At 37.5% G+C, this 72,089-nt stretch overlaps 1 protein-coding gene across 1 annotated transcript; it reads right to left on the reverse strand.

Annotated features, from left to right (window-relative positions):
• Positions 1 to 951: 951 nt before the first annotated feature.
• On the reverse strand, positions 952 to 25,546 carry LOC128596467 (flavin-containing monooxygenase 5-like). The gene is made up of 9 exons (XM_053606088.1): positions 25,412 to 25,546; positions 21,604 to 21,792; positions 20,544 to 20,706; positions 16,301 to 16,443; positions 15,271 to 15,470; positions 11,299 to 11,648; positions 9,552 to 9,624; positions 7,877 to 8,177; positions 952 to 1,185 (listed from the first exon to the last, which is right to left on the reverse strand). The coding sequence occupies exons 1-9, from the start codon at positions 25,544 to 25,546 to the stop codon at positions 952 to 954; spliced, it is 1,788 nt and encodes a 595-aa protein (XP_053462063.1).
• Between the last annotated feature and the right edge of the window lie 46,543 nt (positions 25,547 to 72,089).

Below are 72,089 nucleotides of genomic sequence, written 5' to 3' on the forward strand. Positions count from 1 at the left end.
CTATGAAACCAATTTATAGCTTTCTTATGAAAGCTTTAATCCAATTATAGCCTAAGAAGAAGGGGAAAGGAAAGAGGGAGGGGAGGGGAAAGGGTGGGTGGAGGGAAAGTAATTGGACCACACGCACAGCGCATCTTACAAGGGTACATGTGAAATTTACTAGGTGTATAATATAAATCTCTTAACACAATAACTAAGAAAATACTGTGAAGGCTATGTTAATCAGTCTGATGAAAACATTTCAAATTGTATATAAAACCAGCACATTGTACCCCATGATTGCATTAATGTACACAGCTATGATTTAATAAAAAATATATACAGATAGATGAGATAGAATGACCAATGTTTAATAGCATAACAAAGTTACTATAGTCAATAATAAGTTACAATATATTTTAAAGTTGCTATAATAGTGGAATTTGAATTCCTGACACAAATAAATGTTAAATGCTTAAGGTTAAGTATACCCCCCTAACCAAAAAAAAAAAAGAAAAGAAAAGTGATGGGACTATGTCTAGGCAACTGTGTTGTTTCAAACACAAGCTACAACTTGTAAGAGTTCTGGTTTTAACCTCCACACCCAGTGATTCTGTGTACAGCCTGAGGCCAGAAAGCTTAACATATCTGTTGCATTTCCTGAGGACAAAAGGGTATTAAAACTTTCTAACCTTAGAAAGCTTTTGTGCAAAATATTATCTGATGTTGAAAATTATACTGGTGCAATTATTGCTTCTTTGAAAAAGACACCATCAAAGATTCAGGATAAGCATATGGCAAAAAACATATTAGGAAAGTACCTTCCATTTACAATGAACCCCTCCAGCATATTGGGGCTAAGTAGAATTTGATATAAGGGCACAAGTATTTATTATATGCTTCCACTGGAATGAGCTCTGCGGGAGGTGTTATGGGTGTGGAAGCTGATGGAGTAGGGAGTTTTGTTGCCACTTATGAGCCCATGGCCAGGGCCTGCCTCAGGAAGAACTGGCTGGGGCCAAGGAAGAATCCCTTTCCAGGTCTTTGATTCACCTGAAGAGGGTGTTGACCTGGCTGTTTCAGTGTCCCAGAGGGTCTGGTATTTGCCATCTCTATATCTCCCCGCGCAACTGCTCCAGAGTGAGAAAGTGGAATGCGCCATGGTTCCAAAACTTCTGTGCTATGATTCTTGGCTGAATTAATTTCCTGTGGACATATAACATGAGTTCAGAATTCAGAGGTATTCTTTTTGACTACATGACTACAGCTGTTGTAGGGGAGTGGTCCTAAAGTGTGGTTCCCAACAAGAGCATCACCTTGAAACTTGCAGAAATACAAATACTCTAGATCTACTGATTCATAATCTCGGGGGTTAGAGTGTATCAATCTGTGTTTTAAAAAGTTCTCTAGAGGATTATGATGTGATTGAAATTTAAGAACCATTGTTGGACAGGGCCATTTGCCAGTGAGGTCAGACCCCTACTACTAAAGAAAAAAGAACCCATACAAACAACCAAAACCAAAACCCCAAACCTTCCTCTTTTCTTAGAATTACCCTTACTTATCTGATGGTGTCTGAAACAATGTGGAAAAAGAGGGGAACACGGTAATGGTTACTCTCCTCAGAAGTGTTAAGACTACTGAAAGAGGTTCGATGTGGAGGCAATTGAAGTATGTTATCAGATTCAAATCTGAATTCCAACATTGCCTTTCTGGATTAATAAAGTAAAGAGAATTTGAAATGAAAGAGAGTTTGAACCTAGGTCCATAGACAATAAAGAGTAAATTAGATTTTAAGCAGGGAAATGAGGTGACCAGATTTGATTTTTTGAAAGTCAACAATGGTGGCAATTTGGGAGTTGGTGTGGCGTGTGTGGAGGGGCTGGATTCAGGGAGACTAGGATGAGGATGGGCCGGGGACAGGAAGTCAGGGTGGGAGGCTGTGGTGCTGGTTCCATGAACTAAGGGAGTGAGGATCCGCGTGGAGAGCAGAGATTCCTCCAATTCTATCCTGGACCACCTCTCCGGGTTTACCTCTGTCACACCCTCCCACCCACTGCATATTTGATTTCCTTCCTTTTTCTTTTTTGTAGAAAAGTTTCTAAACATCTTTGATGACCTAAGTCAACTTTCCTATCTCTGCAAATCCTTCCTCATTTCTCTTCATTGAGCTCTTTGTTTCCTTTCCTCTGAATTCCAACTGTGCTTTGTTCCTATTTTTGTTATAGACAGATGCACCTGTGTTTAATTGCTATTTATCTGTTTACATGCCTATTTTTATTCATTGCAAGTTCTTGATGGATGAGGATAATATTGACTTGTTTCATGTATTCCACATTTTTAAAGCACCTAGTCTGTGCCAGAAGCTATTCCAAACAAAATAGTAATGTCCCCACCACTTTGAAAAAGGAGATAGAAAAACAAAGAAGAGAATATGCTTGCTAAGTATTGTAACAGGAGGCAAAGTAAAGCAGCCCAAGGAGGAAAGGGAGTGACTGTTTCGAGGGATGTTTCTGACCCAGTCAGGAAAGACCTCACTGAGGAATAGGCACCTGAGTGAACTCTTGAAGGAGAGAGGGGGTGAGTAGTGTGGGAAAAGAAGGCCAAGGAGTGGCCTTGTTCCAGGTATGAACACAGAGAAGACCAGTGGTAGATGAGGTTAGAAAAGAAGTGGGGACACTGATCATGAGTGGACTGTGGGCCATTGCTAGGATCTGGCTTTTACTCTGAGTGATGTGGAAGTCATTGGCTGTTTGGGGCAGCACGTGTCATAATTTGAACTTACATTTAAAAAGTATCATTTGGCAAGCAATGCCTGTGGCTCAGTAGGTAGGGCACTGGCCCCATATACTGAGGGTGCTGCGTTCGAAAAAAAAAAATAGCTGGGTGTTGTGGTAGTTGCCTATAGTCACAGCTACTTGGGAGGCTGAGGCAAGAGAATCACCTAAGCCCAGGAGTTGGAGGTTGCTGTGAGCTGTGATGCCATAGTACTCTGCTGAGGGCAATAAAATGAGACTTTGTCTCAAAACAAGTATCATTTGGCTAATGTAATGAAAACAGACCACATGGATTAACAGTGAAGTATAAGTTGAGTGAGAAGACTATCTCTGTAATGCAGAAAAAAGATGGTGGCAGGGACTAAGGTGATAGCAGTGATACCAGAATTTTCCTGCTGGGTCCTTGCTGTTGGGAATTGAAGATGAATTCAAGGACCTCAAGTAAGCAAAAGCAAGACAATTTATTGAGAAGAAAGAAAAGAGGAAAGCCTCCAGCACAGCAGTGGGAGTTCCCAGCAAGCAGGCTGCTGCTTTTAGCTCCTTGTCTAGTGGGGTTTTAAGCCCCAAGTGTTCTTCTGGTTATTGGTCGTGAACTCTGGTTGGCTCTTTCAAATTAAAACGTGATTATTGGATCCCTGCTCACCAGTGGGCTTCCTTTGTCCAGATCCCTTGGGGGTCTTTTTTCTGGTATGTCCCACCCAAGTGACACCTATTGACTAATGACTGCCTGGGTCACGTTGGCACTCTGTGGCACTTATGAAACTTTCTGTTGGGGATTTTCCAGGCCTGTTGGCTATACCCAATCCTTTCTCCTGATCCTCCTTTCTCTCTGTGTCCCATTTCCCTGTCCCTGCCTAAAGTCTTCTGACTCCTAGCAGCAGTGAAGCTGGTTAGAAGTGAGGAGATTCTGGATTTACTTTGAAAGTGAACAGATTTGCTGAGAGCCTGGCTGTGGAGTATGAAATTGAGCAATCGAGAGACTTGACACATTTTAGTTTGAGACTGAAGATGGAGTTTCCTTTTATGGAGATGGAGAAACATCTCTAGGGTAAACCACCAGAATTTGGTTTAGTAAGTTTGAGAATACTGAGCAGCATGTGGTGACATGAGTAAGCTTTGAAGTGAGGCCAGGCCAAGGCTGGAGACCTATGATAGGGCATCATCCACACATGGATGGCTTTGAATCTGTAAGATGGGATGCTACCCAGTGTACATTCCCAGTGTTAGCACCATGTCTGACACAGCAGGTGCCAAATAAATACATTTTGAGTATGTGAAAGAATGAGGGATATACTAGTAGTTCAGATAAAAATCTATTATACAGAATATCAGGACTAGGCTCAGACACAGCCTGGTGACAGGAATGATGGAATTAGAAACTAAAATACATGACCTTTCTGATTAATCATTAGTGCCTATAAATGTTGCAAATACCTTTTTTTCTCTTTTCTCCCATATCTGATTCTCATTGTCCTGAGTGTTTTTATAGAATTTTGTATATTTACTATAGGACTTATTCTGTGTATTTTGATGTTTCTAATAGAACACAAAATTATGCATAGTTCCTAACTTTTATTATTGCCTCCTTTTCTCCCATGCCACCCTCTATACCTTAGCAAAATCTCAAAAATAAATCTCTAATTTCATCAATCAGAAATGACAAAGATGAAATAACAATAGACTCCTCAGAAATTCAAAAAATCCTTAATGAATATTACAAGAGACTTTATTCTCAGAAATATGAAAATATGAATGAAATTGACCAATACTTGGAAGCACATCACCTTCCAAGACTTAGCCAGATTCAAGTGGAAATGTTGGACAGACATATATCAAGTTCTGAAATAGATCAACTATATGAAATCTCCCTAAAAAGAAAAGTCCAGGACCAGATGGCTTCACGTCAGAATTCTACCAAACCTTTAAAGAGGAACTAGTACCTATATTACTCAACCTGTTCCAAAATGTAGAAAAAGAAGGAAGACTACCCAACACGTTCTATGAAGCAAACATCACCGTGATCCCCAAACCAGGAAAAGACCCAACAAGAAAAGAAAATTATAGACCAATATCACTAATGAATATAGATGCAAAAATATTCAACAAGATCCTAACAAACAGAATCCAGCAACACATCAAACAAATTATACATCATGACCAAGTTGGTTTTATCCCAGGGTCTCAAGGCTGGTTCAATATACGTAAATCTATAAGTATAATTCAGCACATAAACAAATTAAAAAACAAAGACCATATGATTCTCTCAATTGATGCAGAAAAAGCTTTTGATAATATTCAGCATCGCTTCATGATCAGAACACTTAAGAAAATTGGTATAGAAGGGACATTTCTTAAACTGATAGAGACCATCTACAGCAAACCCACAGCCAATATCGTATTGAATGGAGTTAAATTGAAATCATTTCCACTCAGATCAGGAACCAGACAAGGCTGCCCAGTGTCTCCACTGCTCTTTAACATTGTAATGGAAGTTTTAGCCACCACAATTAGGGAAGAAAAGATGATCAAGGGTATCCATATAGGGTCAGAAGAGATCAAACTTTCACTCTTCGCAGATGATATGATTGTATATCTGGAAAACACCGGGATTCTACTACAAAACTCTTAGAAGTGATCAAGGAATATAGTAGCATCTCAGGTTACAAAATCAACATTCATAAATCGGTAGCCTTTATATATACCAACAATAGTCAAGCTGAAAAAACAGTTAAGGACTCTATTCCATTCCCAGTAGTGCCAAAGAAGATGAAATATTTGGGAGTTTATCTAACAAAGGACGTGAAAGATCTCTATAAAGAGAACTATGAAACTCTTAAGAAAAGAAACAGCTGAAAATGTTAACAAATGGAAAAACATACCATGCTCATGGCTGGGAAGAATCAACATTGTTAAAATGTCCATACTACTCAAAGCTATATACAATTTTAATGCAATCCCTATTAAAGCTCCACTGTCATACTTTAAAGATCTTGAAAAAATAATATTTCCTTTTATATGGAATCAGAAAAAACCTCGAATAGCCAAGACATTACTCAGAAATAAAAACAAAGCAGGAGGAATCACGCTACCGGACTTCAGACTATACTATAAATCGATAGTGATCAAAACAGCATGGTACTGGCACAAAAACAGAGAGGTAGATGTATGGAACAGAACAGAGAACCAAGAGATTAACCCAGCTACTTATCATTATTTGATCTTTGACAAGCCAATTAAAAACATTCAGTGGGGAAAAGATTCCCTATTTAATGAATGGTGCTGGGTGAACTGGATGGCAACCTGTAGAAGACTGAAACTGGACCCACACCTTTCACCATTAAAAGTTTAAAGATTTAAACTTAAGACGTGAAACTATAAAAATACTAGAAGAGAGTACAGGGAAAAGCCTTGAAGAAATCGGTCTGGGCGAGTACTTTATGAGGAGGATCCCCTAGGCAATTGAAGCAGCTTCAAAAATACACTACTGGGACTTGATCAAACTAAAAAGCTTCTGCACAGCCAAGAACACAGTAAGTAAAGCAAGCAAACAGCCCTCAGAATGGGAGAAGATATTTGCAGGTTACGTCTCTGACAAAGGTTTAATAACCAGAATCCACACAGAACTCAAACGTATAAGCAAGAAAAGAACAAGGGATCCCATCGCAGGCTGGGCAAGGGACTTGAACAGAAACTTCTCTGAAGAAGACAGGTGCATGGCCTACAGACATATGAAAAAATGCTCATCATCTTTAATCATCAGAGAAATGCAAATCAAAACTACTTTGAGATACATCTAACTCCAGTAAGATTGGCCCATATCACAAAATCCCAAGACCAGAGATGTTGACGTGAATGTGGAGAAAAGGGAACACTTCTACCCTGATGGTGGGAATGCAAATTAATACATTCCTTTTGGAAAGATGTTTGGAGAACACTTAGAGATCTAAAAATAGATCTGCCATTCAATCCTATAATTCCTCTACTATGTATTTACCCAGAAGACCAAAAATCACATTATAACAAAGATATTTGTACCAGAATGTTTATTGCAGCCCAATTCATAATTGCTAAGTCATGGAAAAAGCCCAAGTGCCCATCAATCCACGAATGGATTAATAAATTGTGGTATATGTACACCATGGAATATTATACAGCCTTAAAGAAAGATGGAGACTTTACCTCTTTCATGTTTACATGGATGGAGCTGGAACATATTCTTCTTAGTAAAGTATCTCAAGAATGGAAGAAAAAGTATCCAATGTACTCAGCTCTACTATGAAACTAGTTTATGGCTTTCACATGAAAGCTAAAACCCAATTATAACCTACAAATATGGGGGAAGGCGGAGAGGGAGGGGAGGGTAATTGGTGGGATTACACCTGCGGTGCATCTTACAAGGGTACATGTAAAACTTAGTAAATGTAGAATATAAATGTCTTAACACAATAACTAAGAAAATGCCAGGAAGGCTATGTTAACCAGTGTGATGAAAATGTGTCAAACGGTCTATAAAACCAGTGTATGGTGCCCCATGATCGCATTAATGTACACAGCTATGATTTAATAATAAAAAATCTCAAAAATACTGGAAACAGCCTGCTACCTCAATATCCAGATTCTATAAAATGTGACCTTTTTGGAAAGGGTTTCTGATGAGGACATTTTTCATGTTAACTTTTTCCAAAACATTTGAAGAGATGCTTTTTCTTAGCCTAGGCTTTGGATGCAGAGACATCAATTTGTCAGTTGCAGAAAGCTGACAAATTGTGTGCTTACTTTAGAGAGAAGCCCAGAAATACTTTTGGTGTAGCAGAGAACATTTGTCATGTTATAGAAACTAAATGTGCACTCCACAAGTAAAGTTTTAAACAAGCCACTTTATCTGAAATCTCTGTTAGCAAAGGCCGGTTTTTCCAAAATATTCACGTATGAGAAAGTTTGGAATTATTAGACAATTCATTTCACCGTTCTAGCCCAAACTGAGTACAGTAAAGCCCTTACTTATGCCCCGCCTCCTAATTACTGGGTGCCACTGTCGGCCTCTATATGATGATGAAATAGGAGGATTATCCTTTAACAATGACTAAAGTGAGGACAAAGAGGAAAAAGGTTGCACAGACACTTTTAAGCCAAAATGGCACAGAAGGTGGAGGCTGGTAGCAGGCGAGGCCGCGAGTCTTCAGCGGCTTGATGATCCGCGCTCTCTGGGTCAGGATGGCTCCCCGGGCCCCCTCCCACTTTCCCGGCCCCTGGAGGCGATACTGGTAAGGGGTGCACGGTCCCAACAAAACTTCCTTGGCCAACTGTGGATCCCACAGGAAGAGCGAGAGCGGTTTGGGCTTCACTCCTATTTCCGCGGCAATTTCATCCATGTAATCCACATACTGCACCTTGCGTGTAAGGCGAACACTATTCACGAATCTGAAACCAGAAAGGCAAAAATCAGAACCGCCCCATCCGGGGAACGACTCTCATCTCTGCAAGCACCACTTCCTGTGAACTTGGGGCCGACCTTGTAGGAGCAAAAAATTAACAGCAACCAAACCATTGATGATTACTCAAAAAAGGAAAAGATGAGATGAGTTTTCTTGTTTTCAGCTACCAGAGTCTCAGTGGTTTTTAAGAAAATATTCACACAGGTGTATTCTCCCCTCCCCCAAATCCGTTGAAGGATTTTTGGATAGTAATGGGCAGGTTTCAGAAGATTTTTTTCTTATCAATGACATCTTTTCTGTTTCCTAAATTCTGTATTTTTGCCATGTATTTGATTCACCTTCAGGATATAAGCTCCTCTTGGTAAATCAGTGGTGAGAACTGTGCTGTATGAATAGTATAGGCCAATTATTTAGGTATGTGGGACAGTAATTTGATTTTTTTTTTTTTTTTTTTTTTGAGACAGAGCCTCAAGCTGTTGCTCTGGGTAGAGAGCTGTGGCATCACAACCTCCAACTCCTGGGCTCAAGCGATTCTCCTTTCTCAGCCTCCCAAGTAGCTGGGACTACAGGCGCCCGCCACAATGCCTGGCTATTTTTTGGTTGCAGCCGTCGTTGTTGTTTGGCAGGACCAGCCTGGATTCCAACCTGCCAGCTCAGGTGTATGTGGCTGTTGCCACAACTGCTTGAGCCACAGGCACCGAGCCCAGTAATTTGATTTTAAGTATTACTGAAATGCAATTCTTGGCTCACCTTCTTAAATTAAAGTTGCTCAGATAACTATTCAGGATGTCAGCCCTTTGATCTTAGAGAACACGCTGTGACATTCACATTGTAGATTCTCAACAGATATTTACTGAATAAAACTAAATTACACTGGCAACTCCGGTGGGGGAGAATAATTTTCTATTAAGAAGATTTGGCACAATCTACAAGCTTTTGACCTTATCAGAATTTTATTCAGATTCTGTAGTGCTTTGCCAACTCATTTCTCATATTGATCTATCTTTTTAATTCCTTAAAAGAATGAAATAATCCTTCATTTCATCTTAAATTCCCATATGCCTTACATCTCTAAGACTGTCATAAATTTAAAATCGTATGCTGTATCTGCTGTTCTATGGACTGTCAAAAAATTCTGAGGTATCCCTGGTGGACTATTCTGTTTCCACTTCACCCCTAAAAGATTCCATTTCTGATGTTATGCTTAGTTAAGAGGAGATATAAAAGTGGATAATTTGATAACGTATCTAAACAAATAGACCCAGATTTTATGACCAGAAAAATACAATGAATACTTGGTAAGCAAAGAGCTCCTCCTAAACACGTTCAACTGACTTTCACCAAGAAACATGTTTCTTACACTTTTTGCATCTTTCCTCTCCTCTTTCTTATGTCCGCCATCATGCCACTCACTGAAGGTAGTTTATTCAATCCTAGGAAAGAAATTCCAGATTTGAACATGGCTTTCTTATCAAGAAGATGTGGTTTCAGTAGAAAATAGGTTCAATGTGGCAGAGAATATCGTGAGTAGGTGGTGCAGGCATGGGGGAGAGATGGTGGACGCTGGAATTGCTCTGCAGTGCCCTCCACTCATCATTTTCTTAGGTGCTTGTCAGATGCAGGCACATGTCCCTCCTGTCTCACATCTGATGAGTTCACATCTTGACTAGCAGACCTCAACACTCATGAAGAAGGATAAGCCAAAGGGAGTCTCACCCAACTGACAAGTCACAAATTAATGTGTTTGTGGTCCTATTAACAACATTCACCCTGGCTCTCCTTTCAATAGTGAGTTATGCTTATTTGTTTATGATATGTCTTAGTTTGCAAACATGGATTGTAGCTACTAATGAGGATTCCATGTCTCCTGATTGTTTTCACTGAACAGAGATTTATTTACAATTTCCCATTTTAACTCATAAAAGGTACTTTCTTACAATCCTTTATTTCTAAGACAGGTGACATCCTATATTTTGAAACACAGAATGTTCCAGGAAAATGTGTTAAACTTTTCAAAAGAGAAGGAGACAAAGGAGCAGAATTATTATAGTATGACTGAGGTATGTTTTGAGTCTGTCTTAACTGATTCATTCTCAAGCTTAGAATAACAGTAAAATAAAGAACAATTAATAAAGGATGACAACAGTAGTTAATCTCCATTCATTCTATCAGTTTTCACTGACTGCCTACTAAAGTCAAGGTGCTTGATTGTTAATTTTCACCACCCTGAAAAGTAGATAGCAGTCATCCCATTTTTTTTACAAATGAAATTATGGAGGTCAAGTAGCATGTCAAGATTATGCAGCCAGTACATGGAGAGATGAGTTTTAATTTTTTAGCAATTTGATTACAAAGCCCTTGTTCTTGTAAATGTGCTGTGGTGTTACCTGCTTATCCTTTTTATGTTTTGAATGGAAACTTGAGAAAAAAATAGTCTTTGATTTTGATCTCCCACTGGAGGGTAGTCCAAGTGTTATCTCCCTTCTATGCTTCATGTTGAGATCTCTTTTCTCCTTTCTTATACTAGACCTCCCTGTAGTGCTCTAAAGAATTATTTGCCAATAAATTGTTATTTGATGATAGCTTAAGATAATAGATTTTTATTTTTTATTTTCATATAAGAATCCCAATTTTTTTTTTTGAAAGCAGAATCTCCCTCTGTTGCCCCAGGCTAGATATCATAACTCCCACTTAGCTCACAGCAACCACAAACTCCTGGATTCAAGCCATCCTCCTGCCTCAACCTCCCAAGTGGCTGAGAATATAGGCAACCACCACAAGGCCCAGCTAATTTTTCTTTTAGTAGAGACAGGCTCTTGCTTTTGCTCAGGCTGATCTCAAACTCCTGAGCTCATGTGATTCTCCCTCCTTGGCTTCCCAGAGTGCTCACAGGTGTGAGCCACCATGTCTGGCCTAAGAATCCTAAATATTAAGTAAGTAGCTATCAAACACTGAAGAAACAAATCTCAAGTGGCAGGATTTTAGACATTGTGAAGGTTTTAACTTCAGAGATATTTTGACCTTTGCAATGCTTCTTAACTCACACCACCTAGCCTATACACCTAATGTATTCTTTTTCTGAATATTCATACCAGGTCAGAGCTTACCTTTGAAAACACGTACAGCCCATCGGCTCTGGAGTTCTGAAGTGGGAATTGTGGCTCCCACTGGCTGGATGATGCCAATAAAAGCTAGTGTTGGCTTCTCCAGCTGAGGAGGGAACACAAATTTAAACATAGAGTGCTGGCTGTCCAGGGTTTTTGAGTCATCCTCCAAGAAAGGGAAAGACAACGTGTAGCCTGTGGCAAAGATGATGACATCAATGTCCTCTTCTGTGTCATCTTCAAAGATGGCCGATGTCTCCGTAAACTCTCTCACATTTGGTTTTATCAGAACTCTTCCAGAAATTATGTGGTTGGGCAGATCATCACCAAAAATAGCTTGATGGCTCAGAAACCTGAAGAATAGAATTTGAAGTTCAGGAAAATTAAAAAGTCTTTGGACAGGAGTAGAGCTAAGAAAATGTCTAATGAAAATCATACAGTTTGGACTATATTTGTGTTTTATCATTTGTATATCAATGTGTAAGTGGTTATATATTGGTTTCATAATAGTATTGAGTATTTTGCATACTTTTTTTTCCATTCGGAGGTAAGAGGGTAAATGGAGGGAGGGTATTTGGTGTGATCTTACTTAATGGGCACAATGCAAGGGTACATTTCAAAACAACTAAGAGTATATTATAAATGTCTTATCACAGAAAAAAGTAAGTGAGGCGATGATTATGTTAATCAGTTTGACTTAAATATTCCACATTGTATATCAAAACATCACATTGTACCCAATAAATGTATACAGTTATGATTTAATAAAATTAAGTTAAAATAAATAAACAAAATGTATAAACAAACAAAAAAATAATAAAATACGACTGGATTTACTGTTAAAAAAAGGAAAAGCACACATTTTGGTTTTACAAAAGATTTCTTTTCTTCAATTCTTTTTTAAAAAATCATATTTTTGTAATTAACAAATAATAATTCTACAGATTCCTGGGGTACACAGCAATGTTTTGATACATGTAATGTGTGGTGATCAGATTAGGGTAATCATAATGAGATATCCATATCTTCAAAACATTACTACTTTTTTGTGTTGTTGGGAACATTCAACATCTTCCTGCTAGCTATTTACAACTATGTAATGTATTATTATTGTTAACTGTCCTCACACTGTAATAGTTTAAAACACTAGGACCTGTTCTTCCTATCTAGTTATAATTTTGTACCCTTTAACAAATCTCTTCCTATTGCTTCCTTCTCCCTATTCTTCCCAGGCTCTAATACTCCTTGTTCTACTTTTAATTCTGTGAGATCACCTTTTCTTTAGCTTCCAAAATATGAGTGAGAACATGGGACATTTAACTTTCTCTTCCTGGCTTATTTCACTTAACATAGTGTCCTCCAGTTCCATTCACATTGCCACAAATGACAGAATTTCATTCTTGTTTATGGCTGAATAATATATTTTGTAGTGTAAATCTACCACATTTTCTTTATCTATTCATCTGTCTTGGATACTTGAGTTGATTTCGTATCTTGGCTACTGTGAATCATGCTGCAATAACCAGGAGGATGCAGATTTCTTTGATAGTTATTTCTTTTCCTTTGAATAAATTCCCAGTAGTGGAATTGCTGGATCATATGGTAGCTTTAGTTTTCATTTTTTAAGATCCCCAAAGCCAGAGCAATCTTGAGCAAAAGAACAAATCTGGAGATATCACAATACCAGACCTCAAAATATTAGCACAAAGGTGTAGTAACCAAAACAGCTTGATACTGGCCTAAAACCAGACATGTGGATCATTGGAACAGAATATAGAATCCAGAAATTAACCTGCATATCCAAAGCCAACTGATTTTTTAAAAAGATGCCAATAATAGTCATTGGGGGAAATAACAGTCTCTTCAACAAATGGTGCTGGGCAACTGGAGATCCACATGCAGAAGAATAAAAATAAATCCCCACCTCTCACCCTATGCAAAAAATCAACTCAAAAATGGATTAAAGACTTAAATGTAAGACCCAAAATGATAAAACTACTAGAGGAAAACATAGGGGAAATACTCAGGACATTTGTCTGGGGAAAATATTTTGTGAATAAGATCTTAGAAACATAGGCAAGAAAAGCAAAAATAGACAAATGAGATTCTATCAAACTAAAAGCTTCTGCACACAAAGGAAACAATCAACAACCTACAGAATGGGAAAGAATATTTTCAAACTACTTATCTTACAGAAGAGTAATATCCAGAACATATGAGAAACTCAAAATTTCAACAGCAAAAAAACTTGAACGATTTGATTAAAAAGTAGGCAAATGATCCAAACAGACATTTCTCAAAAGAAGACATACAAGGCTCACCAAATATATGCAACAATGTTCAACATTACTAATCATCAGAAAAATGAAAATTAAAACCAAAATGAGGTCTCATTCACCCAAGTTATAATGGCAACAATCAAAAAGACAAAAAATAACAAATGCAGGCAAAAATGTGGAGAAATGGCAACTCATACACTATCGGCAGGAATGCAAATTTATTACAGCCTCAGTTCTCTTTATGATTTTTTTTTCTTACCAAATAAGCATTCTGTATTTGTCAGAATGCCAGTATTTATTAATACTTACTATATGCAAAGGGAAGATTTCGAAAAGTATGGCATAAAAGCTTATGCCAGGGATACGTTAATACCTAATTTCTTTTAAATGATTTCTTTGGAGAGTATTAAGAATGTAATTGTCAATGTGTTCATATTGGAACGGGAAAATCAGAGCATATTTTGATTTCCATTTTATTTTGAGAACATAAATGCCATAATTACAAATTTTACCCTCTGGCCTTGTGTAGTGCAGCATGCCCCCTTTCTCAAGAAATGTAAGTCAATGTCAGTTCTTTCAGTGGCTTTGACCTCTCTATGTTGTCATTCAGTCACCTCCATAAATTAAAAGTCCATGAGAATAGTTTTAATACAGTCATAAAATTAATAATATAAAACAGCACAGATTTGTTGAGCATTTACTATGTACTGGGCCAGTGTTTTTCAACCCTTTCTTATCTCACAGCACACTTGAACCTATAGTTAAACTTCCGCAGCACACATAAATTATATTGATCCAAAAAAGAGTAAAAGAAGAATGTACTTACTGTGCTTTGAACTTCTTTCAAAAATAATTTCATTAATAACCTTTAAAAATTTTCATGGCACACCTAATATCCTCTCATGGCACACTGATGTGTCGTAACACACTTGTTGAAAATCACTGTATTAGGTGCTAGTATAAACTATACATGTATTTTCCTATTTAATACTCAAAACAACTCTCTGAGTTAGTGCTAATGTTGTGCCCATTTTACATATAAGGAAAATAAAGTAGTTTGCACAAGTAGTTATGCAAATTTGATGATATCACATAACTAGTAAGTGATGAAGTCAGGATTCAAATCACAGTTGGATCTAGAGGAGTTCTACTCAAAGCAAACAAAGTATGTATTGCATTTCAAAGGATTCCCCCTCTCCCAAGCCTCCCTTCTTAGTGTTTTATATTAACAGACTCCTGGTTCTTTTGGCCTGGGAAAATGGAATTTAATTTTTATGACATAATACACAGCATTTGCTGCTTGTCCAGTGCACAAAGATGTCAGAGACTAAAGAAATGGTGGGGATAGATAAAGATGCCTGATTATCGTGCATCTGAATTTCTTTCCTCTAAGGTAATTGAGTACAATGGCCCAAAGAAGCATGAGAAAGGAGACAATGATTAACACTCTCCTAAGATAGCTGAAATCTGTCTTCAAGGAGGTAAACATGGACTTTAAGCCTCTTCTACATTTCAAGTCTTGACCTGCTGACTCAAAAAGACAGAGCCAATGGGTGGCGCCTGTGGCTCAGGGAGTAGGGCACCGGTCCCATATGTTGGAGGTGGCGAGTTCAAACCTAGCCCCAGCCAAAAAAACAAAACAAAACAAAAAAAAGACAGAGCCAAATTATTATTATTTTTAAATTCTAAAACAGACCTGTGTTGAGGTTGTAAACCATAAAGTTCATGGTTAAAGTTAGCATTTAATTTATTCTCTGCCCATCTGTTGATTAAGAATAAAGGGCACAATTTGTAGACCATAGTGTTGAAACGAGTAAACAAGACAGTGTCCATGGGCATCCCATAATCCCAGACCCGTTTCCAGATCCATGTACCCCGTCGTGTGCTCAGAAACACCTAGGAGAGAATGTAAATATATTAAAAAGAATCACCTCACAATATATTTCCTTTCATTGGGTACTTTTCTCAGCTCTTCTCTTATTTGACTCAGGAGGGGAAATAGATAAAAACTCTCTTGCCTTTTTAGCTTCAAATGTTCCTTCTTAAATTCAGGTAGACTGACACATACGGTCATATACAGGCACAAACACTCAACATGTACAAACACACCATACATTATGTATAGGTCCAGAGATCTTTCCAAGCCTCCCTCTGGATCTTGCCAGCTAGCTCTTTGAACCTTCTCCAAAGCAGTGTTTGATGTCTATAATCTTTTATATTTAAATTCTGGAAAAACAAAATAATGCAAGAAGACTTGACATCAACAAATTGACATATGAGATTCCATCTATTAATTATAATAGTAGTATCTGGAACACTTCATTAATTGTATCCTAAGATTCTAAATGTAGAAGGAGTCAGAGTTTGGAGATGGTGTCAAGGATCATGTCCATGAAAAACAAAGAAATTTAGAAAATGGTTTTTAGGTATGCTCATTTCTGAAAAACTCTTGGCTGAGCTGGATGACACCTCCATATTCTGGTAAATTGAAACGATATGGCAATCACTAAAATTTGAAGTCTTTATTCTTATTCCATTTTCAATTTTTTAAGTGCATTACCAAGATGTCTACCAAGGAAACAGTGTAAAGAAGTAATTAACAATCAGGACTGTGTATGCATGTGTGTCTATGTATAGGGGACACGTTACACACATTTCACGCAATGCTCACACCTCACAGCAATGGGCAGGTTTAACTGAGGGGTGGAGAATTTTAGGAACCAAACCTGTGAAGCTACATGGCTGAGCTCGATTGCCAAATCAACTCCAGAATTTCCAATGCCGACCACAACGATTTTTTTCTCTTGGAATTTCTCTGGACTCTTGTATTCCTTGCTATGGAAGTATTGACCTTTGAACCTCTTGATCCCTATGGGCAAGAGCAGAATTGATCAGACCTTGGTCATTATTTTATTTATTTTTTCAACTGCTGGCATATTTTAAAGCTTATTACCAAACTCAAAGGCCATCCTATTTAAACATCTCATCTGCTGGACTATTGGTGCCACTTCCATGGCATCATCAGGCAGAATGAAACCTCCCACATATTTGTTCTAAACCATAAATTCAATGCCCAAACAACCCCAGGCTTCTGAGAACTTTACATATCTCGTTTCTGCCTCCTTTTTACTTTCTTTTTTTCTTTTCTTTTTTTTTTTTTGAGACAGAGTCTCACTTTGTCACCTCGGTAGAGTGCTGTGGCGTCATAGCTCATAGCAACCTCAAACTCCTGGGCTCAAGTGATTCTCTTGTCTCAGCCTCCTGAGTAGCTGGTACTACAGGCGCCTGCTACAATGCCTGGCTCCTTTTTACTTTCTATATCCTGCCAAGCCTTCAAGGCACCGGGCTCGGCTCTTACTTAAGTATTACATCTTCCTTTTCCATCTTATTTTTCCCATCCAAGCTTCATCTTGTCTAGCCACTTCCTTTGCTTCCTGGGCCCAGAAGACCCTTTCTTCTAGCACTCTCATTCTGTTCTCCCGTTGGGAATGCATGCTCCAACATTACCCATAGGATCTGTGGGATGCAAGAACTTCTTATTTTTGCTTAAAAATCTTGCTCTTTGCACTACATTGTTTATCACAGCTCAATTTACAATCACCAAGATGTGGAAACAACCTAAGTGCCCATCAATCCAGGAATAGATTAACAACCTGTGGTATACGTATACCATGGAGTACTGTTCAACCATGAAAATATGGAGACTTCACATCTTTTGTATCAACCTGGATGGAGTTGAAACCCATTCTTCTTAGTGAAATATCATAAGAGTGGAAAAGCAAGTAGCCAACATATTCAATACTAATGTGAAGCCAGTAGATGATCTAATACATGTCCACACAAGAGGAAAAACTCACTTCAATTCATTACGGTGAAGGAGAACAAGGGAGAGGAGAGAGAGGGCTTCGTGTGCTCCCACTTAAGGGGCACAATTTAAAGGGGGTATGGCACACCTCCTGGGGGCAGGACACAATTATAAGAAAGACTCTTCCTAACAAATGCAAACATTGTAACTTAGTTGTTTATATCCTCACATTAATCTGAAATAACAAAAATTTTTTTCTCTGATTTAAAGAAAACCTCACATAGCAAAGCCATAAAAGCTGATGGATTTTTTAGCATTTTATCTATTAAACAATATCAAGGTCTGCAAATATGGGCTTCCTTTTCTGTGACACTGGACAGGCCTACTCAGTCCTAATTGTGGTTCTAATTAACATCATTTTCCTTACCGAATCTGCTCTAAAACTTCAGCTTTCCCTTTGAAACAGTTCTTTCATGCTCACTTAGTAAACTCCTGGCAGGGATCTATCTGCTTCCAAACTCTATCTTAGTCAAGTTCAATTCCGTGGGCAGGACAGACTCTCTACCAGTTCTCTTACTGCAGCCATTTCAATTATTTCCCCCTCTCCTTGGCTTCACTGTGATCCTTCTCACTTTCTGAAAATAACTTTTTCCCCCTCATTTGTAGGAATCAACAAGATCTTATGTGCGTTCCTCAGTACCTAAAATGTAGTATGTTTTCATCCTTTTCCCAAGGAGAAAATGTTTCTTTTCTATTCCAAAATGAACCCATTTCCCCATGAGTCCGTGTAGGAAGAGGTCTTCAGGTCAAACAAAGCTAGGCATGAACCTTAGTTCTGTCTCTAGTAGTTATATTTGAAACGTGTAAAATGTAAATTATTTTACCTACTGCATAGGAATATGCTCCTTTGACAGTAAATTCTTGAAAAATAAGTTTAATTCTCTTTTGAATGCTTTCAATTTCATCCCATTCTGTCCCACTTTCTTTTTTATTTATTTATTTTATTGTTGGGGATTCATTGAGGGTACAATAAGCCAGGTTACACTGATTGCAATTGTTAGGTAAAGTTCCTCTTGCAATCATGTCTTGCCCTCATAAAGTGTGACACACACCAAGGCCCCACCCCCCTCCCTCCATCCCTCTTTCTGCTTCCCCCCCACCATAACCTTAATTGTCATTAATTGTCCTCATATCAAAATTGAGTACATAGGATTCATGCTTCTCCATTCTTGTGATGCTTTACTAAGAATAATGTCTTCCACTTCCATCCAGGTTAATACGAAGGATGTAAAGTCTCCATTTTTTTAATGGCTGAATAGTATTCCATGGTATACATATACCACAGCTTGTTAATCCATTCCTGGGTTGGTGGGCATTTAGGCTGTTTCCACATTTTGGCGATTGTAAATTGAGCTGCAATAAACAGTCTAGTTCTGTCCCACTTTCAATGACATCTCTGGGGCCTTGTCACCCAGGGGCCCCCTCAATCTCTCCTTCATGGATGAGGAGTCTGCTCTTTTGAAAGCCTTCCCAGTCTCAGGACATGGTGACTCCATTGCTCAATGGCATTGGAGGTAACCAATATATCTCTCTTTTTGCCACATCTCCCATCTAATCCATTAATAGATCTAGTCATCTGTACCTTAAAGCTAGATCTGGGACCCAGGAACTTCTATCCCTACTGCTACCGCCCTCATCCATGCCACCATCATCTGTCACCGGGATTAGTGCCAGTGCATCCACACTGGTCTTTCAGCTTCCCTTATCATCCTTTTCTATAGCTGTTCTTAACATAGCAGCCAAAACAATGGGAGCATGCCATTCCTGCTCATAATTTCCCAAAAGCTCCCGTGTCACTCGGAATTCAAAGTCAGAGTCCAAACAAAGGACTTTAAGGCTTTCCTTGATTGGGTTTCCCATTTACTCTTGGACATCATCGTCTTCCTGCTCTTTACTCCAGACACACTGAACCTGTCAGGCACACTTCCACCTCAGGGCCTTTGTACGTGCTGTTCCTTCAGCACAGCATGCTTTCCACAGATACTGCATCACGTTCTTAGCCCCTGCGGGCATTTACTCAAATGTCCGTTTCTCACTGAAGCCTTGCCTGGACACCTTATCGAATCTTGCCACACAAATCCCTACTGTTAACACACTCTCTCCCTTCTCTGCTAAATGTTTCTCTTTAATAATTATTACCTCTGACACCTTGATTCCATTTGTGCCTTTCTCATCTATTTCCACAATCCACAAGGACCAAAGTTTGTCTGCTTTTTCTCTGCTGACCCTCTGCACATAGTTTGATGCTCAACAGACTCTGTTGAATTAATGTTGAATGAATAATATAGGAACATTTAAAACTCTAATTAACTGAATACAAAATAGACCTCTCGGGTGGCACCTGGGGCTCAGAGGAATAGGGTGCCGGGCCCATATGCCAGAGGAGGTGGGTTCAAACCCAGCCCTGACCAAAACCGCAAAAAAAAAAAAAAAAAATAGACTTCTCTTGACCACTTGTAACCTTCTCTATCTTCTTATATACTGGGAAATAGAAACACTCATAGCAATGGAAATGAGGGAAGTCCAGCATTTTCTGAGAACCCCCAAAGAGTCTAAGTGTTAGTAAAAAAGCCTGAGTGTACATCCTGCAGGGAGACCTTGTGCTGGTCATTCCCTTGCACCATTCCTTACATGCAGGGTGCTTAAGCTTCCAATTAGTAGTCAATAGCACTGAAGTCTATTTTAAGATCCCTGATGACAGTAGCACATAGCTATCTATATTTGTCAGGCTGTGTACATCTGTGCATATTCAGAAATAAACCTAAATCTTAAAATAGTTTCTGTACTTTGATCTTCCTACTTACTCCAAACTGTTACTGACAGAAAACAACCTTCCAATTGCAATATAAACATAGGACTTGGCTCTTAAAATATCTTGGAAGTAGTGGTAATGGCATATTAGTGTTATAAAAATTATTGTCAATTTTATAATATTATGTACGATTTGAATGGACATTCGACAAGTCTGCATTACTTTACAATCAGAAAAAGGCAATATTGATTGTTAAAAGAAGGTGATGTTCAGAAGATGGGTTTTGAAAGTGACAACAGCAACAATTATAAATCCCCACAAAACCTGTGCCTTAGCTTTCTGAATGACATACCTGGAAAGTTCTCTAGTGGCAAGGAGGGATGGGCGAAAAGGCCAGTACACACCATTACCCCATCAAAGACATAGGATCTCTGCTTCCCTTTGGTCTCGACCACAACATCCCACTGTCCCGTGCAAGAGAAGTCTGAACGCTTCTTCACGCTGCACACGTTCGTCTGGGAATGAGACAGACTCAGACTCACCAGCACTCTGCTCAGTTGTCCTTTCCAGGGACTCTTGGCCTTAACGAATTAGGTTGGTTGTAGCTTTTACTCTCCTCTGGGATTTCATGAAAGAGTCCCCTTAGAATTGATTTCCCTACTGAAGCCTCTTTAAACGGAGCCGTTGCCTGGTTTGTTCCCAACCGTGGTTCCAAATATAGATAGGGGTGCACCAACACCAAGGGTCTAATCTGGTTTAGACTTTTGGCCCCTCCAAATCTCCTGCTGAAATTTGGTCCCCAGTGTTGGACGCAGGGCCTGGTGGGAGGTGTTTGGGTCATGGGGTAGATCCTATGTAAATGTCCTGAGGCTCTCCTTTCAATAATAAGTGAGTTCTCACTTTATTAGTTCACACAAGAGCTGATTGTTTAAAGAAGCCTGGCCGCACCTCCTCCCTGTCTGACTTCTTTTCCAGCCCTGGGACATGCCTGCTCCCCCTGTGCCTTCCCCCTTTACTAAAGACTCCCTGAAATCCTCACAAGAAACAGATGCAGGTGCTGTGCTTGTGCAGTCTGCAGAACCATGATCCAAATAAACCTCTTTTCTTTATAAATTACCAGCCTCAGGTAAACCTTCTTTCTTTATAAATTACCAGCCTCATTTCCTTTCTGGCAATGCAAAATGGACTAACTCAGGGTCCAATCTGGTATTTCAGCCAACCCACCATGCTCTTGTCTGGAAGGAAGTGAGGAAAAAAGCTCTTGCTGACTGCACTGGAGGTATATGTCAAGTGAACCCTGTGGTATTGGGGGTCACCCCTGGGTGGAACAGCGGCATCACTGTACTCTGCTCTGGCCTGGCTCTCTGCTCTGCCAAGAGGGTTCCACAACAAGCGGTCTCTGCTTCACTTACCAGAAACTGAATGTGCTTCATAAGGCGAAAGTGTTTGACGTACATTCTGAGATACTCCATGATTTTGGAATTGTGCAAGTAGTTAGGAAAATGGTCAGGGAAAGGATAATCGCTAAAGGCCGTCATCTCCTTCGAAGTGTTGCTGGTGACAGATTTATAGATACTTGGTCTATCATGCTCAATCTTCTCCTGCAAGAGGAAAAGGACATTTGTTGCCTTTTAGAATATAGGAAGAACAGTTAAAAAAGAAATCTCTTCCTATGTCAAATTATGCAGCTCCTGGGCTGAATTCTTTCCAAAAAAAGTCAATTTCCCATTGCCTTCACTAAGAGACAAGGTAGCATTAAGTAGTTAAAAAGAGAATAAGAATTTGATTGAGGAACAGACAGAGGACATGAAAAGAAAATGGAAAGAATATAGAGAGGGAAATGTACGGAGACCACCAGAGAGTGAAAATAAGCAGAGGGAGATGAGGGCAGCCTCTCTGGGGCTCAAGTTCTGGACTGAAGACTGGCAGGCAACAGCTGGGACGAGGACATCCAGGAGATCCTGGGCTGTTTGTAGTGACTGAGAGGCAAGAATAAAGATCAGAATTAGATTAGGCTTAATATTTCTCTTTTTCTTAAACTGGTAATTTTTTAAGTTCTAAGAGCAGCACATATTTATTATAATTTTAGTAATTATAGAAATTATAATTATAGAAAGTACAGTGAATATCATTAATGATGAAATAATGATATTTCACTTTAATACTTTCACGTTACCTTCCAGTCTTAGTCTCTCAATCTTTCAGGCTGTCTCTCTGTGTGTATCACCTGCTTATCTGTATATGAACACCTAGAGACAGGTACATGACGTTTTACCACTTTATAATACTTTGTAATTTTAGAGTTTTTCACATATATTTCATAATTAATTTTCCAAGTATAGTAGGAGTCCATACGACATACAGCATCTGTTATGTGCGTTAGTGGCCCTTCTTGATTTTTTTAAAAAATTAAGGCTGGATAACTGAGTAATTTAAGGCTAAGGGAAAACCACACCATCACAACAGATATTCTTCTCCTGGAAGAATTTATTACAATCCCAAATATAGTACATTCATAGATGTACATATAAAACACAATTTCCAGAATTTTGATCATTTTTTCCTGCGATTTATGTGTGTAAGGTAGCAGTCGACTCAACCAGGTCACAAAGCCGGATGTAGAGCAATAGTTAAAGTTTATTTGATGCCGCCGTGAAGGCAGGCTGAGGCTATATAGGCATGAACTCCAAACAGCAAGAATGCTTATCTTTTTTTTTTTTTTTTGAGGTTTTTGGCTGGGGCTAGGTTTGAACCCCCCACCTCCAGCATATGGGACTGGCGCCCTACTCCTTGAGCCACAGGCGCTGCCCAAGAATGCTTATCTTTTAAAGGTTTCTAGGTAGGGTAGGCGGCGGAGAGTGTTACTTTGGTGTGCTAGCCACTGTTGCCAGATACAGTTCCAGCTGACTTCCCGCTGAGACTGTTCTGTTCGTTTGGGGTTTAGCCTCTCCTGGAGTCACTGTGTCCTCTAGCTCCTCCTTCCTTCCGGCTGGGTCCCAGAAGAGGGTAGTTTCAGCTGAGGTCACTGAACAGCTACGATGGAATGCCTCATGCTCAAAATGGAGTGGCCTATGTTTACTGCTTTTGGATTTCCTCTGACCTGTCTATCAATGTGTACAATTGGTGAGGGAAAGGATTACTAATGCATATGCAATGAATATTCCAAACATGAAGCCACAAAATATGGAATCTAATGCTGCTAAAGTACGTCAGCTTTAGGAACGGGTCAAAATATGTATTTTCTTCTTCAAAGGGCAGTGGTGAGCATTTTGAAAAATAAAACCTATTGTATTAATGTAGTTGTATACCGAAATACCTCTTCTGATAGGAATAATCTGTAAATATGACAAGTGCTTTTTATAAGTGATAGCATTATTTATTTATTTTTACAAAGTGAAAGTGAGATTTATTTAGAAACTATAGAAAGTCTACTCCAGAGACAGAGTAGAAAGTAGTTCTCTATGCAGAAGAGAACTTGACCCCTGGCTCCTATTGCCCTTCTATGTATATTTAAGCAGCAGGCTTAACAAGGGAAGGGATATTCATAAAAGGGGCAGCATTTTCCTGGAATCAGGGTGACACCCTCTAATTTCTCCACCATCTTGGTTCCATCCTGTTTTTCTTTTTTACATTTTTAATTTTTTTATTATTGTTTCAGGTTAATTTGAGGGTACAAAGAATTAGGTTACAATGCTCGCATTTGTTAGGTAGAGTCTTTCGCATAATTATGTCCTGCTCTCCAGGGGTGCGCCACACACCCTAACCTTATTCCCATTAAGTCAGAGCACATGAATTCCTCTTTCCCTGCTCCCTTGTTCCTCCTCCCCCTAACTTGAATTGATTTGTGTTTTTCTCTATGTAGGCATGTATTAGATCCTCTACTGGCTTCATATGAGTATGGAGTTATAAGTGATCATTTTAAATATGAGCATCAGTGAAATCAGATGACATTATGTGGTTATTTTGTGATATTTTGATGTGGTCCTTGAGATATATCATTGCACAGTTTGAAAAAGGAACCTGATATCAAACCATTCTCTGAATCTATTTCTTCTTTTGTAAATAAGTCCTTGTCTACCTCACAAGGTGGTCGTGAAGATTAAATAATTTACATAAAATTCTTTTTAAAAATCTTACATAGGAGCTCAATAATCACCTGCAGAGTGACAGAAGTAATAGCGGTGTGTGCACAGGGTGCTTTGGACACTGGCTGGGGGTTGAGAAGTTTTCCTGAAAAATGTGTCTGTATCAGTCGGGGTCTGACTAGGAACATGGAAACTTCTCTTGACACAGGGAATTAGGTAATGAAAGATCTCAAAAGTCATCAGGTGTTGGTGAGACATGCCAGAGATTGGCAAAAGCAGCGGCCACTCCACCTCCAGACTGGCCCTAGCCAGTTTAGCAGTCAGTGGCCCTCCACCTTCTCTTTGTCCCCTCCATGGAATGCTTGGAGGCCACAGGGGCCTGGGCTATAACTTTAAGTTGCATAAAAGGGCCATTTAATCACAGCTAACCTGATGTAGGTCAGAAACAGCTGTTATTGTGATAGGCTTTTGAGATTTGAGTTGGAATGTTGGACAATTAGTGTTAATTGCCCGTGTGTGAGTATGTGTGAGTGTGTGTGTGTGTGTGTGTGGTTCCACTGAAGATAAAGATTTAAAGATCAGGTATCAACACATATGTGGTAATGAAGTCAAGTGGGAGATAAGGAGGTATCCTAAGGAACTTGAAAAAAGTTAAAAGTCATAATCAGGCACATTTAGAAGACAGGAAGAAAAAGATTGAGAAGGAAAAGCAGAAAACGAAAAAGAGTGAAATCACAAAAGCCAGGGTAAAGTGTTTTAAGAAGGAACTGGGTTTTAACATTTTTTAAATCACCCTGATGCAGCAAGAAAATTTAGGACAGAAAGTCCACTTCATTTGACAACATTGGCAGCAGCAATGAGAACAGTTTTCAGAAGTGCTGGGTCTGTCCTCGTGTAGTCATGATTGAAATACAGAAGGAGAGGGCAGCACAGGGGGTGAGTATACATTCCTCTTCCAAGAAGCTTGACTCCTGAAGGAAGGATTGACTGTGCACAGTTGTGGTCATTAACAAAAATAATTACTATTATGCAGGTAATTGAAGGATAAGTTAGTCTTGTAATCCTCGCATTCCTATTTCTCAGGTACGGAAAAAAGTCATCAGACATATAGTAGCGTAAGACTATTCAAACTTACCACGTATTTCCACAGTCCTCCAATGTCATCGCTTCCTTCAAAACAAGTAGGCTCCAGTCCCTCTTCCAGACAGCTCTTAATGGCACCTAATCCACTAACCCCAGCTCCAATCACTGCAATTCTCTTCCCTCGCATTGTGCCTGGTGTGAGGAAGCACTAATACAAAATCAGATTTTTATTGGCATGTATTTTTTTTCCTATAATCCAAGAGCATTAGTTTTTTTTCCCTAAAATTGCTGGTTAATACATTTAAGGAATATATTACTCAAAGGTTCTCAGAGTGATAGAAAAAGTCTTACCTCACAGGATGATTTCTCATTGTCAAGTACAAAGTAGATTTCTTTTAAATACAGGTTTTGACTCTTAAAATGTTTCTTGTCATTTGACTTTATTTTTAAATTACTTTTTTGGTCACTTCCTTCTATGTGACACACACACACACGTCAAAAAATCTCTCCTGACTCAGATTTTTCCCAAAATGACTTTTAATTCCTTCTGCTACTCCTGTATCTCCTTGTTGATAGTTGGGTATTTTTTGCACCTTTTTTAGGCCAGAGAATCCCTATGTTTGCCCCATGATAGGGTTTTAAGTTGAAGGAAAGAAAGAATCCCCCAACAGAGCTTTTGATTAAGAAAATCTCACTCATGGGCAGCGCCCATGGCTCAAGGAGTAGGGTGTTGGCCCCATAAACCGGAGGTGGTGGGTTCAAACCTAGCCCTGGCCAAAAACTGCAAAAAAAATAAAAAAAAGAAAGTCTCACTCATTACACTCTTCATAGGGCAGAGGGAGGGCCATGTAAGTGGTCTGTAGAAAAGTGGTCCAGCTACCTTCATACCAGAGATTAATATTCTACAAATTGTTCATTTAATGAATATTTATTGCATACCCTTTCTCTTCTGACTTTGCTTTCAGTGGGGGTACATACAAAAGTGAACAAATCAAATATGAATCCTTAAAAATATCCTAACAGGCAGAGAGGGACTAAACAAGTAAGTCAGCAAGTAATTGGATGATGATATTCACTATGGAGAAAAAATGGAGCAGGGTGGAGGTCATAGGAAATTAAGGAAAGAGGGTATTATTTTATATCATATAGTCAGAAAAGGACTTGCTGATGACATTTAATCAGGAAGTAAGGGACCAAGCCATGTAGGCATCTGAAAGAGAATTCCAAGGAGAGTCTCTGGGGCAGGTATATGCTGAACTTTTTTGCAGACAAGCAAGAGAAACTGTAAGCAGGCACAAAAATGGGATAAAGGGTAAAAGATGGGGTCAAAGAGGCAGTCTCAGGGATCAGTAGCAGAGTCAGATCAGGCTGTGCACTTTTTCAAAGGTTGGAGCAAGGAAAATATATAAACTACACTGTATCCGCAGGTATTGAGAAATGCCACTTACCTGGAAATGTCTCCGAAGACCCTCCCTTTCTCCTTATCCTATCCACCTTCCACTGCTCAGCTCAACCAGAAGGAAATATATTTTTTCTTAAGATATGTCTCCTTAATATATCATCCAGTGATTGACTCCCTATGTCTTTGCTCTCTAGCCACAATAAAAAGAGAAACTGAACAGAATTCTGTGCTGCATTTTAGCAAGTTTATGATCTAATGGACGGTAGCTTGTATTAAAATTTGAAACTACTTTTAGATCTAGAGTCTCTGGCTAAGTTCCTTTAATTTAAGGTTTTTTGGCTTTACTCTGTGCCACCAATGTGTTGATGCTACTTGAAAGTGTATGCAGAGGCTAATAAGCAATGAATTTACTTAATACCTAAGTAATCCCTCCTGCGTACCCTGTTAACGCAGAGGTCCTCCATGTATCTATCAGGATTACAATGCAAGCCAATATTCTGAGACTAGTCCGTGTTAACAAGGGAAATGAAATCACAGAAACTCATGGATACTGCGTTTATTAATCTGAAAAACAGACTCATATACTCAGTGTTCTTTTTAAAATGCCAAGGTTATTACGGTTCCATTTGGATAAGGATTTGTTTGAAAAAATCATCTCTTGATCATCAAAAATATTTAGTCAAACACTTTTCTTCAGGGTATTTGAATTCCTTGGCTGTTGGAGTGAAAAAGCCATTAACACATACAATTCACATTTTTATAATATAGGTGTGTCCTTGATCATTTATATTCTTTTCTCCTCCAGGAGCTTTCCTTGAACTCTAGCTCCCAGCAACTCCGTCCATTTATCCCCTCATCTGAAACAAACCCAAATGAAACCACAGCAGACCAAATCCTTTTCTGTACTTGTAGCAGACACTGTCCCCTGTCCCCAGTCTGTCTTCTGCTCTGCCGGAAATGCCAATGAGTTCCTCTTTTGATACATTCTTAGTCTATTTTTCCTTCCCTTGTGAATTATCCATACTAATTAGTTGCCTTTTTCTTCTGATTACATATATGAAACCAAGGGTGTTTCTCTAATCGTGCAATTAAATGGCATAAAATGAAGTCCCACAATCTTCAAGGAGATAAAAGTCATAAAACTAACCTGAATCAGAAGAAAAAATTCAAATTTGCTCCAGAAGACTCCAGGTACTGAGGTAGAGAAATAGTGCTGGCACCTAAAGAGAGTACTTGTTTCTTCTTTGCTCTTTCCTATACTGAAGCAGCCACTAAGGGGAGATTTATGTGATGGCTAATTTGCAAAACTCCTCCCCAAGTCTCTTTCCCTTCCATTGGTGTTTTTTTTTTTTTTCCCCAATTTTGGGTTCAGGAAAGGAAACTGTCATGCTGTCAATTTTTTCTAAATATAGTAATTGTTTTGCAAAGTCTAATTAAATCACAGGTATGAAGAAGCTCCAAAGGAACTTCATTATGATAGCACACGGCTCAGGGATTGATCTATAGTGAAACTTGGAAAGCATGTGAAAACATTTTAACTCCTGGGATGAGAAATAATGAATGGAAAAATGTAAATGCATTTCAATTGGCAGGATATCATCATCTAATTCTAGAATAGGAAATGAGAGAGATTGTCTAAAAGATCTTTATGTGACTTTTAATATATTTCTTTATGGTAAATACCTACAACAGCAATGGCTGAGTTCTTCAATACACCATCTTTAAAAAGGACATATCAATTTTTATTACAATAAAGAATGTTTGAAGATACACTTTTCTTCCCCCTTCTTGCTAATCACATTGGCAAATATTAGTTTATATTAGTAAATATTCTATTTTCTTGTTAATCTGCAACTCTTGGGATGCCCGTGAGTCTAAACGATTCTTATGTATTTTTAGTCTACTTGTATTTCTTCTTTGCTGAGTTTGATAAATATTACTTCTACATTTTTCTATTTTTATTTAAAGAAATATTTTCATATTATAAATAGAAAGCATTTTTCCTCTCATACATTTTTCAAAAATTTTTCTCCTGTTTTGTCCTTAGCTTTTAAAAATCACATAGATTTTAGCCGGGCGTTGTGGTGGGCACCTGTAGTCCCAGCTACTTGGGAGGCTGAGGCAAGAGAATCGCTTAAGCCCAAGAGCTGGAGGTTGCTGTGAGCTGTGTGATGCCACAGCACTCTACTGAGGGTGGCAAAGTGAAACTTTGTCTCTAAAATAGAAAAAAAATCACATAGATTTTTCTTCTATTTTTATGAAGCAAAATATAATTTCATTTATAGTGACTGTTGTGTGTGTACTTATGGTCTTCTCTATCTCAAGCTTATAAAATTATTCATCTATGTTAGCTCTTCTTCTTATGACTTAATGTTTTCCTTTAACTCTTTGATAAATTTAGAATTTGATATTGCCAATGATATAGGGTAATACTCTAACACCTTTTTTTTCAATAGATTGCCATGTGTCTCTGCCTGTTTTACTAAACAAACCAGCTTTCCCTAAATGTCACCTCTCAGAACTCTTCACACTGGGTGTTTGATTCTGTGGTGGATCTTCATCTTCTGCTCCATTGACACTTCTTTACATTCAGATGGCAAAACCACACTATTTATTGCTGCTTTTAAGGATTTTTAAAAATATTTCCCAGGGCAGTCTCTTATTTTCCAATATTTCTCTTGACTTTTCTATCATGTTTATTCTTGTTTATGAAATTTGGCATCATTTTCACAGTAAGGGATAAAATTTAACTAAATTTGGCAATTAATGATGAATTAATTGATGCCTTTATGCAATGGAACTTGTCCATTTATTCACTTTTTTTGTATTCTGTGGTAAAATACTCTTCACCTTGGTTCACAATTTTTATTGCTGTTTTCTAGTTGCATACCTTATTGGCAATGTCAATTTCCATTATATTTTCTAACTTATTGCTGGCATATTACATAGTTAATAGTTATATGTATTTTATTTACTTATATGTTATAAGGAAAACTATGGTATATATTGTATATTATACTTTTAATAGTTCATACACATGCATATAATTTCAGTCATTTGCTAAACCCTCATTCATTCTAAATATTTCAGGGAGTCTCATATTAATCTAAGTAAACAAAAATCAAAGAAAGAATCAAAATATTAATAAACTTAGTTCCTCCCTTTTTAAGTACTTCTATATTTTTCCTCATATTGACTGAGTTGTCTGGAGTTTTGAGAACAATTTTCAACAAAAGTGGTGACTGACATGTTCTCTTATCTGCCACCCTTGAATATGATGTTGGCTCTTTGTCTGAGGAACATATGAAGTCTAGCAATTAAGTCCACTAACTCGTCCTAAAAAAAGTGCTACATACCTCATTGCTGAATATCACTATGGTCGCCATAAAAGTACTCTGCTAAGGAAACTATGCACTGATACCAGCACCTAGTCCACCCTTCAAAGAAATTTTGGACCTGTCTTTCCGGAATGACCATCAAAGCTATTATTGTATTATCCTGGATGTTCTGAATGTCATTAAAATGTCTTCCTTTCAATATTTCCTTTATTTTTGGATAAAGAAAAAAGTCACTGGGGGCCAGATCAGGTGAGTAGGGAGGGTGTTTCAATAGTTATTTGTTTACTGGCTAAAAACTCCCTCACAGATAGTGCAGTGTGAGCTGGTGCATTATAGAACCATGAGTTGTTGGCCAAGATTTTCAGTTAAGATTTTCCTGTCTCTCTATCAATGTTTACTCAGCTGGCTATGGTTCTCACAGTCAGTTGATGATTTTGATACACAATTTGACAAATTTTTGGAATGTTTTTGTCAGTTCTGCTTAGTACAGGCCATCCTGATTTCTCTTTATCAGTAATGCTTTCTTTCCGCTCAGAAAAACATTTAACCTATTTGTACACTGCCATTTTCTTCATGGCATTATCCTCAGAAACTTAGACTAACATGTTCTTGATTTCACTTTCACTTTTGCCAAATTTAACAAGAAATTTATTGTTTATTTGTCTTTAATTCAAGCTCTAGTATTCTTGTAATGGCGCACAAAAATAAACAGTAATGAACACTACTCAGCACAACACTGCCACACATCAACCCTAACACAGCTGTGAGACACTGATATACCAAGGTTATGGAATCTTACCAAGTTGTTTGTGCAGTGCTGGCAAAGTAAGTGCATGGTGGCAAGTTTGCTGACTTAATTGTCAGACTTAGTATTCTAGATCATATTATGGAAATATTCTTCTCTTCCTAGATAGTTTGTGTGCATGCACATGTGTGTGTCTGTGTGTTTCCTTATTTCATCGATTGCTATGATGGATTATATTAGTAGATTTCCTATTTGAATCATATTTGTATATCTACATTAAAGCTTTCTTGGTTATACTCTATTAGTTAAATCATGTTTTAAAAAGATTGGATTATATTTCTTAAAACTTTGTTTAGAATTTTTGCACTTAAAATTATAACTAAGACTATTAAAACTAAGATTAGTCTTCTGGTTTGTTTTGTGTATGTGCTTTACTGAGGTTATGCTATTTTTAATATAAGTGTTATAAAGAAGTTTCCTTATTTACCTCATACTTTGGATAGTTTATACAATATAGTAATTATCTGTATATTGAAAGCTAACCTCAATTCTTCTGGGCAATCCTCTGAGGGCAAATTGTTTTTGGAGATAATTTTTATTTATTAACATCTTCTTTTTCTAGGCTTTATACTTCTTTGCATGCCAATTTGTTATCTTTCTTTGAGGATTGCTCACTTATATGACTTCCAAAAATTTTAATCTAGCACTATAGATTAGTCTAATACTATCTTATAACTTTTATATCTCTATTGATTTGTAATGTCCCCTTGTTTTTTGTTAATTTTGCATATTGTGCATTAGCTTCATTTTATTTTAGACTAATAGCAGAGTTAATTCAACCAGTCCCAGCAGCTTGCACCAGGATGTAAGTTCATCTACTGCTTCAAGGGAAACTTGCAACAGCAGAATGCTAGTGAATATCAATGGTGTGTTAAATGACTTAGTCAATCTACATGCTTTTATAAACTCATTGCAGTAGATACATAACAAGCGATTTGAACATGTAGACGACACTGAACTTGAACTATAGCACTGGGGTAGAATCTTGTTTGTTTTATTTTACTTTATGCTCCCCAAAGAATCAGCTCTTAGGTTTATTTATCAAGCCTTTTTGGATTATTAATTCATTAATTTATACTTTGATTTTTATTTCTTTTCTTATGACTTTATTTGATTGGATTTCTTGTTTTCTAATGTCTTGAGCTTTTATTTGTGTTATTTATTATCCTCTATTCTTTTTATGGTTATAAGTGTTCCTTAAATTACTAATTTGGCCTAGTTCTGAGGTCAGAGTTTTTAGGATGCAGTGTTCTTATGATTGTTAGTTTTCACATTCCCTATAGTTAAGATTTTCTCCTTTGATTTGAATGGATCAATATTTAGAATCACACCCTTTCCCTAGACTTAGCCAGGAAGAAATAGAGCTCCTGAACAGACCAATTTCAAGCACTGAGATTAAAGAAACAATAAAAATCTTCCAACGAAAACATGTGCTGGTGTGGATGGCTTCACACCAGAATTCTTTCAAACTTTTAAGGAAGAGCTTATTCCCATACTGCAGAAATTATTCCAAAAAATTGAGGAGGAAGGAATCTTCCCCCAACATGTCCTATGAAGCAAACATCACCCTGATACCAAAACCAGGAAAAGACCCAACTACAAAGGAAAATTTCAGACCAATTTCACTAATGGAAATAGATGCAAAAATTCTCAGCAAAATCCTAGCCAATAGATTATGATTACAGCTTCTCATCAAAAGAGTCATATGTCATGATCAAGTAGGTTTCATCCCAGGGATGTAAGGCTGGTTAAACATACACAAGTCCACAAACGTTATTCACTGTATTGACAGAAGCAAAAACAAAGACCATATGATCCTCGCAATAGATGCAGAAAAAGCATTAGATAAAATCCAGCATCCTTTTCTAATTAGAACACTGAGGTGTATAGGAATAGGTGGCACATTTCTGAAACTGATCGAAGCTATCTATGACAAACCCATAGCTAATTTTTACTGAACGGAGTAAAACTGAAAGCTTTTCCTCTTAGAACTGGAACCAGACAAGGTTGTCCTCTGTCACCATTATGATTCAACATAGTGCTAGAAGTTCCAGCTAATATAGTTAGACAAGACAAGGAAATAAAGGGTATCCAAATGGGAGCAGAGGAGGTCAAACTCTCTCTCTTTGCTGACGATATGATAGCTTCAAAAGCTTCACCATAGCTTCAAACAAAATGAAATACCTAGGAATATACCTAACAAAAGAGGTAAAGGAACTCTAAAGAAAATTATGAAATCCTAAGAAAGGAAATAGCAGTGAATATTAACAAATGGAAGAACATACCATGTTGAACATACCGTGAATCAACATTGTTAAAATGTCTATACTTCCCAAAGCAATCTACCAATTCAATGCCATCCCTATTAAAATGCCAACATTGTACTTTCAAGACTTGCAAAAAATGATTCTGTGTTTTGTATGGAAATGGAAAAAAACCCGTATAGCTAAGACAGTTCTTAGTAATAAAAACAAAGCTGGGGACATCACCATACCGGATTTTAGGCTGTACTACAAAGCCATAGTGGTCAAGACAGCATGGTACTGGCACAAAAATAGAGACACAGACATTTGGAATTGAATAGAAAACCAGGAAATGAAACTAACATCTTACAATCACCTAATCTTTGATAAACCAAACAAGAACATACCTTGGGGGAAAGACTCCCTATTCAATAAATGGTGCTGGGAGAACTGGATATCCACATGTAAAGGACTGAAACTGGACCCACACCTTTCTCCACTCAAAAAAATTGATTCAAGATGGATAAAGGACTTAAATTTAAGGCACGAAACAATAAAAATCCTCAAAGAAAGCATAGGAAAAACACTGGAAGATATCAGCCTGGGGAAAGACTTCATGAAGAAGATTGCCATGGCAATTACAACAACAAAAATAAACAAATGGGACTTCATTAAACTGAAAAGCTTCTGTACAGCTAAGGAGATAACAACCAAAGCAAATAGACAACCTACACAATGGGAAAAGATATTTGCATATTTTCAATCAGACAAAAGCTTGATAACTAGGATCTATGAAGAATTCAAATTAATCCACATGAAAAAAGCCAACACTCCCATATATCAATGGGCAAGAGAGATGAATAGAACCTTCTCTAAAGAAGACAGACGAAGGGCTAACAAACATATGAAAAACCACTCATCATCCCTAATTATTAGAGAAATGCAAATCAAAACCAGCCTGAGATACCATCTAACCCCAGCGAGAATGGCCCACATCACAAAATCTCAAAACTGCAGATGCTGGCTTGGATGTGGAGAGAAGGGTACACTTTTACACTGCTGGTGGGACTGCAAACTAATACAACCTTTTTGAAAGGAAGTATGGAGAACCCTCAAAGAACTCAAGCTGAACCTCACATTTGATCCTGCAATCCCATATGGGCATCTACCCAGAAAGAAAAAACTTCTTTTATCATAAGGACACTTGCATTAGAGTATTTATTGCAGCTCAATTTACAATCACCAAAATGTGGAAACAGCCTAAATGCCCAACAAACCAGGAATAGAGTAACAAGCTGTGGTACATGTACACCATGGAATACTGTTCAGCCATTAAAAAAATGGAGATTTTATAGCCTTTGTTTTAACCTGGATGGAAGTGGAAGACATTATTCTTAGTAAAGCATCACAAGAATGGAGAAGCACGAATCCTATGTACTCAATTTTGATATGAGGACAATTAATGACAATTAATGACATGGTAGGGGTGGGGAAAGGGGAGAGCAGTGAGAGAAAGAAGGAGGATGGAGTGGGGGAAAGGAAGAGCAGAGAGAGAGAAGGAGGAAGGGGGTGGGGTCTTGGTGTGTGCCACAGCTATTGGGGACAAGACACAATTGTAAGAGGGACTTTACCTAACAAACGCAATCAGTGTAACCTGAAAAAAAAAAGAAATAAAATAGTTGCTGGGATGTTGTGCTAATATTTTATTTCTATCAATATCTGTTCATTTCAATCCAGTATACACTGATGTGTCTTGATTCCATTATTCAATATACAATTCTGGCTGATAGCGTTCCACTGTGAGTTAAACTCCTTACTAATATAAAATGAACCGTGATTATTTTTACTTTTCACATGTGTTCTACCTCTGTTTTTGAAATTAATTTTGTTTACATTTGTTCATATATTTTTGTCTAAGACATAGTTTTTAGCTTATGGAATTATTTTGTTATGGCATATCTCTTGCAAACAATAAATAGTTAGATTTTTAAACGCATATTGCCCTAAACACATGAAAAATAAACAACCTCCCCAGAATTTCAAAGAACTCAAGCAAATCAGCAATAAAAATAACAACAATCCTATTAAAAAGTGGGCAAAAATGTGAACAGAAGTTTCTAAAAGAAGAAAGACAAATGGCCAATAAACATATAGAAAATACTCACTGTCAATAACTGTCAAGGAATTGCAAATTAAACCACAATGAGTTATCACCTAACCTCAGTCAGAATGGCTTTTATTAAAAAAATCCAGAAACAGTAGATGCTGGCTGGCATGGACACAGAGAGAAAGGAACACTTATACACTGTTGGTGGAACTGCACATTAGCACAATCTCCATGGAAAACAGTATGGAGATTCCTCAAAGAACTAAAAGTGGACCTACCATTTGATTCAGCAATCCCTCTGTTGGGTATTTACAGTGGAAAAGAAGACTTTTTTCATCAAAAAGACACCTGAACTTGAATGTTTGTTGTAGTACAATTCACAGTTACAAAGGTGTGAAATCAACTCAAGTACCCATAAATTCCTGAGTGGATTAATAAGATGTGATGTACACGTACTCAGCCATAAAGAAAGATGAATTTATACATCTTTCACCTTTTACAACAATCTAGATGGAACTGGAAACCATTCTTCTAAGTAGAGTATCTCAAGAATGGAAAAACAAACATCATATGTGCTCAGTATTTCATTGTAACTAACTGATGAGCACACGTGCACAGAGGGAAGTAAAACTCAGTGGAAATCAACTCGGGGAAGAGGGCAAGAAACTATAATGGGTACTATGAATACTATTTGGGTGATGGGCACATCTATAGCCTGGACTCAAGCATTACAAAAGTGATCTGTGTAACCTATAACATTTGTACTCCCTTAATGTTTTGAAATAAAAAAATTGAATTAAAAAAATAAAAAAATCTCTAATTATTGACTGATCTCTTCAACAAGGCAGGATGAGTCTGTTGGCACTATTACACTTCTTTGCACTTTTTTGTCCCCATCTCTTGGTTGTTGGAATTTTATTGAGATTTTATACTATATTTAAAAAATAAATTATAATTCTTTCATATATGGTGTAGTAATCTCTTAAAAGAACTATTAATGCAATTTGTGTGCTCTTTGAGACCGTTCTTAGGAAAATAAAGTGGGAACATTTGCATTGTTTCACTAGTTACTATCAGTTTATAGTATGAAGCATAATTAGTTACCGTGAGTAGTAAATGATAGTTTACTAGTATTTTACTATATTTTTAGTTTTAATAAACTGTTTTTATGTTTAGTAAAAATGGTTTATTAAATAATAAACTAAGTAGCTCAGCATATTAATTAGTTTTTAGTATGTAGTATTAGTGTATCATGAGGTCACTGTTCTTTTGTTCTTCATTTTGGTGAAGAATATACATGTGTAATTTAAAGTCAGTTTTGTTTTAATTGAAGTAACACTCATAGAAAAGAGTGCTGAAGATTCATGTGTAAAAGAAAATCTTACCCAGGTAAAGGAATAGAATGTGCCCAGATCGTAGAAGCTCCTTTCATGCCCCTGTCAGTCACTACCTTCTACTTTTTCTCCAACGGTAACCACACCTTAACTTCTACAACTATAGCTAGTTTGATCTATTTTGAGCTTTTAATAAATTCAATTAAATAATTAGTATGCTTTATTTTTTATATGGCCTCTGTCTTTGAAAGCTCTGTATTAAGGTCTTGAAACTATAGTTAATTCCTTGTTGCTACTGTATGGGTATTCCAATGTATTAATATGCCTCAGTGCTTATACATTCTACTGTTTGAACAGTTTCCAGTTTGTGGCACCAATAAATAGTGCTGTTAGAATTATTCTTCTATATATCTCTTGGTGCACCTAGGCTAGTATTCCTGATAAGTATGTACCGCTATGTAGATTCCTTTTTTCTTTCTTGATGTCTTTCTTTTTTTTCTTCTTAGTGAATGCAACCAACACAATTATCTATTAAGGTGCAAAGATTTTAAATTTTTATTAAGTCTCATTTTAATTTTTTTCTCTTATTGCTTGCACTGGTGTTATCGTATCTAAGAACTCATTGCCCTGGGTGGTGCCTGTGGCTCAGTGAGTAGGGCGCTGGCCCCATATACCAAGGGTGGTGGGTTCAAACCCAGCCCCAGCCAAACTGCAACAAAAAAATAGCTGGGCATTGTGGCGGGCGCCTGTAGTCCCAGCTACTCAGGAGGCTGAGGCAAGGAGAATTTCCTAAGCCCCAGAGCTGGAGGTTGCTGTGAGCTGTGACTCTACAGCACTCTACGGAGGGCGACAAAGTGAGACCCTGTCTTTAAAAAAAAAAAAAGAAAGAAAGAAAGAAAGAAGTCATTGCCCTACCCAATAAAGAGTCACTGAAGACATTAAGAGTCACTCTTACTGACCTGGATCATATAATTTCTTCTTTGATCTGGTTATTTAGGAGTTTATTGTTTAATTTCCATGCATTTGTAAATTCCCCAAATTTCTGTTTGTTGTCGATTTCTAATTTAATTCTGTTTTGATCTGGGAGCACATTTTGTATTTTAATTATTTCAAATTTATTCATACTAATTTTATAGTCTAATATGTATAATATATACCAGAGAATGTTCTTTCTGTGTTTGAGATTATGTATTTCCCTATTTTTTTTTTTTTTGACAGAGTGTCACTCTTTCGCCCAGAGTAGAGTGTCATCACAGCTCACAGCAACTTCAAACTTTTCAGCTCAAGTGAATCTCTTGCCTCAGTTTTCCTATTTTTGGTAGAGATGGGGTCTTGCTCTTGCTTGGGCTGGTCTCAAACTCTGAGCTCAAGCCATCCACTTGCCTTAGCCTTGTTTTCAGTTATGTATAATTATTGATAGTGTTGTTGAAGTTTATATGTGTCTTTGTTGATTTACCCTCTAGTTGCTTTGTTGACTATTGATGTTGGTGTATTGATGTCTCCAACTATTACTGTTAAGTTTATTATTTCTCCCTCTAATGCCATCAGATTTTGCTGAATGCATTTTGAAACTTTGCTGTTAGATACATGTACGTTTTAATTGTTATATCTTCCTGATAAATAGGCCCTTTTATAATTATAAAATGTCCCTTTTTTTGTAGCATCATTTTTGTCTTGAATTTTATTTCAACTGATATCTCTGAAGTGCTTGCTCTAGCTGCTCACTCTAGCAGCCTAGTACATGCACACAGTCCTCCTAATCCCCCAGAGATGAATATGACTTTAGCAGGGATGTTTTTACCTGTTCCTTTCTCTGTTTCTCTTTGTTAAATGTCTGTATGTTGTGCCATTTTGTTTTTTGCTACTAGTTTTGTGGGGCTGCTAGACTCCTCTTACTTACTCTACAAATTCCTCCATAGTCTATTCCCAGCAAGATCAGCTTTTCTGTGGAGCTGTCCATCTTCTTGTCTTTTTTATTTCTTTTTTTATTCATTTTTTTCTTCTTCTTTTTTTTATTTTCAAGTTGTTCTTCTCGTCTTGTGTCTCCTCTAGGGAAGAACCTCTGTGGGACTGCATGAGAGGTGAAGACAAGGGTAAAGTGGTGATCTATTACTCCCAGACTACATCGCCATCTTATAAGTTGAAGTTGGGGGGAGATGATATCCCCAGTTTCTTCACTTTCCCTCCTGGCATGAAATCTCTGATCTATGACAAGTTGCGGAGGGGTGACAGGGGTCCTAGTATTCTTTGCTTGCTGAACCTGGAGTAGAGCCTCCCCCTACAAGTAGGGGCAAGGTAGAAGAAGAGGGTCCCAGTTTCCTCACCTTTGCCATGACAGAGAGGGGGATAGTAAGGAAGAAGTGTCCTGTCTCTCCTCAGGTAAAAGCACAGCCGTACAACTGGGGGCTAGAGGGAAAGGGAGCTCCATCACACCTATCCAGACTGCAGTTTCCAGAGCATGGAACTGAGAGTGGGATGGAAACAGGTTTGGGCTCAAATAACACAGAATTTTGCTGTTCTTACTAAGCTTTAGTAGATTGTCTTAATGCTTAGACATCTTTAGGTCTAAGCTTATACATTTGCTGTAAAAGCTTAAGCCAATTTCTAGAGACTTTAAACAGTTGTGTTTTATAATTTTCACCAGTTAATTTGTTGCTTCACTGGAGAGAGGATTTGCTCAGATTTTTCCGCAGGCATTCTGGAAGTCTCACCCAACCCCCTTGAGCACCTTTATTATGTAGGCGTAAGTTTTTCTTTAGCTCAGGAAATTATATTGTGTTACTGACTTTTTAATTATTTCTGTTTCATCTCTTTTGTTTTCTTCTTCTGAGATTCTTATTGTATGTATATTTGATATCAGGGAGTTTTTATTATTTTCTCTTAGAGATTCTATTATCAGTTAATAATACTATCTAGTGCTTCAAATTTACATGACAATTTTTTAATGTGGATTCAAATGCACCAGTTGAATTTTCTGTATTTATATGTTGTTCAGTGCTTCCATTGCTATTTTAAGTAACCATTAATTTATTGATGCAACTATCCTTCATCTTGCATCTTTTCATTTTCATCACTATTTGCTCTAGATTTATAGATATTATGTTCTTTTCCATTGTTTTACTTTTTAAATTATATTTTCTTAATTTATACTTTCAATATGCTTTAATTATACCATGTATATTTTAATTTATTGGGTAACCAAAATAATCATTAAAAGGTGAAATTTTTTCTGGTTCTGACTTTCATAATGGCTCTCTTTATAAAATTTTTGCTAACTTTTCATAAGTGTGATTTTTCTAAATTTATCAATCCAACACAAGAAAAGATATGTGTTTACCCAGTGAGCTAGCATATTAGCCGAGTTGATTTAACAAGCTATAAATCTGTTTATATCTCATTTAAAAGTCTATAGATAGGCAATTTAGGAAAGATAGGGGAGCTCTATCATTTCTAATACACGGCCTTCATAGCTGGTCCTTGGGGGCATTTTGCAGTTGCCATCATTTTTTTTTAATTTCAAAATATTATGAAACTATAAATATGAATTGCTTTTGTAATGGTTGAGTCAGGGCTGTAAGTGTGCTCATTACCTACATAGTGTTCATTGAACTATTAAGTAGGTTTTTACCCATGCTCTACCCACTTCTCCTCCCTGGTTAAGTTCCACTGAGTTTTACTTCCCTCTATGCACATGTGTGCTCATCAGTTAGTTCAAATTTTAATGTGGTGGGTAAGGGGCAAATACACAACATAGAATTGGTACCTATCCATTTTTTCTCAAAAATCACTGATCAGAAATTGGTTATAGGTCCAAAACTAACTGTAAAAGAGGTTAGAATTGCATTCTTTAGTCATTCATTCATTCAGTCAGTCATATATCTGGCTACAACTCGGGATTTCTGTTGTCAAAGGAAATTTCATATCAATTGAAAAATGGCTGTCACTGACATAGCCAACTTCTGTGGCTACCTGTGCCAACCACAAAATTCCTCATTTCGCTATTCTGCTGTGAGGAGATTAACTGACTGACAACTCCAAGTACCCATCCTTCTGAATCTATTGTGCACTGACTTACCATCGCAGGGATATTAGTGCAAATTTATTCCTGCAGGTTGAAAGACTTCTCTAGTGGGTGACTTTTGTTGAGAATTTACAGCTGGCCTGGTGGAGGGGTTATATTCAGTCTGAGACTCATCCTGCTTAAGCTTTCCTTCTTCTCCTTCTTTGTTCAGAAAGGTCAGAGCTACATTTGGTCTGGAATCTTTTCTTTCTTACTACTGCTAGCTCCTCTTACCCTCCATAAACATTGTCCCAATAAAGATCTTGAATATCTAATCCTATCTTGATATCTGTTCTTTGAAGGACCCAAATTAACATAGCACCCAAATATTTAGCTATTTCTCCCCCTAAGAGGAGTAACCCAAGTTACACCCAGTTACTGTATTCAACTCAAAGTTCTTGCTACCTGCCCAAGTGCACAGTCCTTTTAGGCAAGTAGAGATATAGGTTCAAAAAATACTCTTTTATTTATGGACCATAACTAAAAGATAAGTTATCTATTTGACCACATTTACAATGCCCCCTAAGTCTGTTAAATAAAATTTATAGAAGGTCATTCTTTTGGACTGAGCTCCTGAACTAGGCCTAATTGGCTAACTCAACTTGGTGTCCCTCATGCTGAATGAAGTTCCAGGTCACAAAGTCAAAACTAAATTGTTTGACATTTCAAGAAGTTAGGAAAGAGAGAAATGGCCAACTTCCCTAACAAGGCAGTTTTAGTCAGCATGATGAGGAAGCTCTGTCTACTTTAACCTTTACAAGGAAGTATACATATTTGAAGAAACCAATGTACTTTTTGTTTCCTATTTTCCTCAGCCTTAATCTCCTCTGCTTAGGTCATTGGACTTATCAGTCAGTTTGATGGAATGAAGTGTTAATTCCTAAACAGTATCCTTAAGTCTGATGACTCTCCTCTTATTCACTGTTCATTGCATGCAGCCCATCCCTTCCTCAATTCAGTGCTGGCCACTTGAAAGAACAGGTTTGGGTGGGAAGACAACACTTTTAATTTGACAAATGCCTTTGGTTGACTTTCTTTTTGTCCCGGAGAAGACTAGAGGGAAGCATTTGAGAAAGTTACGTTCTTTTCTTAACTTGGTGGGAAAGGAGCAGTTTAAAACCTGCCTTCTCAATACATTTTAATTTTTGACTTCAGAAAAATGGAGTTTCCCTTATCAGAACTGTATCCTTTTATCTCTTTGCTAGAAAAATGGCTAATTCTTGCCTGAGTCCTCTCTTGAAGAAGCTTGATAATTTAACAGAGGGAATGAGGTATAACATGACTAGCTCCATTTTGCTTCTGACCTCCTGGGGTAATAGCTTTTAAATTAAAACCTTCTTCTTAATGTCACACATAGGCCAGCTAATGACAGGAAGAATTTAATTTGTAGTTCAACTCTAGAAAAAAGATGATAACCATCACTTTCCCAAAACTAATTCCTGGCAAGATATGCACACAAGTAAGGATGCTATGTTAAAGATTTATTGGAACACTGTGATATGGCCTACATCATCTAAAGTTACGGATCAAGAACAGAAGCAGTTTCACAACCTCCTTAGACCCTTGCTGACAGCAAATGTCTGTGGTTATTGCTCATCTCTTGCAACCCTCCTCTTCTTCCCCCTTTCCTTAACATAAAAAGGAGCCTAAAGTTCATACTAACTTAAGATGGTTCTTTAGGATATTAGTATGCCACAGTCTTGCTTTGCTGGCTTCCTAAATAAAAGATGCTTTCCTTGCCCTAATATCTTTTCTCTCAACTTATTTGCTTTTGAAGGAGCTAAGGAAATTTTGCCCCAAAATTTGACTCCTTGGTATAAAGAATATTTTGAATTAAAGGCCATTCATGGTCAGGAAGCATTGAAAGAGGACTTTCCTCTATCTACATAAAAATGATGATAACCATCACTTTCCCAAAACAAACTCCTGGCAGGATAAACCAAAACAACATAAAAACGGAGTAACCTGAATGAGAATTAAAAAGGGGTAAAGTCTCCATCTTTCTTTAAGGCTGCATAGTATTCCATGGTGTACATATACCTCAATTTATTAATCCATTCGTGGATCGATGGGCACTTGGGCTTTTTCCATGACTTAGCAATTATGAATTGGGCTGCAATAAACATTCTGGTACAAATATCTTTGTTATGTTGTGATTTTTGGTCTTCTGGGTATATGCCCAGCAGAGGGATTACAGGATTGAATGGCAGATCTATTTTTAGATCTCTGAGTGTTCTCCATATATCTTTCCAAAAGGAATGTATTAATTTGCATTCCCACCAGCAGTGCAGAAGTGTTCCCTTTTCTCCACATCCACGCCAACATCTCTGGTCTTGAGATTTTGTGATATAGGCTAGTCTCAGTGGAGTTAGATGATATCTCAAAGTAGTTTTGATTTGCATTTCTCTGATGATTAAAGACGATGAGCTATAACCCAGTTACAACCTAACAATAGGGGGAAGTGGGAAAGGGGGGGTGGGTAGAGGGAGCGGGATCGGTGGGATCACACCTGTGGTGCATCTTACAGGGGTATTTGCGAAACTTGGTAAATGTAGAATGTAAATGTTTTGGCACAGTAACTGAGATAACGCTGGAAAGGCTATGTTAACCACTGTGATAAAAATGTGTCAAATGGTCTATGAAGCGAGTGTATGATGCCCCATGATCCTATCAATGTATACAGTTATGATTTAATAAAAAAAAAATTTAAAAAAAAAAGAGAATTAAAAAGGGGCTGCTGTCTTCCTTATTACATGCTAATGAAACTGGCCCTACAGTCATTTGAAGCACTGATACCGTCTCTGAGGTCAATTTCCAAATCAATCTGTTTCCATCCCTAGCACATCCCCCCAGCACCCACTTACTGCACTTATACTTTCCACATTCTCTCCCCCTCCCTTCCAAAAGCCATCTGTAAAAGTCTCTGACCATCACTGAGACTTTGGGTAATCATTCTTGTGGTTAATCCAATGTGCATGGCATTTAAAAATAAACCTTTCTCTTATTAATCTACCATAACTGTTAGTTGATCTTTCAGTGAACCAGATCAGGGTAGATTTTACCCAGATTCCCAGTTTAAATAGTTGACAGGATCTCAAAGCCACTCTACTCTCCCAAGAAAACCACAGCAGGAGGTTGGAACCCTGACACTAGCCAGCACGTGGTAAGATATTTTATTTACCAGTAAGTCTCCAAGTCTTTCTCTCTGTGGGCTCTGGTTGAGCAGATGGTAAAAGTTCTTTGTCCTTTCTATATTTAAGATTAATGAGAGAACATTTTTGTTGGTGACTAGTCTTGTAAGCAACTCTGGTAATGGTATATTTTTAGGTACTTTATGATGTATGAACATTCATGTTGTTTGATTCGATGTCTCAAAAATAGATTCTAATTACCATCATTGTTATTGCTTGTTTTGTTTTGTGGCTTGTCTTTCTGTGCCATTTTGTCAAAGGGAGTTACCATAGGGTGGAACTCAAGCCTAACTCCCCACCAGCCTGATGTTCAAACTGGCCCTTCATACTAGCCAGTTACACAGTTCTGGCTAGTCTAGTGTCTTTTTTTTTTTTTTTTCATTGAATCATAGCTGTGTACATTAATGCAATCATGGGGTACAATGTGCTGGTTTTATATACAATTTGAAATGTTTTCATCAAACTGGTTAATATAGCCTTCATGGCATTTTCTTAGTTATTGTGTTAAGACATTTATATTCTACACCTAGTAAATTTCACATGTACCCTTGTAAGATGCACCGTAGTTGTGGTCCCACCAATTACTCTCCCTCCACCCAACCTCCCCCTTCCCCTCCCCTCCTTCTTCCCTTTCCCCTTCTTCTTGGGCTATAATTGGGTTATTGCTTTCATAAGAAAGCTATAAATTGGTTTCATAGACTGAGTACATTGGATACTTTTTCTTCCATTCTTGAGATACTTTTGCTAAGAAGAATATGCTCCAGCTCCATCCATGTAAACATATAAGAGGTAAAGTCTCCATCTTTCTTTAAGGCTGCATAGTATTCCATGGTGTACATATACCACAATTTATTGATCCATTCATGGGTCAATGGGCACTTGGGTTTCTTCCATTATTGGAGCCCAATTCATAATTGCTAGTCTAGTGTCTTTTAAGACAAACTTTGTTGCGGGTCCCTGAAATAAAAACTGTATGAGGTTTCCCTTTCATTCTATTTTATGTCTCTGAGTTTGACTTTGTGACTAAGTGGGAATTCCCTCCTCAGTCTCCACCATCCAGAGGGCATGTTTTGTTGGGAACATGGCAGGTGGCCTATCTGGAAAGACTGGGAGTCCAAGACACTTAAGATTCTAAGTAGCACACTGTATGTACTGAACGTGTCAAGTTACAAGGAGTGAGTTATTGTCTATTTATTATAAGTCTATTTCTGAAAGTGAATTTTTTAGAATCTTGGAAATGGCCTCTTCTATGAAGAAGCATCAGGCCTTATAAAGAGGCATTGGATTGAGTCGCTTTTGGTATAAATATACCATTGTGATTAATGGCCAAAGATAGACTCTTTAAATTAAAAAACTTCTAAATTTTCTTAAAACTTTCAGAGATCACCTATTTGCAATAGTTACATTATATTAGTATAGAAATTAGGTTAAAAGAAAAACACATAATATTATGGCTAGCCCTAAAAATTCTCCTGGTAAAATTAAAGAACAAATATCTGATTTAAAACAAACAAACAAACAAAGGAAATATTTTGAACACTGCCCTGTAAAAATAATGATGGGCCAGTTTATTTCATAGTCTAATAATTAAAATTCTATGTTTTCATCTCAGCAGGCTTAAGTTCAATTCTTGAACACAGAATGAACCTATTCTGGTTTAATATTTATAACTTCTACCATTCATTAGTTCTAATCTTTTTTATGCACAAATTTCCTTTCTACAGAGATATGTGAGACTTTTAAATATTTATGTATAAATGATCAACTAAAAAGCCAAAACTCTAGAAAATATGACTGAACAAAATTATGTTACTTCTTCTTCATAACTTTTGTAAATCTTGTAAAAACTATTCTCTGCCTCTTGAAATACTTCTTGCATCTTTAATTACATAATAACCTTAGTTAAAGCTTATTAGTTTAACTTACAAGATGCAAGTTCAGCTGTTTGTCCTGAGGACAGTTTGCTCCATTTGTCTTCACTCCTTTCTACTTATTCCTCTCTGTGGATCATAGAATTTTGGCCAATCAAAAATGGCCAGCTATTCAAACTGTATTTAAATAAGGCAAAAGCTGAGCTGTAGACAATCCAACTGTTTTTATACCTCACTTTCTCTTTTCTGTTCATACATCTTCTCAACATTAAAGTCTCTCTAAAATCTCTTGTTTGGGAAGCTGAGTCTTTGTCAAAGAATAAGATTCTTGCCTTTTAAACCTTCTAATTATGAGTTTAGCCAAGTGAATAATTAACTTCACAGCAAACTGCGATCCTGTTTTATGAAAAATAGTTTTTTGAAAGTAAGAAAATTAGACAGAAAGGAAATGGCATTGTGTAAGAAAAGATCTTGTATGGTAAATTTTGTCCTGAAATAGAATAGTTATTTAAAAAAAAAAAAATGAAAGGCAGGGCAAACTAAAATATTTAGAATGTTTGTAAATTATCTGGGCAGGTGGAATAAGTGTCATAAAAGGAAATTTGTGAAGGAATTTGCATGCGATTCAGTTGACTGTGTATTGCCTTTAGAATTTTTTGGCTGGTAATCCTGTTTGAACAAATGTTTTAAGCCTTTGACAAACCTTCCAAAATCAAAACTCTAAATTTGGTCTTTTTGAAATATTAAGGCCACTGAAAGTCTGAGAAAGACGTATTAGGCTTATTTGGTATGTTGAAAATGTATAGGAAATATTGTCAAATATGAATTGGTGTGAATTAATTTGCTGTGAATTATGTTTATATATGTTCTAATATTATAAAATATTGGTCTTAGTATATGTTGTTGGTAATAATTTTAATTCATGTCAGAAAGTGTTTTTTTTAACTGGCTAAATCTAAAGTTTGTCCTCAAGGAAAGTAGTAGAAAAAGCTGGCAAGTTCTTTCTAATTCAAATTTCTGATGACTTTGGAGATAAAATACCACTGGACTAAAAGCAAATTTCCAGGACTTTAACTAGAAAACAGAACAGAAATCTGTAACATGGAATTGAACTGATTTGTCATGGCTTTTTGTTTAAAACATTGCTGATTATTTCCGTGTTCTGTTTTCCAGAAATCAAGAAAATGATTTTCTATCTTTTAAGCTATTTGTAGCTTTTAGCAATGTATATACTTATGAGCAAAATTTGAAACATTTATTTTTTTCTCTCTCCTTGATTTCTCTGGAATTTGAAAACCATTTGTAAGTACTCTTAATTTCTGACAATACAGTTATTTGCATGAGTTCAATAAAAATCTGTTTTATTCTATAGGACATGATGAAAGGCACTAGTTATTTTACCAGGGCTTTGACTGGAATAACATTTTCAGAAGTGTCCAGACTGGGTTAAAGAATTAAGGTTGACTTTATAAGGCCAACAAAAAGCCTGTTGGGAAGACTGGCAAGATACCTCATTAGTAACATTTCCTGATCTGCAGTGAGTAAAGAATGTCACTTTCTGACAGGTCTGGGAATCACAATTTGCTTCAGGACCTCATGAGAAAAGGAATTTACCCAGGACATGCAGGTATTTAATGACACAGATGCAACCTGGATTCGTGGAAGGCATTCAAGTCTAACCCAAGATTCATTATAGAAAGTACCAGCAAAGCCAATTTTAAAAGGAAGAAAACTCTAGATGGCTAATAATTATTCTTGCTACACTTTATGCAAATAATCAGACCCAGTATACTGAAAGTACAGTTAATTTTTGGCAATTAAATTAGTTCTGCTATAATTTGCTTTTAGTAAAGTGAGAAATTAGAAGAGAGAAAAATGGTTCAAAAGGAAAAAAAACTACAGCCCTCTTGTATTAGATTCCAGCCTTGTCTGCAATGCCAGCTTGTAAAATGAGACATAGCTGTTTAACTAAACTGATCTATTAAATGAAACTAAAATACTGTCCATAATTATATGCAGTAGTTATATTTGCTCTAAAGGCTTAAGGCTCAACAAAGGTCTCCTGTTGGCTACACTGGAAAAATTTGTGCAGTATTAAATGCCATTTGCTGTGTCTATATAGACACCTCAGGAAAAAATTGGAACCTGAATAAAAATTTCCCAGTAAGTTGTGTGGCTGCAATATAGCCCCTCATAAGTGGCCCCACACCCATCTGATGTTCAGGAATATTCGCTTGAATTGCCTAGAATTTTGGATCAGTTCTGTAGGCACTCTTAAATCTAGGTATTATCTTAAGAACTATGCTAAGACTAGATAAGCATACTTACGTTCTCATTGTGTAGAACTGAGCTGCAAAATTCAGAACTTGTAAATATTTGTAGATGACTACTAAATGGTTTTATTCTATTTCCATGGACCCAATCTTGACTTTGTCCCCATCAATGTAGGAAAGTCAGAAAGCCACAAACATGCAAGGTGGCTGAGGTCATGCAGAAGCCAAATAAAAGACCTGGGGATTTCTCTGAAAGAGTTTGTAAAACATACAGACTGGCCAAACCATTGTATGAAGCCACAAAGTGGGGAGAAAAAAGGCCAATTGAGTAGAAATCTGACCAACCAAAAACCTTCAAGAGGCTAAAGGAAAAACTGTAACCCTACTGCTAGGCCTCCCTGACCTGGCCAAGTCTTTTCAACTGTATGCCTCAGAAAGAGAACAACTGAGGGAATACTCACCCAGAATATAAAATTCTGGACAAGACCAGTTGCCTATCTCTCTAAGTAACTTGATGAATTCTCAAAATGATGGCCCCTGTGCCCAAGAACCCTTGCAGACATTGCCATGCTGGTGCAAGAGGCTGATAAGTTGACTTCGGGACAAAACTCACGTGTCTGAGTACCATACACAGTGGTCACTCTCGTGATCATCAAAGGGCACCATTGGTTGACCAACTCATGTCTCACCAAATACGAAAGCTCACTGCGTAAAAATCTGAGGTTGTTTATAAAGGTTGTATGCATGAGACATGTACTTAGATGGAAGAAAAAAATTAAAATATTTCTAAGGAAATACTTCTATATTCCCCTATTAGCCATCCTTGCCAAGAAAATCAGCCAGCATTATGTGATGCAACCAACACAATGTAGGGGCCATCCCTACAACCTGAAATTCAGTCCTACAGGGAAGCCCCTTTTGAAGATGTACAAATGAACTATACTAAGTTGTCCAGATATAGAAAAAGCCAGTATTTACTAATTTTAGTCTGCATGTACTCAGGATAGGTGGAAGCCTTCCCCCACCAGGCCTGAAGTAGTAAAAATGTTGCCCATAGAAATCATCCAATGGTTTAAGTTGCCACTCCAGATTGAATCTGACAATCTCCATATAGACAGTGCAAATGACAGCTAAAGACTTGAATATCACCTAGAAACTGTATGTGGCATATAGGCCTCAAAGTTCAGGCAGAGTAGAGCACATGAATGAAACCATAAAAGCAAGAATTGGTGAACTCTGCCAGGAAGCAAAGCTTAATTGGGTTCAGGCCTTGCCACTGGTCTTGCTCAATATTAAATGTATCTCTTCTAAGAGGTCAGCGTACTCTCCTTATGAAATAATGTATAACAGGCTTCCACCAATCCTCTATAATTTAGCAGAGACTCCTGAAAGAACAGGGAGAGATTGAATTGAACAGGCAGTTAGAAACCCTAGGAAAAGTAGCAAAGAAGATATCCACTTGGTAATTGTGTTCTGTTTAGTCTTTTGCATCTGTACACCCTTTCTCTCCAGAGGATCAAGTCTAAGATAAAGACTGCAACCCAGCCCACCTCAAACCAAGGTAGAAAGGACCCTACACCATCATCCTGACCACCCCCACAGCAGTGAAAGTGGAAAGGATCTTCACCTGGATCCATCACAGCAGACTGAAAAGAGCTTCGCTGCCCCTGTGAGAAGAAAAACTGATCCAGTCAACATGCCCTGCTTCAGCCACATACTAAAAGCTGGATGGTCAATGCACAGCTGAAGCCTGAGGAAATTCCTCATGGGACTTGTCTTAATTGGTCTTTAGATTTTGGGAAAACAGGAGGAATGTGATCTGCATACACACCACGGGTGCACTCATGCACAAATAATCTAATACCATACTCAATATGTGACACAAAGAAAGGTAAAAACCCATATGTATATTAAATCCCATGGAGTCCCCCACCATAGTACAATTAAGGCCTGGGTAGAGGGCCTGAGGAGAGCCACAGTCCCTGAAATCTGAATTCTGGTTCAGACCAGGGAAATAAGAAAGCTCAGGGAGGTGACTCTGAAATACCTTATAAACACATAAAATGTGACATTGTAGGAAATCCCCTTGTATATCATAATTCAAAGTTCTTTTCAATACTCAGGACACTTTTTCCAACATTTGGAACTTATGAAATTGAAAGAGCAATCATGAATCTCTCATAGTAATAGAACAAGAGTTCAACATCACCATACAGGCTTTGAGGACACTTCAAACAGAGATTAAGAGCCTAGGATCTATGCTTTGACAAAGAAAAGCTTGTGCCATTATTGAGCAAAATGTTGTTTTTATGTAAATAGATCAAGACAAATAAAGACTGATCTACATCTCTTAAAGGACAAGATAAATATTCATCAAATTAATGAAATGAAACCATTCTATTGAACTGACCTATTCCCAAGAATGGAAGACTACTTTAATGAGATGTAAAGAAACATGCTTGTATCTGTTCTTTTCTGCTTATTCATTCTCATCCTAACTTATGTTCTTGTATCTCTTTCAAACATCTTATTACTAGATTACAAACCTACTCTTCTCTCTCCATGGTTACCAACTCAGCTATTAATATGTAAAACTTTAATGGAAGTTCCAGATGAGGAAAATGAAGGAGCTAACGAAATTTTGCCCCAAAATATGAGTCCTTGGTATAAAGAATATTTTGAATTAAAGGCCATACATGATCAAAAAGCATTAAAAAAGTACTTTTTTATGTACTTGGAAGAAAGTACATGTACTTTCCTCCATGTAACTAAAACCTGAATAACCTAACTGAGAATCAGAAAAGGGCTGCTGACTTCCTTATTATGTACTAACGGACCTGGCCCCAGGGTCATTTGAAGCACAGATTCCTATGTCTCTGGTTAATCTCCAAATCAATCTGTTTCCACCCATCTATACAAATCCCCTGCCCCAGCACCCACTTACTGCACCTATACTTTCCACATTCTCTCCCTTCTATTCCAAAAGGCTTCTGTAAAAGTCTCTGACCGTCATTGAAACTTTGGGTAATCATACTTTTGGTTCCCCCTATGTGTATGGTATTTAAAAATAAACCTTTCTGTTACTAATCTACCATAATTGCGAATTGATCTTTCAGCAAAGCAGATCAAAGGAAAAGAGTAGATTTTGCCCAACCCCCTACACTGTCATGTGGCAAGTGGTACAATTGGAAGCGATTGTAATAAGACTGACAAGAAAAAGCCAATAAACCCTGATATTTTCTAATCACTTTTCATGGAACTAAAGGAAAAGTTATCAGTGAGAAGATGGTCATTCTTCCAAGGTTTCACAGGTGACACTTTCAACAAATATTTTTTTCTGGTGCAATAAGGGTCACAATACCTGTGTACCTGTTTAGCCACAATAGTGTGTTTTCACCATCCTGCCTAATCACCTAACCGATGGCTTCCATTTCAGATTTTTGCAACAGAAATTCCTCATGCAGAATGCAACCTAATCTACGTTTAAAAAGAGAATTGCAAATACAGGGGCTGAATTTTAATTCTCTCATGCAAAAGTCCAGAGATGAATAGTTCAGTGTTAGTGGGACAACTTTATCTTTTTGAACACATGGATTTCATCTTTGGGTCAAAGTTGGCTTCTATGGTTCTCATCATCTTATCTGGGTCCCAGTGGATGACAGGGAAGAATGTGGCCAACTTGCTCAGTGTCTTTAAGGATGCATCCTGGAAGTGACCCCCATTACTTCCATTGACATTTCATTGGTCAAAACTTAATCTTATGACCATACCTCTCTTCAAGGGAGGCTGGGAAATAAAATCTTTGGTTGAGCAATCATGTGCTCATCTAAAACTTGGGAATGAGCCAGCAAATGGAGTTTGGTTAACAACTAGCCATTTGTCATATCAAGTATTGAATTACCCTGTTTCCCCAAAAATAAGACAGTGTCTTATTTTAAGGTGTGCTCCCAAAGATGCGCTAGGTCTTATTTTCAGGGGACGTCTTATCTTTCCTGTAAGTAGGTCTTATTTTCGGAGGATGCCTTATTTTCCGGGAAACAGGGTACCATTAAATAGGAACTGAAGTGTCTTCTACCTAAGATTTCTTAGGAAAAGTATCCAAATTCTTTAAGTTCAGTCAAGGTAGAGGGAAAAAAGTATATTTTTTTATTTATTTATGAAATCATAACTGTGTACATTAATGCATTTATGGGGTACAATGTGCTGATTTGATATACAATGTGGAATGCTTACTTCTACTGATTAACATGACTGTCTCCTTGCTTACTTATTTGTTGTGGCAAAGACATTCATACTCTATTCTTAATAGTATAGAAGTGTATCATTGCATTATGCACATTTGGATGAATGCCCCCCAACCCTCCCTCCTCCCGGTCTCCCCACTCCTCTTCCCTCCTTCTTTCTGGACTATAGTTATGTTTTACCATTCCTATGAATGTGTAGATTACTATATACTAATTTCATAGTAGTAGTGAATACACTGGATACTTGAAAAAAGTATATTTTAGAAAGTATGCAGGATCACTTCAGTGATTCTCTTCCTGGCTTGGAGTGTTCCTTCCTCATGTCTTCTCTGTGCTGGCAAAGCTGCAGCTCACGAAAATCTGGCTTTCACTTTGGTACAATTCCTGCGCCAAGTGCAGGCAGACGCAGTGTTTAGTCTCCTTCTTACTGTAGGTGCATGCTGTGCAAAGTTTTGCTCACTTTAGCAACCATGAATTTGGGCTGCCAAATAACCTTCACCATGTTTATCTTACCTACAATATGTAGACAGCATTTTGTGCTCTATGCACAGACAAGAATTTCTAAGTCATACCCACAAGTTGTCCTGAATTTTTGTTGTCCACTGTTCCTTTTACCTTGGAGAAGGTTGTTAATTAGATGTAATTTAAAAAAAAAAAGAAGTGAATTGTACCATTCACCCTCAGTGAATACAGAAAACTCAGTAATGTAGCTCAAAGTAAGAAGGGATATGACTCTCTTAATATTAAAAAACAAGGGTCTTGTTTTCAAGTTTCAATGTTATGTTAATAGATGTAATATATAACTCTTAAAAGGGATGACTGGGAATTGGTGGGCAGGAAATTTATCATTATGAAAAGTGTTTTGGAAACTTCCAGGAGAAAATTACTTTCATGTCATAGAACTCCACCTCTATCATCATTTCTACCTTCACCCTCTAGTCCTAAACAAAAGGTCAGAACTCACTCTTCATTTATCTATAAAGTAGCCCACAAATACTGCCAAGTCTCCTTTGTGGAATAGTTAATTGGGCAGAGGGAAAAACTCACTAACATTCAGCCTGTTGCTTAACACTGTTAAATTATTAAGACAGAAGGATGGGCTTGCTTATGTTGAGAATTGATTCTTGCTAGGAGAGGCAGCATATCCTGGAGGAAAGCATCAATTTCAGTAAAGTGCTAAAAAGAGAAAGCTACAGGGACAAAAGGAAAGGATGAAAAGGAAGAAAATAAGGAAGTGTTCCTGAGACCTGGCCCTTTCTGCTCACCCCACATCCAACAAGAATGGCCTGGGTGTTGAGGAGTTAGGTAGAAGAAACTATAATGAATACAATGTTGTTTTTCTATCTGTCAACTCTGTACAACTCGTAAACAGGTATGTAAACTCTTTATTAAAGAATTGAGACTTCACTATGGCCTAATAAGTCCATGCTTGGTTGATGAAAAAGTAGATGAGGCATTATCTCAAGTGTGCCCAGAGGACTGGAGAGAGGTTTTCTTCTCTTGTTGGAGTCCCCAGTGGTTGGTAAGCATTACTAATCTGCAGACTACACCCCAGCCCCTTCCTTAACCATCTCTTCCACACAATTCAATGATGAGTTCTTTCAGCTCTATCTTCAAAATTTTCCTAATCTAACCACTTGCCATTTCTACTTCTCTCTTTCTACTCCAAGCAGTATCATCTCCCACTTGGCTATTGAAATAGCCTCCTAACTAACCACCTTGCTTCTATTCTTGCCTATTCAATCAGCAGCCAGAAAAAATTTTTAAAGCATGAATCAGATCCTGTCAGTACCCAATAGCGTCCTATTCCGACACACCTTCCCAACACCTTCCCATCTAGGCTAATCTGCTACTCCCTCCATTGCTCACCGCCACATTAGCCACTTTCAACAAGCCAAACTTGTTTTTATTTAAAGACTTTTTGTTTGTACTTTTATCCTCTCTACCTGGAGTGCTGTACTCTCGTATTTTCTTTCTTTGTAATTTTCTGTTTTCTTTTGTAATCTCCCCATGGATTAAGTACACACTGAATGTGCAACCCATGGTAAAGGGTTTATATTTGTTTATTGAAGTAGTCCAAGTTTTAGAAAAGATAATAACCCATGAGGTGAAGATTATATTGTTGGCAGAAGTGAATATGCACATGTATGCCAACAATATAGATTTACTGTTAACATTTATAATTTAACTTCTAAGTATCTATTTCATGATAGAGTAATGCAAAATATGCTTACTGATGTGTTAATTATAGTAGCACAATTAGGAAAAATACCCAACAATGCATAGCAGTGAAATAAATTTAAGAACTGAATAGAATGTAATTCTATCAGTCAGAGTTCTCCCAATAAATAGAACCAAAAAGACACACACACACACACACACACACTTTATTTTAGGGGTTGGCAACTCTGAAATCCTTAGGGAAGTCCAGCAGGCTGAAAGATAAGTATTGAGGTTTAAGTCTTAAATCCAAAATCTCTAAGGCAAGACACTCGGACAAGATTTCTATGTTGTAGTCTTGAGGTAGAATGCCCTCTCCTTTGGTAAACTTCTGTCTTTTAAGACCTAGAACTGGTGGGATGAGACCAATCCATATTATGCTTTATTTAAAACCAATAGATTATAAATGTTAGTCACATATTTTAAAAATTTTCACAGCATCTAATTTTTGCAATTAGATGCAATTTTTGCAATACTGATTGCAATTGTTAGGTAAAGTCCCTCTTGCAATCAACACCAAGTTGTCTTAACACCTTTGATGTTACTATTTGAACAAACAACTGGATACCATAGCATAGCCAAACTTGACGTGCAAAATTAACTGTTACCATAACGTTTTCATTTAAAGGTTGAGTGGGTTATATAGTCATGTGGCGGGGGAAAAGCTCAGATATGATATTGAGGAAAAAGCAGAATGCAAAACTCCTGTCTTTTATCTTAGTTATGGTTAGTTAAAAATGCATAAGAAAACTGAGATAAAAACACGAAAGCTTTAATAATTATGAGTTAGAGTGGTAATATTATGTGTGATATTTTTCCCTCATGCCTTAAAGTTTTATAATGTTGTAACATTGTTTTTATCATGGAAAAATAAAATTTTAATAGGAAATTCTTGCTTGATACTAATTTTTATAATGAGAAAAATAAAACTTCAGTAGAAAATTCTTCCTCAATGATTGAATTATTTAAAAACAAAAAGCTAAGACAGCAACTTGGTGACTTTAAAGATATTAAATATTCAGGCTTTTTAAATTCAGAGAGAATTACTCTACAGAGTATTAATATTTCCAAGACAGTCTGAACTTTATTTTAGCAGCCAGGTTTATCCCTTAGTGGTAAGAAATTCCTGGAGACTTTGATTCAAAGCAAGTCTAGGTATTTATGGTGATTTGTAATTACCTCTGAGACCTGAAGACATGCTCCCCCTATCTTTCTTTAGCACTTTTGGTCCCAAAAGATAAGCTTTCTAATTTCCACTCACACTCAAACTGAAAGTGCAAAGTAGGAGTATTCCAATACAAAATTTCTACCAGCAATGTCATTTTCAACCCATTGGTTACCACTTTTTTAAGAGTATGGGCTACTTCAATAAGCAAGTCCAAACTCCTTCCTATAGGCATTACTACATATATTGAGTGTTTGGTATGTGCCACTGAGTAGACAAAGTTTAGTTTTGGAGCCTTTAGCAGCTTTTTCTGCATCTCTGGTGATCCCTTTCTTTAACCTCATACTCTTTTTACCTACTTCCTATAAAAACTCATATCATGGGAAGTCATTTCACAATTATCACAGCTGGGTTTTGTTGAGCACTTGTTACATACCAAGTGTTATTCTAGAGACAACTATAAAATGGGTACTATTATCAGCCCCATTTTATAAATGAGACAACTGGAATAAAGAGAAGTTAAAAACTTGGCAAAACTTCTACAGCTATTAATAATGTCAGAGGTGGGGTTCAAACCCAAGCATTCTAGCTCTGGGAATCTTACTGTCAACACCAAGTTGTCTTTTTTTTTTTTTTATTGTTGGGGATTCATTGAGGGTACAATAAGCCAGGTTACGCTGATTGCAATTGTTAGGTAAAGTCCCTCTTGCAATCAACACCAAGTTGTCTTAACACCCTTGATGAATGTGTGAAGATGATGGTACGTAGTTCATGTGTAGCCTGCTGTCTTAATTAAGAGAAAATATATGCTAACAATGATCTAACATCAGAGGTTTAAACCTCTTCAGAAATGTGTGGTAAAGGGGCCATTTGGGGTTGAAGAAGGGCGGAGAGGCCTTCCCAGAATCCCTCCCCTGACTCTATGCCCTGATACCCCTGTGTGATATCTGTAAGTTAAATGTAGGTCTGTAAAGTGTTCTTGGGCAACTGAGGCTATAGAGACTAATCTGGTGATTTGAGGTCAAGGAATGCTGGTCAGAAAAGAGGTGGTGCTTTCTGAGCTGTTGCAGACTTCCAAACTTCTTGGAAGTTATCTGGGCAAAGTAGGGAGGGATCTTATGGGTTCTCTTGAATCAAAGACATTTCTTCACTGATTCTAACCCTTCTTGATTAAGATCCATGTCATTTTATTTCCAACAGTGACTCTGGAACCACCAGAAAATGATTGTAATTAGTCTAGTTCTTTCTTAAAGAAATATATAAAGCTGGCTAAAATATTTTTTAAATTCAATATTGCTTTCAATCTTTTGTGTCTTTATGCTCCCCTTGGAAATAAAGTCCTTCTCCTGTCCTGCCCAATCACACTGTTGACAGAAATGCATGGTGGGGCCCAGGGACACACCTGAGCCCCATTGGAAGGATGGTAGAATATGAAGGGAAGAAGAAGGAGAGTTTAAGAGAAGGACTTTCAACTACAACATTGGTCACTGTTGTTCTCTCACCCTTAAGCCTGCCTTGTATGTGTGGTTGCCCAGGGTATCAAATCAGAGAGAATCCAATTCAGGAAGAAAATGTAATTGTCTGTAACTCCTTTCTTCTTTTTTGAGATTTTGCATTGTACGAAATCAGAAAATATTTCAAGGAGTAACCTCTGAGCCAAAAAAGAGTGATGCACATACCTATTTTTGTTACTACAAATCCATAGGTCCTCTATAAGTTTCTTTTATCTGTCTTTCTCTGGAAAGCTACTTTACCTTTCTAGTAGAAAAGTGACTCATATCTTCATCATAATACAGTAACCTGAGAAGTATTTAGTCTTAAATTTTTTATAATCATTTTTAATGTACTTCCTGTGGCTTTGGAGAGCTACCTTAATCCTAATGGAATTTGTATTTTAGTACATTAATATCAGGGCAAGAAGGTTATCATAATTTTGAATTGTCACACCTGTCCTATTCCATGGTGACTCTTCTAAATCCTGTGCAGACATCTTTATCACTTTATTACAGGTTATAAAGAGTGCAGGTCTATGTTAGTTTAGGGGATATCCTTGCTGTGCATCTATAATCCACTCAATTTCCTACTCTCTGCAATGAGGGTTGTCAAATTCAGCAAATAAAAACACAAGACTCCCAATTAAATTTAAGTTTAAAATAAACAATGAATAGTGTTTTTAAAAAGTATGTCTAATACAATGCTTAGGATATATTTATACTAAAAATTATTTATTGTTTGTCAGAAATTCAAATAATTATGTATCCTGTATATTATTTAGTAACTTTATCTGCAATGATTAATTGAAATTTATGTATTTTTTTCCAAGCATCCATCCAGCTGATTCTCCTTTTGCATGTGACTTGGTTTCATTCCTCATGTGTAAAACATGTAATCAAGAGGAAACACATAGTTGACATTCATGACCCTGAATTTACAATAGAACTAATCTACCTGGATCTATAAATTTCTCTGGTAATGCTTTTACCTAAATGCAGACAGGAAGAAAGCAGAAGTGATTAAAGTGGCAAAGAAAAGCAGAGCAAAGAAGTGTTTTGTAAGATATCATGGAAGATACACCACAGACTCTGGAATGCATAAAAGGAGTGAAGATAGAGTAAGAGCTGCAGAAAGAGTAGGTGGAGAATTTCATGAACTAGAAACCCCAAAGATGTTGAGGACAGTTGCAAGGAGTATTTAAGCACACAAGTTAGAAGGATACATGGGAAATGCTAGAATTAGTGATTTTGCAGTTTAGAAAGCTATGGGCATGTCACAGAGTGGCCAACAGACTTTGTGAGTGAAATCAATCACAAAGCATCATTGTACATGAGAAGACCAAGTAGCCCAGAGCTCAGGTATTATTTAGGTCATCCATTTAGGCTGTAAAGTTATCCCCAAACTAGGATGATGCAAAAGAAACTGTATGCAATTGTCAATGTCTTCAGTGAGTAGCGGGAGTGCCTAGAGCAAGACAGTTGAAATGATGTCACAGAGTGGGATAAAAGGCACGGTAGAACCACCTGGCATAAATTTCTTTAAGAGGAGGGATGTTTAAGGTGGTGGAGAATTCCCAAGGAGATTAAAATCAGTTCACCTTTGTTTAAAACCTTTAGTCACATGTTTCCAAGTCTTACAACAGTCACCTCAACTCCTTTCCTGTCTAACTTTAAACATCCTAAACCTTCAGTTGAATCCTCTCGCTTCCACCACACAAGTGTATGTATGTGTGGCGCCTTCTGATTCCCATGACTGTGAAATGAAAGTTTATGTTAATTCCAAATGATGTTCATTACTTGGGGTTTATGTTCAACATAGGGTTCTCTAGACCAGTGCTATTTCATAGAACTCTTTACAGTTTCTACAACAGTAGCCAAATCAGTCTCAGGGCCATGTTTAGAAGAGAAGCTCAAATATAAAATCATCTCTCATATAGATACTTTCTTCACTATCCCTTGTTCTATCTCCTTTGGTCCTGAACTCTTCTTTGGGATTCAGAAAATAATTTGTAGAAACACCTGTCGGTGCTCCTAAAACTGAAACACGTGGCTCTTTGAGGTGTTATGGATGGGCTTTGGAAGTCCACAAACCTCCGATGTTGTATGCAAAGATTATATACATGCCAACAGGCACTTTTCTGGGGAGAGTATGCAAAGTGTTCATTTTTCTTTGAGGGGTATGAGATCCAAAACTGTTAAAAACATTTTTGTCTATAACAAACATACAAAAATCATAGGAACCCCAAAGGAGATGAAATTACGTTATCAAAAAATTGCCTAAAAGAAGAACAAGGCATTGGAGAGCAGTTTCTCCTCACATGCAGTGCCTAGGAAAATGCTAACACAAAGCAAGCAGTAAAAACTGTTGATTGACCATTCAGTCAGTATTGATCAATGATGAACACATTAAATGGATAAAGTATACTCAGATAAGGACGGCAGTGTACCTTATGAACCCAGCCTCCTTACGGGGAGCAGGAGCCCATCAGGACTTCCAATCCTATGTAAGGATAAATGTACGAACTGTGCATCAGGGCTCTTGACATGAGACCTGGGTGGGCTTTCTTAAAACCTAGCAACTGTGTTATTTTCATTACTCCTTGACCATTTCCAAAAATGAAAGATGTCAGAACAAACAAAAATACATAGATTACTTATTTAGGGGACTGCATATCCCACTCAACAGTTAAGGAGCCCTCAGAAATAGCACAGGTAGTAAGAGGTTTAAAACAGAAACAAAGGGAAGAAGTAGGCAGAGTGTTGACCTTGGGTTGTCTTCAGATTGAACTGAGTGGGAGACTCACTTGGTGTCAGACATACCATGAAGCAGTACTTTAGAAACCCAATGTTTAAAGACACACAATGAATGGAAATGATGACTGGGGTGGTGAAGTCGATGGAAAACCCTCAAGCTGTCTTGTTCCCAGCATCCCATCTTGGCTTGCTTCCTTAGAAACACAAACTTCTGAAATGTCTTGTGGAATATCTCATTATGAGAGAGTCCATAATTGATATTAAGAATTGAGTCCACCCCCAAATTCCTACATTCATGTTCTCTAAGGTACTGACTCCAAGTTTTGCTTCATAAATGATGAAAAAAAATAGTTTATAGCTTATATAAGTGTTTTCTTCTATTTCATGGTAATGAATTGCAACATTATAACTGCATCTTAATAATGGTGCATTAAATTTTATAAGCCCTTTAAACTCATTGCCAGTATTTCTTTAGTTAATTAAAACCAGTGGGTCTATTTGATGGCTAATGTGATTATTGTAATTAATTAAGAACCGAGAAGGTAAATTATTTCTGAGCTAGAGATATGAAGGTTTTGTGGCATATATCTTTAGAGAAGGTAAGTTCTTTAAAATCAACATCATCAGTTTATTTAAGAGCTTCTAATTCTTGAATACTGGAGACTAATGAGTACTGGATACTAATTTTTAAATTACATCCGAAGTAGGCAATTTACATATACTCACAGACACATAACACAGATATTTTTACTACAAAATTTATGATTATTTATAAATTATTAATAGTTGTATTTTATGCCTTACCTTAAAGACAGCTAAACCCATGTTTTAACAGAAAGCTAATATCCAAATGAAGCATTGTGGGTTGATAAAGCATTCGACTACTGGTTAGAAGAATTACTCAGCTCTTTGTTGCTACCACTTGCGAAAAACTTAGCAATTGACTCTTTTTTTTAACCTATAAAGTAGGAACATGAATACCAACATTACCAACATACCAATTATGATATGGTTTAAATAAAAGGCTCTACTTAAAGATATTTTCAAAAATGCAACACAACCTACAAATGTAGCTTTATTACTTAGAAGTTCATCTATTTGTTTGACATAGAAACCTGGTTGAGCCCAGAAGTGCTTGAGAAGTTAAAATAAATAAATTATTTATTTTTAATTATTTAATTAAATAATTAAATAATAAATTATTTAATTAAATAATTAAATAATAAATTATTTAATTAATTATTTCACCGTATATTAATTAAATCAAATTCCTAGGGCAGGAATTGAAAAAATAACATTATTATTATCAATAAACTACTAAGGTGCTATAGATCTATATCACTAATAAAATGATAGGATAAGATATTCACTGGGTTCTGGGCACTTAGGTCAAATGAGATGTTTTGGGCCATTCATTTAGACTTCACAAGAACTCTGGAAGTTGGTATTATTATCTCAATTTTGCAAATAAAGATTAAATAATACACTCAAGGTCTTCAGAGTTACATAATTAGTAAATGGTAGAAACCTCATTAAAGACCAAGGCTGTGAGAATCCAGATCTTTCTCAGTGGTTCTCAACTTTTGGATGTTTGTCACACATTTTAGGACTAGAATTTTTTGAGCACACTTGAAAGGATTAAAAGACTCAATGAGTTCAAAACAAGCAATTACTAGAGTGTAACAGCGCGCTTCCAAGTGTGTTGGAGTCCCTTGGTTGCCTGCTCACATGCAATGCTATGGAGTAGAATGTTACTGCCCGGCTGACCCCTCACGTCCTTATGAAGTAGAGATCCATCAGACATATGATCATCTTTCTTAGGTACTGGCTTCCTATTTCATTGTGTCTTTCATTTCTTACATATGTTAAAATTCTCTGTATCTATCTGATAGTTATTCTCCTAATAGTATAGGTATTTAGTTTAACAAAAATTGATTCTGTTTATTGACCAGAATTTGCCAGCCAAATGAAGGGTTCACAGGAATATTTCTCCCACTGCAGCATTCCTTCTACTTGTTTAAGACAGGTGACTTTCTTTTGGAGGGGTGGAGGTGGTGGTCAAATTCGTTTTTATCCTAGACTTAAACTCTTACTTAGGGTTGAATATATCTTGTTTTATCCTCCTCTAACCTATACCTTTTATCCTATTTGAGCTTAGATTTTTAATTTTTTTTCCATTCAAAACACAGTTTTAAAACCTTCAAAAAGCATTTCTGCCAAAGTGGCCATGTTCTGCCCGTGTGGGATGATTCTCTGGTCTGCCTTTCAAAGCAGAACAACTTTTCACAGGGTGATGTCTGAAAGCTTCTCATATGAGGCCCCCTCTATGAGCAAAGCCATGGTCCCTGAGGTGTACAGCAGATGAGGGAGTTTGTGCTTTTATTGCTGTCCCTTTGACCAGAATTCTAGCTATAAAGTGTAATTTTGATGTGATACTAACCTCCTTTTTTAGTCTTCTTTTTTCTCCTTGATACATACAGTACATTTTCTTCTTCATATGATTTTTTCTGTGTTTTTTAAGATACTTCCAAAAGTTTTATACTTTTCTTAAAATCTGACTTCAAGGAAACTCTTTTAGAAGTATCTTGAAAAGCACAGCAAAAATTGCTCTGAGGCAGAAAATGTGCTTGTAAGGTGTTTCTATGGTATTGATTATTATGGTAGTTGAGTACTTTGATTTAATTTAGTTGAGAGGAAGAAGCTATTATGTATTTATTGAGCATTAACTATGTGTCAAACATAATAAGCATGTTGTGAGTATAATCTCATTTAATCTTCATAATGACCCTATTATAAAAAGCATCATTTCCATTTCATAGAAGAGGAAACAGACTCAAGGGAGATAAATTATTCAGGAATTGGGTAGAGCTGGAAAGCAAGCCCTTGGCTATTTAACTTCAGAATCCTTCCTTATGACATATGATTGGTTTGCTGAAGTTTAAATATGTCTGAAAATTCTTTGACATTTCTCCAAATTAGAGGTATGGTCTATGCCTCCCCTCCTTGAATTAGAGTGAACTTGTGACTCACAACCAACACCCTGCAACAAAAACGAATGCATAATTTCTGAGGCTAAGTCATAAAAAATGATGACTTATTCACTGGTTCTGTCTTATTCACTGGTTCACTCATTTTGGAGCTCTGAGCTTCCAAATAAGAAATTTAACTATTGGTTGGGTGCAGTGGCTCACACTGGTGATCCTAACACTCTGGGAGGCTGAGTAGGGTGTATTGCTTGAGCTCAGGAGTTTGAGGCCAGCCTGCGCAAGAGGGAGACCCCATCTCTACTTAAAAAATAGAAAAACTAGCTGGGAATCAACAGGAATCAGACATAGTTTTGCACTTTCATCACTTTTATTCAACATAGTGCTGGAGGTTCCTGCCAGAGCAACCAGGCAAGAAAAGGAAATCAAAGCAGTAAAGATAGGAAAAGAAGAGATCAAAATATCATTATTTGCTGACAATATGATCTTCTATCCAGAAAACCCCAAAGACTGGACAAAGAGACCCCTTCAATCAATAAATAAATTCAGCGAAGTCTCAGGTTATACAATCAATGTACCTAAATCAGTAGCTTTCTTATATGTCAACAACAGTCAAGCTGAAAAAAAAAAAAGATGGAAAAGCATATATATTTTTTGATGTTTTCATAGTAACAACAAAGAAAATAAAATATCCAGGAACATACTTAATGAAGGAGGTGAAAGACCTCTATGAGGAGAATTATGAAACACTGAGGAAAGAAACTGCATAGGATAGAAACAGATGGAAAAACACCCCATGCTCATGGATTAGCAGAATCAACATTATTAAAATGGCTATCCTACTCAAAGTGATTTACAGACTCAATGCAATTCCCATCAAAATGCCATTGCAGGTCTAGAAAAAATAGTTCAATGCTTCATATGGAAAATACCCCAACTAGCCAATGCAACCTTATGTAATAAGAACAAAGCAGGAGGCATCATTTTATCACAGTTCAAGATAAACTAAAAGGCTATAATTATCAAAATAGCATGGTATTGGCACAAAAACAGAATCATAGACCCATGAATCAGAACAGAGAACCCAGAGATGAAATTATCCTCATATTCTCATGTGATTTTTCACAAAACATATAAAAACATATACTGGAGGAAAGAAATCCTGCTCAATAAATAGTTCTGGGAAAACTGGATAGTCACATGTAAAAGACTGAAAAAGGATCTACACCTCTCACCACACACAAATATTAACCCATGATGGATAAAAGATTTAAACCTAAGGCATGAAACTATAAGAATCCTAGAAGAAAAGGTTGGAAAAACTCTTATAGATATTGGACTAGGCAAGGAATTCATGAGGAAGACTCCCAAAGCAATTGAAGCAACAACAAAAATAAATAAATGGTACTTGATCAAATGAAAAGGCTTCTGCACAGCCAAGGACACAATCAGAAGAGCAAATAGACAACCCACAGAATAGAAGAAGATATTTGTATGCTATAGATCTGATAAAGGACTGATAACCAGGATCTCCAAAGAACTCAAGCAAATCAGCAAGAAACAACCAAACAACCCCATTAAAGTATAGGCAAGAGACATGAAAAGAATCTTTTCAAACGAAGATTTACTAACAGTCAACAAACTCATGAAAAAATGCCTCTAATTAATGGGGAAATGTGAATCAAAACCATAATGAGATATCACCTAACTCCACTGAGAACAGCTTGTATTTAAAAGTCCCAAACAATAGATGTTGGTATGGATGCAGAGAGAAAGCAACTCTTACACACTCCTAGGATTGCAAACCTTTATGAAAAAATGTATCGAGACACCTCAAAGAACTTAGAATAAACTTACAATTTAATCCAGGAATTCCACTGTTGGGTATAAATTCAAAGGAAAAAGGTCATTTTATAGAAAGGATACCTGCACTCAGATGTTTATAGCAGCACAAGCTTGCAATTGCAAAGATGTAGAAACAGTTCATGTGCCCACCAATACATGAATAAATTAATAAATGTGGTATATGCATACTATGGGTTATCACTTGGCCTTAAAAATTAATGGTGATCTAGTTATCTTTTGGGACAATTTGGGTGGAACTAGAGCCCATTCTTCTAAGTGAAGCATCAAAAAAATGGAGAAACAAACACAGGTACTCAATACTAAATTGGAAATAATTGATCAACACTCATATGCACATATGTAAGTAAATCTCTATGAAAATCAAGCTGATAAACAAAATTGACAAACATGTATCTAGAGGAAATTAGAAAAAAGAGAGACTCAGACAAATAAAATTAGAGATGAAAAAGGAGACATTAGAATTGATATCACAGAAATACAAAAGGCTTATAAATGATTATATGGCAATAAACTACATAACCCAGAAGAAATGAATACACTATAGAATCTGCATTTTAACAAGATTCCCCATGTTAAAGTGTGAGGAACACTTCTTTTATTGCAGGGGTGGCAGAAAACAGAGACCATTCGTGAACAGAATGGAACCCATGCCTGATATTCTTAACTCCCCCCTTAGCTTGCATTACATTTTTTCTGTCCAATATTTATTATTTTCTCATATGCTACATAATTTACTTATTTATTATGTCTCTTATTTATCATTTGATTCCCCCTGCTAGATAAAAACAATGACCTCTGCCTATGGTGTTCACAAATGTATCCCGAATAGCTCCTTGCACTAGGTAGATTCTTAATAAATATTTGTTGAAATGAATTTTTTTTTTTTTGTAGAGACAGAGTCTCACTTTACTGCCCTCAGTAGAGTGCCATGATGTCACAGGACTCACAGCAACCTCCAGAATTGAGTTGAGTTGAATCAAATTGAATTTTATTAAACAAAATGACTGTAATTTACTTCCTATTAAGTATATCCAAATGATTTTATTCTCTACTGGATCATTCCCAATAGCAGAGAAGTGTGCTGCTATTTATCTCTCCAAAAACGTAAACAAAAAAACAATAAACCTTTCTTTTGCTTAGGAGATTTCCATTGCTCTCCTATCAATTCACCTCTCAATTTCTCTGTTCCTGCTTCAAACTCCTTGAAAGAACAGTTGGTAACTTGTTACTGTCTCTCATTCCTCTTCTCTCTCTCAACTTTACTCCACATAAACTACTTTTGTCAAGAACATCAGGAATGTCCTCATTGCTAAATCCAAGTTCAGTTTTCAGCCCTTCTCTTTCTTTGCCTATCAGCGGCATTCATCTCATACAGTTGATCGGCCTGTCCTCCTGGTATATTTTGTTTTCTCACTTCCAGGACACCATGCTTTCCTGACTCTCTACTATCTCCTTGTATGATCTTTCCCAATATCCTTGGTTCCCCTGAATTCCCCAATGTCTAAATGCTGGAGAACCCCACTTCCAGGTGCATGATTCTCTTCTTTTTCTCTACTCTCACCTGTTGGTGAATCTTGATAAGTATGGTGGCCCTCAGTGCTTTTTATTAGCTGCTAACTTCCATGTTTATAACTCTGGTCCAGTTCTCTCCCCTGAACTCCAAAGTTTATATACAAGTGCATACTAGACATTAAATGTGGATGTCTAATAGATATTTGCAAATAGGTATTGCAAATGCAACATGTTCACACAGAGCTCCTCATTTCCCCCTATTCCTGTCTCAGAGGAGGAACTCTTTCCTTTCCTATCTCATAAAAAGTCCATTCTTCTAGGTGCTCAGACCAAAACCTCGGGATCATTCTTAACTCCCCTCTTTCTTTCAGAACTCATGTCCAGTCCAGTTTATCATCAAACCTTTCCACCCTTCCAAATGTAGACAGCACCTGGCCACTTCTCCAGTTCCTACTGCCATCATCCTGACTAAGCCCATCTTCTCTCCCCTGGGTTGGGCAATGGTCTAACTGGGCCCCTTGCTCCCTCTCTTTGCACCTGCAACATATTTACAGAACAGCAGTCAGTTACCCTGCTAAACTCTTAAGTCCCTCATCTGTTCAGAGCCTTCAGATGGCTTCCCATCTCACCCAAAGTAAGTCAGGCTGCTTTCAGTAGCCCACTGGAGCTACACGCCCTGACTGGGTTTTCTCTCTGCCCTTGCCCTTCACTCGTCTTCCTCTGGTCAGTCTGGACTCCTCCCTGCTCCCCAGACATGCGTGGGACACTGCCGCCTCAGGGCCTTTACATTGCTCTCCCTTGGCCTGAGCACTGTTCCTCTAGATCAGTGCTTCTCAACCTTCCTAATGCCACGGTCCTTTAATATAGTTCCTGCGCGTCGCTACCCACAGGTTGAGAACGGCTGCTCTCGATGTTGCCAGGGCTAGCTCCCTCAGTCTTTGCTCTTTCCCCAAATGTCCCTTTCTGAGTCCCTGACGAGCCCTCTGCACTCCCTCTTTCTTATTGTGGCTTAATTTCTTCCCACCCATGTCACATCTCCTGCTAACTATGTCATTGTTTGCTTTAGGTTATTGTATGTCTCCTTTACCAGAATGTGTAAGCTCCACAGGACAGGGAGTTATGTTTGTTTGTTTGATTTCCCATTCCTAGATCCTAGAGCAGGGCCTGGCATATGATACATTCTCAGTAAATATTAGTGGAATAAACAAAAGAATTCATTCTGTGGACCTTCATTCTTTATTGAGAAATGAAGCAGGAGGAAGGAGGAGGCATTGGCTTGAATCCTAAATGATTTACATTAACTCTCTTCAGATGGAAACAACTGCTGGCCACCTGAGTGATTGCAGACAAGTCTCTTTATCTCTCGGCAGCCATGGTTTCCTCAATTGTATAATTAATGGATTGAACTAAATAATCTCCACAAACATTCTTTCTTTCACATTCTTTAATTCTCTAAGCCTGTCATCCCCATAGGTTTAATTCTTTATTTCTCTCCTTTATAATTTTTTTTTATTCATTCATCATTTCTGTAAGCAATAATTGTACACATTCTGTTGGTCAGTGCCCAGGCTGAGCACTGGGGATATATGACTGAAGAAGAGAAGAACTTGCACTTGGGAGAAGAATGTAAGTGAAGAGTGACAGCACACATACTTCAACAAGAGTGGTCACTGTGGCCTGATGTGTCCAAACAGAGGCCAGAGCCTGAGCTGGGTGCAAGTGGGGGATGATGCAGAGGGTGGCAGAGGATAGAGCTGGGACTTCACTCATGGCTGTGTAATATGCAGGAAGTTCAGAGCTGACCATCTGAGAAGAAGGCTACTGAGCTGAGTACTGTTCTAATATCTGAGCTCTGCTTTAGTGGCTGGAGTATTGGTCTCATGGCAAAAGAATATATTTGCCACACAAGTACAGAGAAGGTAGGCTGTGTTCAATAGGTGGCGTCACATGTACCCTACAAATATATGCAACTATTATGTACCCATAATAATTAAAATAATAAAATATTTAATTTTTAAAAAGGCTTAGCTCACTATAGATGGAATGAGCCTGTCTTTCTGGATTGATGCTGATGTATCATAAGTGAACAAGCAAAAGGATTATTGGCTAAAGCACTCTACCTTTCCTACCCAAGGACCACCTTTAGATGGCATCTAGCTTGTATGTCATTTAAGGGATTTCCCAAGGTGCTAACATGAGCCTGTGTCTGCCTTTGTGGGCTGAGACAAGGGGAGAATATAATAATTAAAAGACAACAAATTAAGACTTTGCTTCTGACATACACAGAGCCTTTGCAATGCCCTTCATTTGTGGATGGATGATTTCTTTAATTACATGTTTAAGGCCTGAGTCAATCACCTGCCTTCACAGAGCTATCTTGCTATGTAAACAGAATTATATTTCCCAAGACTTCCCTCAAATGACACACGTTGGAGTACTGGCAGAAGATGGGTGAGATTGCTATTTGTGTATCTAAAGAGTTCAGTGTGAGCCCGTCCATCTCCTGAGGTAGAAACACACCCCTGCCCCACAAGATGGATTAGAAGTAGCACGCAGAAGGGCTCGGCATATCTGAGAATGGATGGTCATCTCTCACTCCAAATTTTGGAACTGCTTTCTGCTTTCCTTTCTTTCACGCTGGTGATGTACTCCAAACCGCCTGCATTGTTGTCATTTTATTTTGGACTTTTGTCAAGATATTCTGATGTAGTCCAGTCCTTATTTTTGTGACTTTTCAAGTAGTTCCCCCGCCTCCCCTGTCATCCTGTTAGCAAACTTTTATTGTGGGTCTACATGTGCAGCTTTCTGGGCATAGCTAGAGGTACCAGGATTAATTAGGCACCATCCACAACCTAACATACCCTGTGGTCTAGCTGGAAGACAAACATTCCGCAATAATTATAACGCAATAAATTACACACGGCAGCGGAAATACATTTAAGGAGGGGAAGTGGTACAAGAAGAGGAAATTTATGACTTCAAGGGAGGCATGGGGCAGAGATTTCTCAAAAGGGGTTTTATCTGAACTAGGTTCCTAAGAGTCAGTAGAAATTTGTAAGGTAAAAGGCAGAGAGAATGAGGACTCTCCACGTACACAGGCAGAAGAATGGGGAGCAGTACACCTCGCTCAGGGAACCTCGGGTACTTAGCACACATTTGGAGTGTGGAGCAAAGGCACAGGTTCTCAGAGAGGGTGCAGGGCAGGTCCTTGTCTCCCTGGTGGTGAAGGCATTGCCTACCACAAGCAAGACTTTTCTTTCTTTCTCTTTTTTTTTTGAGACAGAGCCTCAAGCTGTCGCCCTGGGTAGAGTGCTGTGATATCACAGCTCATAGCAACCTCCAACTCCTCGGTTTAAGCAATTCTTTTGCCTCAGCCTCCCAAGTAGCTGGGAATACAGGTGCCCACCACAATGCCCAGCTATTTTTTGGTTGTAGTTGTCATTGTTGTTTGTCAGGCCCAGACTGGATTTGAACCTGCCAGCTCTGGTGTATGTGGCTGGCGCCTTAGCTGCTTGAGCTACAGGCACTGAGCCAAGACTTTTCATACTAAAGAAGAGGCAGCCCTGGAGGCTTTCAGACAAGGCAATGCCATGGTTAGGTTGGAGTTTGTGAAAGATTACTCAGAATAGTGGAGAAAATGTCAAGTCAAGAAAAGTCATCTGTATTGAAAGAGGTGAGCCACCATGAATGCAAGGGCCTGCACAGATAGAGGCTACAGATAAGACTGACATTTAGGAGGTAAAGATACAGAGCTCAGAACCTCAGTGATCAATGTACTGATTGGTTATGGAAGGTGAGGGAGGAGGAAGAACCAAGCTGGTTGGCAGGCTCTGGTTTGGTGCCTGGGTCAGTGGTGACCTCTCCACCTCTTGTCCTGTGTTCAGATATGTGTGACAACAGTTGCCACCCCGTTGAAGTGGGTGAGCTACCTTTTTTCCACTCATGGTCCTCTGCCCCAGTTCTCATGGTAAGTTCTTATCTTACCTTTAAAGTACTACTCCCTTTGGTCATCTGGTGACCGTAGCAATGTTCAGCAAGGAGGGATGTAGCACTTTTTCTAAGATGAGTTCATGAACTTAATTCTTAATTGTCAGACCTCATATTCAACCAATACCCTCCTCTAAGTTTGGCCTACAAAATATGCCCAATTATTGCTTATAGAAGTGATAAATAAATAAAGATAATTTTATTTATTTTATTTTTACATTTTATTTATTTATTTTTATTAAGTCATATATACATAGATCGTGAATACGTTTATGCATTTGTGGGATTCAATGTGTTGGTTATTTGTACAAGTTAGAGTGCTTACATCCTACTAATTAATACAACTTTCACCTCATTTACTTAATCACAGTGTTAAGACATTTGTGTTCTATACTTGATAGATTTGACTTGTACCCTTGCAATATGCTCCATGGGTGTGGTCCCACCATTAACTCTCTTTCTATCAAACCACCTCCCTCTCTTCCCTCCTTCATCCTGGGCTATAGTTGTGATTCATCTTTCATATGAAAGTGTGAGTGATTATAAATTAGTTTCATAGTAGTACTGAGTACATTGGGTATTTTTTTTCCATTCCTGAGATACTTTACTAAGTAGATTATTTTCCAGCTCTATCCATGTAAACATAAAAGTGATAAAGTCTCCATCTTTTTTTACTGCTGCATAGTATTCCATGATATACATATACCACAATTTATTAATCCATTCCTGGGTTGATGGGCACTTGGGCTTCTTCCATCACTTGGCAATTATGAATTGAGCTGCAATGAACAATCTAGTGCAAATATCTTTCTTGCCAAGTGATTTTTGGTCTTTTGGATATACACCTAGTGGAAGAATTGCAGGATCAAATGGCGGATTTACATTTATATCCCTGAGTGTTCTCCAAACTTCTTTCCAAAAGGAAAGTACTAGCTTGCATTCCCACCAGCAGTGCAGAAGTGTCCCCTTTCCTCCACATCCACGCCAACATCTGTAGTTTTGGGATTTCGTGGTGTGGACTACTCTTACTGGAGTTAGATGATATCTCAAAGTGGTTTTGGTTTGCATTTCTCTGATGATTAAAGATGATGAGGACTTTTTCATGTGTCTGTAGACCATGAGCCTGTCCTCTGCAGAGAAACTTATGTTCATGTCTCTTGCCCACAACGAAATGGGGTTACTTGTTCTTTTCTTATTACAATCTACAGATTTAATGCATTCTCTATTAAAGCACCTCTGTCATACTTTAAAGATCTGGAAAAATTAGTACTTAATTTTATATGGAAACAGAAAAAACCTTGATATCCAAGACATTATTCAGAAATAAAAATAAATCAGGAGGAATCACGCTACCAGACTTCAGACTATACTATAAATCTATAGTGATCAAAACAGCATGGTACTGGCACAAAAATAGAGAGGTAGATATATGGAATAGAATTGAAAACCAAGAGATGAACCCAGATACTTGTCATCATTTGATCTTTGATAAGCCTATCAAAAATCTAAATTGGAGGAAAGATTCCCTATTTAACAAATGGTGCTAGGTGAAATGGCTGGTGACTTGTAAAAGACTGAAACTGGACCCACACCTTTCTCCTCTAACAAAAATTGACTCTCTGATTAAAGGACTTAAACTTAAGACTTGAAACTATAAAAATTCTTGGGGAGAGTGCAGGGAAAACACTTGAAAAAATTGGCCTGATAGAATATTTTATGAGGAGGACCCCTGGGCAATTGAAGCAACATCAAAAATAAATATAATTTTAAAAGAGAGAGATAGAGAATAAAACCTGGAGACAGGGCTTGGACAAGAGATTTAGAGAATTAAAAAATGTTAAAGAAAGAACATTTGTAGATATTGTTTAGTTCAACCCATTA

This window comes from Nycticebus coucang, chromosome 10 (assembly GCF_027406575.1).
Source record: "Nycticebus coucang isolate mNycCou1 chromosome 10, mNycCou1.pri, whole genome shotgun sequence".
In the NCBI taxonomy this organism is placed as follows: Eukaryota; Metazoa; Chordata; class Mammalia; order Primates; family Lorisidae; genus Nycticebus; species Nycticebus coucang.

Bases quoted from the DNA above. Each gene is read 5' to 3' on its own strand.
- LOC128596467 (XM_053606088.1), bottom strand. From the start codon at position 25,546: ATGCGAGGGAAGAGAATTGCAGTGATTGGAGCTGGGGTTAGTGGATTA. The intron at 20,707-21,603 runs GTAAGTGAAGCA...TCTCATTCCCAG, and splicing joins TGAAGCACATTCAGTTTCTG to ACGAACGTGTGCAGCGTGAA. The intron at 15,471-16,300 runs GTTTGGTTCCTA...ATTCTCTCCTAG, and splicing joins TCAGCCATGTAGCTTCACAG to GTGTTTCTGAGCACACGACG.